This window comes from Lytechinus pictus, chromosome 3 (genome assembly GCF_037042905.1).
Source record: "Lytechinus pictus isolate F3 Inbred chromosome 3, Lp3.0, whole genome shotgun sequence".
Taxonomy (NCBI): domain Eukaryota; kingdom Metazoa; phylum Echinodermata; class Echinoidea; order Temnopleuroida; family Toxopneustidae; genus Lytechinus; species Lytechinus pictus.
In genome coordinates this window covers 24,802,622-24,874,710 of record NC_087247.1, presented here as the reverse complement: position 1 = coordinate 24,874,710, position 72,089 = coordinate 24,802,622, and the positions used below count along the sequence as shown (strand labels likewise).

General features: G+C 35.5%; 1 protein-coding gene across 2 annotated transcripts; it reads left to right on the top strand.

Annotated features, from left to right (window-relative positions):
• Nucleotides 1–31,353: 31,353 nt before the first annotated feature.
• On the top strand, nt 31,354–58,244 carry LOC129257565 (colorectal mutant cancer protein-like). Of its 2 annotated transcripts, none has more exons than XM_054895924.2 (11): nt 31,354–31,498; nt 38,930–39,099; nt 40,974–41,240; nt 41,627–41,947; nt 42,702–43,092; nt 43,476–43,665; nt 44,168–44,402; nt 45,670–45,888; nt 47,866–48,143; nt 51,475–51,577; nt 53,521–58,244. In XM_054895924.2, exons 1-11 carry the CDS (start codon nt 31,363–31,365, stop codon nt 53,602–53,604), a joined length of 2,394 nt encoding a protein of 797 aa, XP_054751899.2. In that variant the 5' UTR covers nt 31,354–31,362; the 3' UTR covers nt 53,605–58,244. The 2 variants fall into 2 exon arrangements, with proteins under 2 accessions (XP_054751899.2, XP_063952757.1); XM_064096687.1 differs by lacking the exon at nt 31,354–31,498 and adding an exon at nt 37,190–37,947.
• The last annotated feature ends 13,845 nt before the right edge of the window (nt 58,245–72,089 follow it).

Sequence of the window (72,089 nt, the reverse complement as noted above, 5' to 3'; positions counted from 1 at the left end):
ATTGTAAAAAAGATCTTCCTCATACTCAATGTTAAATGTCGTGAAAAATCTAATCAAGGAAGATGCTACTAATGGACTCCCTTTTCAAGAGAGTGTGTTCAAATTAAATCCATGTATATAAAATATAATTATATATTTCATTAGTATTTTACACTAATATTTGTAAAAAGATTTGTTTAGAAAATGGGAAAAACCCAAATATAATTAATTGTATGACTTGCAAGCTGACTGAATGAACAAACTGATGAATGATTTAATGAATGAATAATCTTATTCTGATGTATCCATCAAGTGTTTTGTAAAGAATTGCATACATCTGAAAAATGTCATTCCCAATTGTCTCCAGGTACTGATATTTTATTTTGTCATTATTGAACAGATGTTCATGGAATGTTCACTATTGAGATTCAATTTTCTCAATCTTACTTTTGATACTTAAGGGGTATTTCAGGAGGTGAAGAAAAGGTTACTCCAGTTCACTAACAGTTCAGTGTCAATCAGGTCTAGTCTTGCTCTCAGACAAAACAGAATAATTTATCAAAGTGGCCTTTACCACAGCAAATTCATCAGAGTACAATTTTGAAAAGTTCCTGTTTTTATGAATTGATTTTTCATATGCATAGGCTTAGATATGGCAATTTCAGATGTATAACAAATCAAGGGCTTCGTTATTCCTTGTATTGTATTTCTGGACCATGTAAATTAATGATACTGATATCAAGTTGACTGTGACACAAATATTCACCAGTGAGATTGCTGAGAAAGTATAAAAAGTGACAGTCTGTCAATCTTTGGATGTATTTATGTGAGTCATTCTAGTGCATAGCTTGTACTCTACTTGACTGGGGAACATGATCGTTAAGATGGGATGAATAATTCATATTGACTTGGTGCATGAAATGTTTGAAAGAATCTGGATGAATACCTAATGTGTAAAAAGCATCTAATACAAAAGTTAATCAATCTTGTGTATTAGATGCGTAAAATTACACATTAGGTGCATGGTGAGGATAATATGTAAGGAGAAAGCAGATTTGTGGCACGTGAGTAATTTTGGAAAAGTTCTTTTGATAAGAACAAGCATTTACATCACTTAATTGAATTATATTCATTGTTCATGATTCTATCTGTATAGGTCTATTGAAAGTTACATGACTTCCAGTGAATATTTATGCTTTGAATATCTTTGTGATCATGTGAAGTTTAAAAGCTGTATGAAATAAAGGGTTTTAAACATAAATTAAAGCATATAATATATCCTGCTAATGCTATGTTTGTTAAGAATAAAAAGTTTCAAGTTGAGGGACCACAGACCACTGTGAGGCATTATGAAATGTTTAAAAATATTTTTTATTATTATTTTATTTTATCACTGTCATCGGGCATCAACAGTCCCACATACAATTTATAAGTATATTTAATTGGTAGACCATCAAACTTTTCTCATCCATCACCTTGTGAACAAGAAATGTGATCTGCCCTGAATTATATATAAGCATCCATTTCTAACCTCATTTTGTTTCAGTAATTTCATTTTCAAGAGACCTGTCCCAACAGACTATTTTTTTAACGATGGAAACCCATTCCAATGTGATTGCCAATATGAAGGGCATGAATAGCTTGCAATTGAATTCACTTTGAGTGGAGGTCATATCTTTGATCGGCTCCTAGCTATCAAGATATTAAAAGATTTATTCTGTCTAGGAGTGATGGAATGGGATGTTGAATACTTATTCTCATTTTTTAAAACTGTTTTTAGAATGTTTCGCTGAAGTACATTACGTGATTACGTGATATAAGATATTACAATGTAAATTGGTTTTTCACAATAAATACTTGCAAGAGAAGAGGGAGAGGGTGTGGAGGAGGATATCGATGAATCAGGGCCATGAAATTATTTTGCTCTGTAAACAATACATTTATCTTCATAATAGAACATATGAACTTTTAACTTCATTAATCAAAATATCAAATTCAAGGGAAAATATTGGCATACCAAACCTTAGTCTTATAATTGCCTGCTGATTTGGGTTTGCTTGCATTTTTAATCATGATTATAGTATATATCCCTGTAGGCTGGGGTAATACCTCTATTCATTAGGAATATTGTTGAATTTGAAGCGAAAATAATGAATGCTTGGCCCTTTTCATATTTATAACAGACCATTACTAATGTATTTCTTTTTAAGAGCCGATTTTGCCAGCGGGTCTCTTTGTTATACCAATGGGTCACTGCAAAATTTATAGTGAGGTTTATCCTTTATATAGTTCATACTTTGATTACTTCTGTGGAATTTATTCCATTTTCCTTTTCAAGAAACCATTGATATAATAAGAAATCATGAGATAAAATGAAATGGCTCTGGGGAATTGTAATTTTTACAATCCATGCTGGGTTGAATTATATCAGTTTATTTTGTACTGTAAGTGTAGCTCCTGATCCAGGAATAATTCACAAAGGTGTTCCTATAATTTAAAGAAAAGAAAAATTGCAATAAATAAAAAAAAAGAAATATCAGGATTTTTCATTATGTTCGTACTTTTTGAAAAATATGTATTTTCAAGGATTTTGACAAATTTGTTGAACCAGTATGTCTTTATCTGAGTTTAACACTAATCTTGGAAATTTTTATTATCAAATTTAAGATATACACTCTAAATTCCAAGGATTTAAAATAAATCCAGATCGGCTTTGAATAGTGACTAGCCGAATATAAGATTAAGATTTAAACCACTAGGATTTAAAAATATATCTAAAAGATTTGAATTTAAATCATTTTAGATTTAAAAGTTAATCCTTGAGATTAAAAAATATCCAAAATTTGGCTGGCCACCATTCACAGCCGATCTAGATTTATTTTAAATCCTTGGAATTTAGAGTGTACATGTACGATGTATAGGTCAGAGGCTTGTTCAGGATGAGACCAGCGATGGGATGGACAACTCATCCATCGAATGAAAATCTATACCACCCCATCAAAAATCGAAGAGTAATTATCTCTCAAACTTATGTTTTGACAACACTTCTGCTACTGGCCATGTAACACAAGATGACTGATGACAGTTGAAATATTAAGCCGTTGTCCATTTTTTTTTTAATATGTGTAAGGGAGGGTTACATGTAAGCTTTGAGAGGGCAATGAACTAGAAGACAAAATTTCAGTTAAAACTTAAAACTCTCTCCCCCCTCAAGTTTTAAGGTCTGTAATACCCTTTTTACACAGGATTTTCTTAGCCCCGGACTATCGCTAACCCCGTACTATCCTTAACCCCGTACTATTTTTTTTCCTTTTCACACATGCCAAATTGTTATTGCTAACCCCGGATAAGGAATGCTTGCTTTTCACACACGAAACTCGCTAACCCCGGACTAGTGGTTTTTGTCGATCATTCCTAGTACAAGTACTTCACTCGTACACTTTTTACACACGCTACAATTTCCTTAACCCCGTACTATAGGTGGGGCCAAATTGCCATTTAGCCCCACCTATAGTACGGGGTTAAGCTTAGCCCACTTTCGTTTTACACTAGCGATCTTAACCCCGTACTATCGCTCTTAGCACCGCAATTGCTGGGATAACCCTGCTTTTTTGCAGGGCCAAATAATCCCGTACTAAAGGTGGGGTTAGCCCACTTTGCAAAAATGCTGTGTAAAAAGAAAGTGGGCTAAGCTTAACCCCGTACTATAGGTGGGGCTAAATGGCAATTTAGCCCCACCTATAGTACGGGGTTAAGGAAATTTTAGCATGTGTAAAAAGGGTATAAGTCTGTAACACTGTTAGTATTGTATGAAAAAAATATGTTAATGCATATGTATATACATATATTCGGTAGATATTCCACATGTTGGAGTAATATTAAGAGAAACAAGGTTGAAACTTTCATGCTTTAATCCAATCATGTTGGATTAAAGCATGAAAGTTTCAACCTTGTTTCTCTCTCTCTCTATATATATATATACATATTTATATACATGCATGTAAAGCTCTGTATTCTGAAAGGTACAGACAGGTATACTGCAATATAATATGTAAGATCAAACCCTCTCTAAAGTGTTGGTAAATGTTTATTTTTATGCATAATTATAGTGTACTATACTACTATTATTGCAAGATTCTGAATTTCCAAATTGTAGTTACTGTTGTGTCACCTTTCAATGACTGATTCTTAATTTAAACTTAAAAAGATGAATATTCTTTGGATTCACCCGCACAAAATATGTTTTAGTTTATGATGTGATGTCTTGTTAAAACTATCAAGGACATTCATGTTTCTGATTCCCCCATTATTATTTAATTCAAGTTCAACTCATCTTTGTTGAGGCTATGGTCTATTCATATGATTTCCTCACTGCATTGGAACCAAGATAAAAAATAGTTTGATATGCAAAGGAAGGGAATTGCAATCAATTGGAATGTGATCATATTCAAATGATTTATTTATTCAGTGCTACAGGGTCAATATCATAGGTTGGTTATGGATTCAGAAAACCTTGTTGATGTTTATTCACTGAGATTCTATCGGAAATCATTGTGCAGGCTCAATCCAATATATCTTGTGAGGTGAAATATGACAGTATTTCGGTGAAGATGGTTTAGTCTGAATGAATGTGAAAAAAATTATAATAAATTTATCTTACAAGTCAGTTTAGGTATGTTCTATTACTGTTTGATTAGCCTTCAGTACATGTACGTTTCTCCACTTCATAACTTTGTCAATTCAAGGATTTTACATTACAGATTTCTTCAACTCTAAATATTGTTTTATAGATTTCTCTCTTTTTTTTTTTTTGGGGGGGGGCTTATGATTTTTGTCTCACCTGCATAGCAGAGTGAGACTATAGGCGCCGCTTTTCCGACGGCGACGGCGGCGGCGGCGGCGGCGGCGGCGACGGCGGCGTCAACACCAAATCTTAACCTGAGGTTAAGTTTTTGAAATGACAGCATAACTTAGAAAGTATATGGACCTAGTTCATGAAACTTGGCTATAAGGTTAATCAAGTATTACTGAACATCCTGCCTGAGTTTCATGTCACATGACCAAGGTCAAAGGTCATTTAGGGTCAATGAACTTAGACCATGTTGGGGGAATCAACATCAAAATCTTAACCTAAGGTTAAGTTTTTGAAATGTCATCATAACTTAGAAAATATATGGACCTAGTTCATGAAACTTATACATAAGGTTAATCAAGTATCACTGAACATCCTGCATGAGTTTCACATCACATGACCAAGGTCAAAGGTCATTTAGGGTCAATGAACTTTGGCCGAATTGGGGGTATCTGTTGAATTACCATCATAACTTTGAAAGTTTATGGATCTGATTCATGAAACTTGGACATAATAGTAATCAAGTATTACTGAACATCCTGTGCAAGTTTCAGGTCACATGATCAAGGTCAAAGGTCATTTAGGGTCAATGAACTTTGGCCAAATTGGGGTATTTGTTGAATTACAGCCATAAATTTGAAAGTGTGTTGGTCTAGTTCATAAAACTTGGACATAATAGTAATCAAGTATCACTGAACATCCTGTGCGAGTTTCAGGTCACATGATCAAGGTCAAAGGTCATGTAAGGTCAAAGAACTTTGGCCACGTTGGGGGTATTTGTTGAATTGCCATCATATCTCTATAAGTGTATTGGTCTAGTTCATAAAACGTGGAAATAAGAGTAACCAAGTATCACTGAACATCTTGTGCGAGTTATAGTAGTTTTCAAAATTAGCACTGCTGCTATATTGAATCGCGTGATGCAGGTGAGACGGCCAGAGGCATTCCACTTGTTAAGATTAATAAATGAAAAAAGACAGCCTCCTCCATAAAGAAGAGAAAAATTGAAAACACGAAAACACAAGAATTTCATATGAAAACAAATTTCAATTGCCCCCAGAATGCAGATACACCAGTGTTGTGCTGATCATATTTGCCTCATGATTTAATTGAAATAGTCAAATAGTTGTTCTTAGCAAATGCTTATCTGGAGCATCGAGCAAGAGGATAAATTCTTGGGCAAAGCGTGTTGCGATTTCGGTTGAATATTATTGCGCTTGCTTGACTGCAAACATTAATGTCCTAGTTCTGTTTCTTTTTCATTGTTTCATGACATTTGTATTTCCCTGTCAAGGGATATTTACTTTTCACTGTCAGGTGCTCTTAATTCATCAGGTTAAGTTTTTCTTCTGCGATACATTCAGATGTGGATAACTTTAATGTAGAGCAAAAAATCTTGACATATATGTGCTTATAATATCTTGTGTGAACATTACCGCTTTCTGGGATAGTCTTATGTATTATGTGTAATATATACTTTTGTAAACTTTGAAGGTTTTGGGATTTTTCCTTTTTTCTGCTGCCATTTTAAACTTAGTCATTCAAGAAGGATTTTTTTTTTCATTTTAATTATTTTCAATTCAATGTAAATGTCATTCATTTTTCTTTTGCTTGACAATATTATATGACATCACCACTACAAAGATCGTTTTTAATGTAGTGGGGAATGGGAATTCATTAAATTGATTTGCAAATTTATATCATTTGGCAAACTAGCAAGATATATATTTTTCTTCCCATCAATTAGGCTTGACTTCATATGAAAGATTGGTTCCTGCTTTTGGGGGCAAGTCCAGTTGAATGCCTTTGCTTGCACTTTTAGTGCCTCCACTTTAGTTCATGTGGCACTCGAAAAATATCTGAAAATGAAGCAAAGATAAAAGTTTGATGCTATTCTTACTTACCACCCCGTCTTATTGCTCAATCAATCGAGAGCGACTTTTGCTTCACGGCCGGGGAAAATGTCTGATAAATACGGGTTTGGGCTCAGACTTGGATTTGAATGTAAACAAACCAATATTACTCATCCCTCTTCCCCATTCAGCCGGTCCTGCACCGAAAATGAAATATGATATACCTGGCAGTAGAATCGAGGAAGGTAAACTGAAGTGGGAACAGGCAGCCCAGTGTTTGCCAGCGAACAAATGATCCTTGTCGCAGACGAGAAATTCTGAAGAGGATAGAGCCGAGAGGGAAGGATGAAAGTCTTTCAGATATTGAACTAGAATTATATGAATAGAAAAAATGGGAGATACCAAAATTGGAATATGGAAGTTAGTTCTTTATTCTATAGAAAAAAATACTGCACTGTTAAAAAAAATTGTGTATGCAGAATTATATCAAAATTTTATAATCATTAATTATTTGCCCACATAATGTTACGTAAAACTCATGAGGAGATAGGTGAGAAGAAGTAGCATCTAATATACATGTATATGTAGACACAATCATACCTTGAGTTGTTGGTAACTATTCCTTGAAATTGCACATATGTTGGTTTCCCTCCAAATGACATTGCATACATGTATGATGATTGATTTGTTTCTATACTGTGGAGCATTAATTGTCCATGGCAGGATTTAATTGTCTCCCTAATTATTTAATTAATGACCCATTCAATTGCCTTTGATTCGACTGCTGTATTCTCTTTCATTATATTGAAATGGTTTAACTGTATGGACATCCTATATCCATAGATAGGCATCTTTGCAGAAGAATTGTAGAAAAATTGAAAGAAAAATTGAAAAGGAATAGATAAAGGAATTTGAATTCATGCATTTTTTATGAAGCTTGTATGATATTTCAGGGATAGGGTTTTTATAAAAATATTTCAATGTGTAATCCTGTCTACTCAATTCAGTCTCTGTAAAAGAGTCTTAAAAATTGGGCTGTTGTCATTTTGTGTCATTTTAGCTCTGTGATAATGTGTTGGGGGCTGTATACCAAATTTTGGAATTATCATTTTTGTAATAGTAGTTCGTAACAGTTGTGGAATATGTATAGAAGAATGTAAAGCACGAAGTTTACTATCACATGAACTCTTCATCAAGCACTGATACCCTGTTATGTTTGGATGTATCTTTGATGACGAGTGATATAGTCTTTAATATGACCAATACATATTGATATTCATCCCTCCAGTTATTTTCTTTAGGATATTTCCTCCAGTTGGGGGTAAAATTTCTTGTGGTCTCACCGGGAGGGTAATATTCCATATTATAAAGATTTGTGGATCTGTCAATCAGAATAAAATCAATATGGTCTTCGTTCTCCCCCTCCTAATTTTTCCATGTGAGTCGCAAGAAACTTTGCAACGGAATTGGCCCAATTTCTGTTTCATTCCCCATGCCTTTGAGTAAACAGAATCCTTCAAAATACTCATTTGTTTTAAAAATGCAATTAGTCATTTTACTTTTTGTTTTCTCCTCTTACACTCAGATAGTTAGTTTATATTAAACATGAGATTTGATACACATTTAGCATCAACTATAATGCAGACATGTATTAACAATTGTCATGCCCATCTCAAAACATGAAACCGTGTCAGTGCTTGGTCTGTCTTTATGGAGGTTAATCAATAAGGCTGAGAGACCTTTCCTGCGTCTACACTCCCAAATACTTACTTGTACATAATGAACTCCTCGGTCCTTTCAAAAACTATTCTTAGCTAGAAATGTCAAGTGTTTTTAGGCAGAATAATTCATCTGATTGCAATATTGTTTCAAGCCTGGCTATAAACCATGTTTTTTTTAAAGCCCACAATGATTGCCAATAGGCATCACCATTGATATTGATGTTCATCTTTGCTGACATTTGAAAAGTTCAATGTTGATCTTGTGGTAGATGTTAGTCGAACAAAGTAGGCCTATTATTTTTTTTAGATTTTGCATATATTATAATATATCAATGCTTCATATGTATTTGGGGCATTGATTGATTCTCGTCATACTTTATCCCTCCCTTGATAACAATCTTTTCAGCTATTTAGACAGTAAGAGATGTCAGCATATATCTCTGTCAACCATCTTTAGCTCCAGTGAACGATCACTTGTCATGTTTTGAAAAGGAACTACATATTTTCTTATATTCACCATTAGTACCTCTTTTATGACACTAAACTTGTAAATTACACAAGTGCATTTGAAGGTTAGAAAAAATGATAAATTCAATGTGTTTATCCATGGTGTATCCATGATAGGTCCATGGTCTATCATAAATCCATGGCCATGATAATATGTCCATCAGCCGAGTCATTTCAAAACATGTAAATATTTCATTATCGTTGACTATTCATTATGCATTCATATTTCCTTTTGGAAGATCAAAAATGATTGCTTATTATTTGTATACTTTAGGCCTACTTAGTTTTAATAGTTCTTCCAATGAACTTGCCGCGATGATCCACAAAATATTATAAGCAGCAGGTCAATGGTATAAGCTCTCTAGCCTGCCTCAGGTGTGCAATATTACGGCTGATAATCACCCTCTGGCGACTGGTTCTCCAACACTACATTCATGGGAAACCACCTTGACAAAAGGTGCTCATACTTGGACAATGTTCTGCTGGAAATTTTTTGTTCCATCCATTTCACACCAGCCAGTCATGGGAGGGCACCAACGAGATTAAGAAAAGTGCTTTTACTTTATTAGTCATTTTTGGCCCAAGGCACTTTCTTCACGTCAATGCCTGTTGGGGAAGTTAAAAAAAAAATCAGGATGGGAGGAAAATGGATTGTGAGGTAGTGCATCTTCTACCTGTACCTGTACTTTTCAGACAATGGTGGAGGCAAAGTGTTTGTCAGTGGGGGTAATGAGCCAATCAGGTTTGATGCATGGTCTGGTAAATGTTACAGCAGTTTCATTTCATTTCATTAAAGAAAGAGCAAACAGATTGTGCCATGAACATGCACTTGTTCATTGTGATGTTATTAATGTTTGAAGGCCTGTGTAATGTAGGTTAGTTCATATGTTACAAGTTAATGGAGAACTCTTTTGTTAAAACATGTGTCCTTTTCAGAGGTAAACAATGTGTCCAAATATGACCTTTCTCTGTAAATCTGCATCACAACATGTTCATGTCTATGGAAAGCTGAAAGGGGTTTCTTTTACAGTCAAAATGTGTGTACATTTTATTCGCTCTTTTGAAACTTGACAGTGACTTTCATAATTTTCAACCTTAATCATTCAATTTAATTTTTGTTTTTTTGGGGGGATGGTCCACTTACATATACCATTAACATCATTAAATGTTATTGCACTTCAATTCTGACCAAAAATTATGCTAGACTGTATTATTGTTATCGAAGTGACGGTAAGCAACTAACGAGGGGTAGTAACTCTGTAGAGTGATATATCAGCTGAAGCTGTGCCGAAATGTGTTGCTTTTCATGACTGTTCGGTTGGTAGTGATAAAGCGCTGTTGATAAATATTTATGCTGGACCAGTAATAATTTCAAAGCCAAGATGAAGGTTGTGTGGGTGATACAGGGGTTGGCTGTTGGTAAGATGATAGAATGGGGCAGTAACATTGCACTCTCTTCTACCTTGGGGTTATAAGGTAGATGTATCATCTTTCCTTTGTCTCCCTGAACTCAAAGTGATATTAATAGCCTTTGTCCTCTATTTTTCTCAACTTATAATCTCATTTCGTTTTTGTCATTAACTACTTGAATTTTGAAAGAGCAAGATATTTTCTGAGGGAACGTGATTTCCTCTCAATCACCAATATTTTCAAACAATGTATTTGATAAGTCATTGATACAAATTTGGACTCAGGTTGATTTAACTTTTGAAGGTTTCCATGGTGAAGAAGGATAGTGTAGGTGTCACGGTACACCATGTATCTTTCTTGGTGTATTTCTTGTCTTATTTTGTTTCTCTATAAATTACTCATTTCTTTAGCTCTCTTTTTTTCTCAATTCTACCCTTAAGTCGGTTCCTATTGATTTTATTCTTAAACTCATACTCCCATGAGATGATCTTCTCTATTCATTGGATAGGCTTATAGCTATCCCTTTCTTTCTCCACTGCACCTTAATTTCCTGTGGTTTCTTCTCCTCAATTCCTAATTCAGTTCAGTCTGCTCATTCCGCAAACTAACCATGACTGATCCGTGCAGAGCAAGAAAGACTTTAGATGAATCCTATTGTGAATGAGTCAACTACCTTCTGATGCTCTCATAGCAGTTTGTCTCTTCTACATTTATTAACCTAACTTAACCTTTGAATACCAAAAGGGCTTTTCAATTCCTCTTGAAGATCATGTGTTAATTCCAGTCAGACTGCAGGTCCCAAGAAAGTGGCTTCTTTCATCCAAGTGATATTCATGACTTGAGATGTTTTGCATATTTAATGAGCTTGATGCGGACCAAAACACCTCTTTTCATTCGGTCATTGCTGCTCTAATTGTGCCTCGAATTTCATGAATTTGGTATCATTGTAAAGAAGAAGAATCATTCTTTCAGGTCATGTGTTTGAATTTATTCAACGATTTTGTAATATACATGAAGGTTAAAATTTTGATCTAAAATATGCTACAAAATAATTATTTTCACCTGACAAAAGCTGCTATTTTCACACTTTATTTCTGTTTGAGCCCAAATGATTTTTAGATCATGATAAAGCTAAATATGTATGCTTTAAAATGATATAGGTTTCAAAATAAGAATTGGTTTAATCGGGTCAAGATCACACTTTTCATTTGCCAAGTACATAAAGCAGCTTGAAAACGAGAATACTGCACTCTGATTGGTCAAAGAGACCACACACTGGCAAATTCCAACGGTTCCAGCACCTGGGTTCATGGGAAGGTCACACTTCCCATGTGGTAATCTCCTCAAATACCCCGCGCCTGTTCTGTGAACCTTATCCAGCCAATCAGAACTCTGGATTTCATGCAAGTACAACATTTCAGAAATCTCGTCTTGTACCTTGGTGGGAAAAGTGTGATCTTGACCCGATTTAAAGGTGCCGCATATCAAGAGTGGCATTGTGAGAAAGTACAGAAGTTCAGCCTTATGGTGATATAGATATCATTGAGGCCCTAAAATAAAAAGTTTTGCACAATTTGCAAAAGAAAACAGAGGAAGAAAATTCAGTTTTGAGGCACATTTTCAGGCCAGAAATTTACTTATTTAACAAAATATTGTATACAAAATAAATGACCAATATGAAAGAGTAACATTTACTCTATCTGATGGTGCAATAATATTTCATTTAACTTGAGGTTAAAACAGGTAAATTCTTAGAGAAAGAAAACTCACGAATCACGAGATTTTGCAAGGAGGAGGATTCAGCCACGAGATGATTTGGAGGAATCTGGCCTTTTTGCTCATTAGCATAGGGACCTGCGGTCTGACTGTTCCTTTCTAATACTGAGCATCCAATCCCCTCCATCTTAAAGCACCTGCATCACTCCTCTACAATAATACTTGTCAGTTTGATTCTGTATTGAATTGAACTGCCTCATGATATTCATGTGTAGTAAATCTTGTCTCCTGATATTACCTAGAAAATGGGAAATTTTCAAAAAAATCAAAATTATATTGTGTTCTGTGGGTGAAAACAATGTCACTTAATATTCAATGGTTTAGACTCAGCCATAAAAACGGGGAGAAAGTCGTCCTTTACAGTCTCATTCAATGCAAGCTCATTTTAATTTTGCTCCTTGGACAGGAGCAGGGTTGCACTGGAGTATCTGCTTCACTTTCCTGTCAAAAAGGCACTAATTGAAACTTATTTAATCCGGTGTTATTTCTTTCTGGTACCAGTTTATCATCATGCTCCTTCTTTGAATATTATATGTATCATCTGCATCACTTCTCACTTGCATCCTCTCTTCATATATGCACTAAATTTAATCACATGACCACATGCTCCATTCTCAATTACATGCACCTCCTCCCCTCCTGCCCCCAGATTGAGCTGAGGGGTTAAAGCAAAAGAAATAGAGAGTGCAATAAAGGGGAGAGTGAACTTCTTCAAAGTACCCATCTTCTTCATGTTCAAATTCAATTACAGCGTCATTCATCTTTGATTCTTCCCTGCTCTAATGGGAACGTCGAGATTAAACCATGAACTGTAGGCTAGCTAGCCAACAACGTTCAGTTGGAGGCTAGATTTTCAAGGGAGGTAGTATCAGCAGGGCGACAAGGTCCTCCATGAGGTCGTCTACCATGCTAATTACGACAGCAGACTCACAGGGATTGGCTTCATCAGCCCAGGTTTTCAAATTTGCTCACTTTTTAATTTTTTTTTCTAGCAAAATTCTGATCAGAACCTGGTTAAAGCTATGTATGATAAAGGAGAGGTTAGTGAGCTATTTTCTGAGTTTCAGAGTCAACTTCATCTGTTGTTTGTGTTGGTTTGTTTGTTTGTTTTTTTGACAAGTGATACACTGTATTTCTAATTAGCCAGCTAATTCGTTAGCAAGGAATCACTTTAGTTTTGGGCTTTGGCTTGGCATATTTCATTGATAAAACTAGACCATCTCATGTGAAAATGTTCTCAGTACAGAGCCTAAGCTCTGTAACCCAAGATCACATTGCATGATGAAAAGAGAATCGCCCCTGTTTGTGTGGGTAGAGTTCCATGGAGTGTCTCAAGCCAGGTTTCTCGTTGAGAAGTGCTGATCTGTATTTTGGCCGAAGATGAACCACCTCTACTCTCATCAATTACCCTTTCAGACACATTGATGAAACCAACATCAAGGATCCATCCAGGCAAACATGCAGGCAATGTACAGCCAAGGATAGAATTCATGTGTGGCTTTCATGGGTTTATTGGATTAATTGATGGGACATGACCGCAAGTCCAAGATGGCTTGGTGTCCCAGAAATAAAATGTTGGGAAGAGTACACTGGAAACATGTGAAAGACTGGTGCTGATACAGGACTGTTAAATATCAGATAAGATTCTGTTTATAGGAACAACTTAGTGTTATTGGCCTTATTGTTCTCAAACTCCCCAAAGTAAAATATGATCGATTGTAATTGTGATGGCTCACACTGCAATTGACAAGAGAATTGATGGTTGACGAACAACTATGATATTTCATGGCCATTTCTCACCTATTGTAATGTTGACACTCAAAGTTAGAGCTATATCGCTCAAGATATATTACACTAGCATTACATTGGTGTCAGTGAAAAAAAACACATTGATGGTCCTTCCAGAGTGGATGCCTTAAAAGATACAGTAAGATTTTGATCCAATTCATTCAAAACCCTAGACCAAGGCTGAAAGGTTCTTCCTGCTTCATCTTCTAACATTTTCTTACTTCATCAACTATCAATTTAGCCTGGAAGACTTATCCCAGTGTTATATGGGAGGGTGATGGAGATTCTGCCTAGATTGCAGCTGACATGATCAAATTTTCACAAATAGGGATTGAAGAATCGTTGAAAGGGTTTCAAGATGCATTGCTTTGGCTTCAAGCTGATGGGTAGGGAGGATAGTCAGCGTGCATCTATAAGCAGGGCTGATGATTTATCCATAGAGTATAGAGCAATTTGCCTCAATCTACCAAAATAGCTTCTGTAGGCCTCCAAAGAGCTTTGTATGTTTTTCCAAGATGGAGAGGGTTTGGGATCTGACACCTTCACAATAAGTAGCTTCCAAGTCTTTTATAACACTCGCTTTGATGTGATTTATCATTAACACTTTGGATGAATAAAACAACAATAATAGATAAACAACAGACGGATAAAAAATAGATTGTTTTATCATTGAAGCAGTGGCATATCTTGGTAAAAAGCATGTGTTGGCAAGTAATGAAATTGCAATTCTAATCCCAGTGGTGCTTTCGTAAAAATTATATGGAGAGAGAGATGGGGGGGGGGGGGGGTGAGGCTTATCCGCCCCTTCCCAATAGCTGTGGTGGTTCAGAGAGAAAATATCAACCTTTTAATATAAGGTTGTCAAAAATTGATTTAAATTTCTATGTTTTTCTTTCAAGTAGTAATAGAAATATAAGTGAGAGAGGGAGTAGAGCTAGGTAAATCTATTTTCTACTTTCCTTCTACTGCCTTTTATTATTTCTATCTAGATTAGATGCAGGGACATCAAGATACAGATGCAAAAGCAAAGACGATAGTGCCCCCCCCCCCCTTATTGATATCTATGCAGTGACCCAGAAGTCTTTGCAATGAGGGTTATTATTGACAATGTCATCATTGATTTGTTTCTCAATTCTCAGAATACTGGGTACCTGAAAACCTGGAAACATCACAATATAAAAAGGGTCACCCATTACCTGAAGTTCTTTCTCATGTGTTGGTATATGTTGATCATGATTTTGCTTTATTGGCAAAAGTCAATGGAAATTGATTTTGGAGCTGCAACCTGAAGCCCCACTTCACCCTGTTTTGTTTTCCCTTTTCTTGGTGTTTGTCTCTTTATAAACACTCAAATATAGAATACATGTACCCAACATAAGCAGGATTGCAATCTTATATCATCATATCTCAATGTCATAAATGGTTTTCACAAATTTACATAAATTCTTGCGTACACAGCCTTTACTCTTGTCATATTGGATTAAAGATAATATTCATGTTAATGATGTACATGTAGCTAGTCTTATTTTCATATGAGTAATTATGTACAATCTTTGGTTACATACTATAAATGTGCGTAAATGAAAAAGATGAACAAGATTAAAAAGCATATAAATTCTAAACAATCAATTTTTTTTTATTCCCTTCTATACAGCTCCATTTGGCAGCCCTGGCATCGTTAAAAGGAGAGATCATTGAGCTGAGTAATAGGTTACAGAAAGTGACGTCAGAAAGAGATTCGTTTGAGAAGAGGCTCACAAAAGCTCAGGTATGCTTGATAGTATCAACTAAATATGTATTAATCACTGTTCTTATGGCAATAAAATATGATGTTAGCGATCTTCACAAAAATAAACTCATTCGTTCAATTCAAAAAGTAGAGAAAAACAAAAACAAAAACAGCATTTTCTCCCCCCCCCCCCACAAAAAAAATAGCAAAGTGTAATAAATATTTTTCAACTATATTTTATCATGAAATTCACTGATGATCAAAAAGAAACTTCCACATTGAGGTATGGAATTTCTGCTGCAAATATTCCTGGCAGAATACATAAACATGCCGAAAACACTGCCCTTTCTCTCCCACCAGGATATTTAGCCAGCCCATCATGCTTGATGACAGCAAGTCAAACTTAAATAACAAATGAAATTCATCATAATAGACTTATATATTATTGAGATAATCAATAGTTATTTGGGTGTCCTAATTTTCTGCCCCAGAGAAGCTATTTGCCCTAGTTAATGATGCATGCATCAGTATTAAATGCAATAGTTATTGGGCTGTCATGAATTATTTTGTTATAAATGATTTAAAAGAGCTAGATAGTGTATTTCTTTAATGAGATATTGATCACTCTCTTCAGTCTCTTGGTGACCTCCCTTTTGTCATTTCATTCTTTGTGACTACCTCATATCTCAATAAGTAGTGTTCAGATAAGCATGCTAAGAAGCATATGATCTTGATTAGGAGTATGTGTCATGGAGCCCTGAATTGCTACAGGGGTATATCAACCACACTAGCATATTTTGTTTATTTATTTTTAATTTTTTTTAATTCATGGATTCATTGTTTATATAAGTCAGCCCACCTGTGCACTTTAAAGCACCGTGTAAAGCGCCCTATAAATTATTATTATTATTATCATCATCATCAAAAGAGAGAGTAAGAGAACACAGGGAAATGAAAAATAAAAGATAATGTATGACAAAGATAGCTAAATAATGAATAGCATAATAAGAACAAAAAACAGAACATTGTAATAAAAGAAGAAACTAAAATATCCATATAGAAAGGATAGGGAGAAAATGGACAATTTGCTATCATCATAAGATATGAAATTTGTGAAGTGTCAGACCCTTATTTATCTGATGCTCAAATTTATCACACTTATAAGCAGAAATATGGAAAAAGGGGGTTGATAAAAAAAAATATGTTTAGTTACCTTTGTAGAATGGGTAAAAAAGGAATGGTAAAGGGTGGGGGAGGGCTTGATAAAAAAAAATATCTGAGAAGATAAAAGAGGAAGGTAATAATTGAATAAGAAATATGCATAAAAAAAACAAAAAAACAATTAGATTCGAATACTGATTTGTAGACTGAAAACCGAGATGAAATGTGCCTCCTATTGAGCTTTATCATAAAGAGGGGAATGATACTTATTCTATTTATCAAATAATCACCCAGGATGATAGAACGGAAACGAGCCCTACTCACCTGAAATCTCACTTGCGTCATTCAATATTTGAAAGATCTTTTTGTTTACGAGACTAGGAAATGATGGCGATGGTAATTGCACCAGCATGCTTTAGGGATATTGATAAATCAATAATGCATATATTTGTCATTTGCACCACCAACTGGCCAGGTCATCGTTATTGATTTTGGTCCTCTGTTCCGCACTGCGTAGTATGACATTATAGCTTGTCTAAGAATCCAGTCAATACAAATTGAAATTTTTATAGAAATCTACATTATATAAAAACAAAGTTTATGATATTAATAACTTTATGACAATACAGATGGTCTTAATTGAAATCGATTTTGAAATCAAAGAAATGCATTGTTACCTCGTAAACTTTCTATCCATTTTTGATGAATAGTGGAATCAACTAGTTAGAATTTTTTCACTAAAGTTTTAATACTGTTTGAGCCATTTTTATTTACATATTTTTGAAGAATTATTCCAAGTCTCGTTTTTTACAAGACCATGATGATGCAAAACCATGAGGGGGGGGGGTGGAGTTTATTGCATCCTCTGATTACATCTCCTACCTGGCCTACCTGGTATACAAGCAATTAGTCACCCTGTGTATACAAGGTAAAGTCTTATTCTGGCCATGTTTGCTCAAGGCACCTGTTTCATCATCAAATATTGGAGTGCCCTAGAATGTCTCCCATGAAGCAGTTTGTGTAACGTTTTGTGGTACCATGATGATATTACAGAAGAGAGGATGGTGCAGTGATACTCATCACAAGATAATGCTAGGATAATTTGATTTTTCCTAGTTCTTCTTAATAGCAAACAAATGTTGCTTATTATTTCATTCTGGTCAAACCATATAGGCCTACATTTATTATCTCTCATCAGGACAATATATTGATACAAATTTCATATCAATATCTAAATGAACAATATTCCCCTTTACCACATACTTTGCAACAATCTTCTTAATTTATAGTCCTGTTAATATTTTATGTTCAGTGTGATTAACTTTAGGGCTTTGCTTCGTAAAATTCAAATATGGAACCTAAAAGCTACAAGCTTCTAATGTAAAAAAAAAGTGTAAATGCTGCCATTTATTTGGCTGAATTTTCAGCTGGAAATCATAATTGTCTTTACCATTTATGAAATAAATTCATGTTCAATTTGTATCCAAACAAGAATCTTTATTCAAAAAATGAAACAGACCTTTGTGCAAAGTGTGTATATAGATAATGTTGTCTTTCCAAAATTAATGTGGCTGGTGCCAACACAATGATTTTCCCTCAATCAGTTATTTAACTCTCTCAATCTGGTGCCAATTTGATGTCGATCAAGAACCAATCTGCTGCTTTTTCTGTCCACTGATCGACTGAGAATCCAAGTGAATTAGTGATGGGAAGAAACCTAAATGAGTTCATGATGGATTCTCATTTGTAGCCAATTCCAATCAATCGCGCTGGTACTGCGAAAAAAAGGTTTTCAATCGTCATGACTGCCATTGACAGAACCTGATTGATGAAATTAGTACAGATGAAAAACCATTTATTAACTGATTACATTATTAGTCAATTGAATTGAACCAATATTTTTATGTATGATAAATTTGTATCAGATGTGTGTACTAGTTAACCCTGTTTGTAAAGCAGGGCAAGTGTTGCCATATGTCTACTCATTTTCAAATAAACTTCTTTGCCTTGAACCTTACATACTACACAGTGATTGTTTTTCTCTCAATCTATTTCAAATCCCAATAATCGCGTTTTCACGTTGAATCTTAGAAAAATCTTTCCTTCAATTTATCAAACGCCAAAAAGGGTTTGTATTTCAGATCTAGAGCATATCTCATCTACTGATACATTTGGTATTTGATGCATAGGTTTTTATTTACATTATGACTTGCCTGTGCTGGCTGTCATTACATATTTGATTTTTTATAGTAAAATTGTCAATGATCTCTTTCAATCTAGGAGGCCATTCTCATTATGCTTTCTAAAACTAGTTTACTGGAAACCAATTCAGGAAACCAGTTTGGAAGATCGCTTTGCTAGCGTTCCCACTTTATCACACAAGTGGTTTTCAAAATCACTTCACGTAAAGCGATCTTGTTGCTATGGAAAAGTTCTCAGTGGTGACATGTTTCGCGCAAAATTCGCATTCTACACCTGTAGCGCGCTCAAAATGTGCGAAGATCGCTTCCCGAAGAACAGTTGTATCCTCACGCTAAAACCAGTTTAACAAGGCAAATCAATCTTGAAAACTACATCGCAAGGTGGTTTTCTGAACCGGTTTGGAAGATCGCTTCGACCGTTCTAGCTACACGTTAAACTAGTTTCCAGTAATTAGTTTTAGGAAGGTAGTGAGAACAGTGTCTAATTGTTACCTTTTACAAGAACTTTCCCAAAAGGGTATCAGCAGATGAAAGAAATTTTGAAATTTGATAGTGCTCTATTAATCATACCATGATATTACAATGTCTGAGGAATTGTAGGCTGGAATTAGATGTGCTTATGAACTTTCAGAAGTGTTGTTCAAATTCTATTAAAATTTGTAAAGTTTTTTCTTTAATTTTGTCCTCATGGGACACTTCTTGAAAAACAAATTTGGCAAAATAGTGAAACAGACAATCATATAGACTATATATTAGCAATCATTGCAAGTTTTGTTTGAGAATTTTCATTCCAACCCATTCTCAGGCATTGCTGAGATTTTTCAATAATAAGCTGGAGCCCTAAGGATCGTGAACAACCCTGGCAGACTGCATTTATTTGGAATTTGATAGGACAGCAAAACCCAGTGGTGCTGAACTCATTGCAGTGGGTTGCAATAAAATATTGATAGACTGTGCTGGATCAGGTCCATAGAGGAAAATCAGACAACCTTGTTCAGATTGGATGCCATTTGATATTACTCAAGTTATTCTTTGATTCGTGAATCATTTATTGCATCTGTCTAACCCCTCTGATTTAAATGGAATTACCATTTCTTTTTTTACTAATTCTTTGAAATAATTATATCTCTGTAATAAATCTGCTGTATAAGTGGGGATATGAGTACTTCTTAAAATATAATCAATCTCAAGTGAAAAATATGCTGTTCTGGTAACCTATGATACATTGACAATTTCAGTCATTTATGAAACATTGTATTATGTATGCATGCATATAAACTAGAATTAAATATGTCATCCTATTTCTTTTTTTTTTTCATATTTTTTCTTTTTTTTGGGGGGGTATAGTGGGTGTTACATTTATTTATTTTTTCGCACAAAAAAACTATGCCTTTTATTGATTATATTCAAATGGTTATATGTGAAGTTACTAAAAATTTAATTATCTTGCTGAAATTTGAGGAATATTTTGATAACCTATAATTGTTATATCTTAATTAGTAGCAATTTTGTTTTACATGATTGTGTTTCATTGCAGTTGGAGAGAGCACGGTATATGCAAGATAACGATGACAAGTTGGACCAACAGGCAGTGCGGTATGAGGAGAGGATTACCGAACTACATAGTGTCATTGCTGAACTTAACAAGAAGATTGATAGATCACATGGAAATACTATCCAGTAAGTCCTTGTCACTTTTAATGATTTTCTTTTCTAGTCCGCAATCAAGGCCTGGGCTCCATGACATAAGGCTTAGCGATTGAATGTTGGACTGATTTTTATTATTGATCATGCATTATTATCAATGTAATTAATCGTAGAAATCAGCCCCTTTATCAATCAGCAAATGTTATGGGGTCATGATTTATTCAATTTCTACGTACTTAGGATTTGAATTCAGGTGATATGGGATTTGGTCCGTGACTTTCAGACTTGGTATCAGGACTCCAGGACTCTTTCTAGAACCCCGTCTCAGAGTTCATACATAGGACTTCAACCTGGGCTGGACTTTGGATGATGATGATTTTTACTGTATATATTCTGTCATCTCTTGCTTCTGCCTACCTTTTCCTTCCTCTTCCTTCCTGCTTGAACCCCCCCCCCTCCCCCTTTCTCCATTTGCATCTGGAAATGTCTCTGCTGTACATCAAATGAAATCAATTTTGAAGAAATCTGTGGAATTTCTTTGATAATATTTGGACACGGTGCAGACAGAATGCAATAGGGTCTGAGGCCTGAATTCATTGACCCCCAAATCTTCTGACGACCTTCTGTAGTGGAAGGAGAGGGTTATTTGTCAGGGTCTGGTCAACCTGGCGGCACAAGGACTAGAACTTGTTGTGTCTGGATCCTTTATTGATATGACCTCTGGAGATTTAATTGAGGGTTGATGATGACCCAGTGATGGAAAGCGAAAGTGATGAAAGAATGAGAGAAAAGTAATTTAGAAAGAGGGGAGGAGAAGAAGATCAAAAAATAGCACTATTTTGAAATAAGAAGAGGAAAGAAGAATAGAGTAAAGGAAGAGAAAATCATATTCTATTGAATATTAAGAATTTAGGTGGTGACCTAGCGTGATACAGTAGTTTATAGATAGAAGATATTCATAATAGAAAGGAAAGGAGGAGGATGAGAGGAATAAGAGGGGAAAGGGAAGACGAGAAGCAAAAGAAAGAAAACAAAGAATGGTAAGAGGAAGGGGGCAGTTGTTAAAGGAGAATGAAACCTTTGGAACAAGATAGCTTGTGTGAAAACAAACAAATCAAAGAAACAGATCGACAAAAGTTTGAGAAAAATCGGACAAATAATAAGAAAGTTATGAGCATTTGAATATTGCAATCACTAATGCTATGGAGATCCTCAAATAGGCAATGCAACAAAGATGTGTGATGTCACTTGTGAACAACTCTCCCCATTACTTTAGTATATATTTCACTTAAGTTGCCTCTTTTATCACATCTATCAGTAGATCATGTGTTCTTTCTATAGGAGGGCATGTAATACAGATTTTTAAAGAATACAGCAGGGACAAAGAGTTTGTATCACCATAAGAAAAGGCAAAAAGAGACATTTTGAGGGTATTTTATAGTCCATCAAAGGGAAAGTTGTTCACATGTGACATCACACATCCTTGTCGCATTGCCAATAGGAGGATCTCCATAGCATTAGTGATTGCAATATTAAAATGCTCATAACTTTCTCATTATTTGTCCGATTTCTCTCAAACTTTCTTTGTTCTTATTCTTTGATTTTTCTGTTTCGACACAAGCCTACTTGTTCCAAAGGTTTCATTCCCCTTTAAATGGGGGAATACCATAAGGGAGATGGTTAGAAGAATGCATGAAACTTGATGTATATTCAATCTACCCCACCCCCAAAAGATATTATATGAATAAATTAATTGATTAAAAATGAAAAAAGTGAAAAAAGAAATAGAATCAATGATATTAATAGTGATGATAATATTAATAAAGGGTTGTATTAAAAAAAAACAATAACATATTATCTTTTACATGTAATTTAGATTAAATATTGCTCAATGATTCTGAACTTTCTACTTTCAAATATAGATCAAAATCTCTGTATGAAAATGTAGTTTTAAATATTTAGAAAACATACATTTCATTATCTTAGTATAGTTTATATGATTGTGTTTTATCGACAATGGATACATTTATTTCTGGGGATCAACCCTGTCTTAAGTTAAGACTTTTGTCAAAGTGGCTTACTATTTACTTCTACCTCTTAATATCAGGTTATAGTATGTCTTTTCAAGTAACTCGAAATATTTGAGATTTTTTTTTCTTGATCTGCAGTCTTTCTGGACAGAATCGTGACTCCCTGCTTATCCCCAATAATGGCTTTATGCTCTTGCCTGGCTCCACTGTATTTATTCTAAAGCATCTCTACAAAGAAGTGAATGATGGTGAACTGAAAGGTTTTTAGAAGGAGTTGTGATTGAACTTGATATATAGTCTGGATATTATGATATTAGAATCAAGAATATGATTTCTAATACATTTTGGTCATGATCAAAAGCAATCTGTTGATATAGCCTAGTTTCTTTTGAGACACAAGGAATGCAATTTCAAAGTTGATATCCCATGTTTGATTGAGAGTCTTTGTCAATTTCTAGTAAAGGATATTAAATCAACCGACATCCAAAAAGTAAATTTATTAGAAACTAGAAAAGTACCGTCATTTTGCATTTTGCAAGCATACACTTATTTCTGATTTAGTGCTATTTTGAATTTCTTTGAAACTGATCAATTCATAAAATGCCTTTAAAGATAATAACAGTATAGCGTGTTTTATTTCTTATCTATAATTCCTTATCATAACAGGTTTAGGCCATGCACATTCATATTATGTATAAATCAACCAAAATAATGACTGATACATTTGGGGAATTATTCAAACTTAAGAGGGGATTTAAGGCACAATGAATCATATTTCATAGATCAGAGAGTAAATTCAGCACCAGAAATCAATGTTTTTCTCTCTTTCCTTCTTTTTTCAAATGTCAAATTTCAAGCAATTGACAGTTCTTGTTTGATACTCTAAAAATAATGAAATATCAAATTCAAACAAAGGTATAAAATATGACAGATGAATCTATCATACATTATTTTTACCTGTGAATGGAGTTATTTTATTTCACCAAGCACTCTCATAAATCATCACTGATGATTTATTAAATCCTTGTGTGAGTGAATAATAGGGTATCTTGATCAAACATCTTCTTTACATTTCAAATATATCAGCTTTTCCCTTGGAAATTCAATCATATCAGATTTAGTATTCATATATCATTGAGATTGTAATTGCAATTTTTTGTAAACAACAGAAGAGACAACCGCAATTGAAATGTGCGATATGTCTGGTGTATGATATTCCATATTTTTATGGGGCTGCTCAGTATGTATTTCTAGGTCCTCTGGAATTCCTGAAATTCTTGCATTCTTTGTCATGGAGTAGATTTCATTACCCTGGAAGCAAGGTCGCTCGACGTGGCCAATTTACAAGGATGCAGGGGTCAAGATCTTAAAACGGGGGATAATTCGTAAATTGCAGTTGACAGTCAAGTACAGAGGACTGAGAGTATGATTTTATTTGCACATGTCACCAGTTCTATATTTAGATTGGTAACAGAACTAGTTCTGTTTACCTTGGAGCTCCATAAATCTTTGTGTTACAAATATTTTGTTATGTTCCAGATGAACAAATTTTTTTATGTTGATGGCATATACTTTTTTGATGGGGGAGGGGGTAAAAATATATCTTGAAGTTCTAAGATATTTTTTTTTATACTTCAGGTATTAATTGAATGGAATAGATTTCTTTCTATTCAAATTGTATCTTGCAATGCTAAAGCATATTCCTCTTTATTCTTCACTGGACTAATTTCAGTTATTGATTTATATTTATTTTAGATATTTTATTGTTTTACTTGTTTTTGTAGGCCTATATGTGGTGTAAATGTGAAAGTTAGGGCATAGGCCTACATGTCATTCTTTGATGTGTGGATCAATAACCCCCCCCAAAAAAAAAAAAAATAATAATAATAATAATGATAATAAAGTAAAAATACAAAAATACAAAAAATATAAAAATCTGTATGGAAATAGTCATCCAAACAATGCTTGTGAAACGAAAAATATTAAGTTTACATACTTAACCATGCATGTTTGCTTTGGGATACAAATTACTTTTTTCATTGGGGGGGGGGCAAAGTTAACAAAAAGGGAGAAGAAAGCCTAGATTACTGTTAAAAACCAGTTTATATGTTTAAAAAAAAAACCTATGGGAGGGGATGGGACAATTAATCACTTACTTTGGGTCAGCCAACGTGCCATGTGACTGTAGGAAATCAAGTGACTGATAAACCCCAGACTGACCAGGCCTAAGTCACATGTAGCATGATTGTCAAATATTGAACTAACTCATATTCAATCTATATCTAGTCTGCCAAGCAAATTGACCGTTAAGGATGAGGCAGACAGTTCTCTATAAAGAGAAAACAAATAGATGGCACGAGGTCACCATGGCGATGGCCTGATTGATGGCTGTCCATGCCAAGCAATGAGAATGGGATGGAGGGAACTGGACATGACTCTCGTGATAATTTGTAGACAGAGTGCCTCCCCTTCACGCCACGAAATTAGATTCTCTTGCATCGTATCGATGAGTCACACTAAATTAGGCAGAAAAAAATCAAGGATTTGAGGTTGTAAAATCAACGCAAAAATGATTACAGTATACGGTGTGACAAATCCTATAAGCGCTGGAGTCACTCGGAGGCTTGCAAATTTTTCCCAATGCAATTAAGGGCTACAACCAATTTCTTTAAAGTTTACTGATGGAGATGGTTACAGAAGCATGAAATACTATGCAACCGGGCGGATGTAAAACCCTCATTAGTTGCTGTGTGAGATTTTCTTGAGGGATTATGATTGCTCTTTGGAGTGGTCTGAACTGATTTCTGAAGTGAATCAAATTGTTTTGCTGATGAAGACAACTCAATGCGTGCCTATGTGTGGCTTTTAATTTTATATAGAATAGTTATATTGAAGTGCAATGGTAACAAGTTTCAAGTAAAACATGTTAATATTGATCATGTGATACAACAAAATGGTTAAAGGACAAGTCCACCCCAACAAAAAGGTGATCCGAATAAAAAGAGAAAATCCAACAAGCATAACACTGAAAATTTCATCAAAATAGGATATAAAATAAGAAAGTTATGACATTTTGAAATTTCGCTTAATTTCACAAAACAAAATAATATTCACATCCTTGTTGGTATGCAAATGAGGAGACTGATGATATCACTCATTATTTCTTTTGTATTTTATTATGTGAAATATGAAATATTCCAATTTTCTCCCGGTTGTCGTGTGAAACAACGATTAATTCCTCCCTGAACATGAGCAATTAGCATTGTTTAATACTATATGGTTCAATCAAGTTGATCCTTATTGTCAAATGTGTAAAAAATGAAATATTGTATAATTCAAACAATAAAAAACAAAAGAAATAATGAGGGACACCATTTGCTTGTCACTGAGTTGTGCATATCACTGTTTTGTAAAAAAATAAGCGAAACTTTAAAATATAACTTTCCTATTTTACATCCGATTTTGATGAAATTTTCAGCATAATGCTTGTTTGATTTTTCTCTATTTATTCAAATCAACATTTTTCTGGGGTGGACTTGGCCTTTAATATATGTGATTAATACTTGGATGGAAGCTTTTGTGTGTGTTTTTGTGGTCTTGATATACTATATTTAGTGGGTTTAGTAGACTAAGGAAAACCCTTTCAAACAATAATTGTTAGGTGGCAAAGAGTGGTCCTCAGATTACAAGCATTGAGTTTAGCCTTATTCCATCAACCTTCAGATGATCAAGATCAATCTTTAGGTGTTGGATCATGTGGAGTGTGTATCTATCCCCCCCCCCTCCCCTTCTACCATACACCCACCCACACACACATGCCACCATACACCAACATTTCCCTTACCCCTACTTCCAATCCTGTCGTTTGGTCTTTTCTTCCCATCACACAAATGTGGGAATACATTTCATATAGCATTTTGTAAGAATGCAAAATTATACTTCTTCCACATCTACCTTAGATGAGAGTAGATTTTCATCCTTGGTTCCTCCATTTACCATTTCACCCCATGTTATATTTTTTGGAGGGAAAAAGGTGAGGGGCTTTATCTTTTAAACTAAAACAAGATGGAGTCAGACTCTCATACATTCAACGATCTAATAATGAATCTGAAAAGGACATGTGTATGAGGTTACATCTGCCATTTCTCAAGCTGTCTCGTACAACTTTGATGCGCACCAAAATGATGGATGGAAGAGGTGATTTACGAGAACGCCAATGCCGCCCAAACGATCAGACAGAATACTTCTTCGAAGCATGGGGTGGGGGTGAGAGGGCCTCGGGGGTTGCATGCCTTGAATAGCTTGCAGCATCGGAAGGGTTTGGTCTGGATGGTTGGTCTTGCTTTTACAGATGTGGTGTTTGTTGGTATGGGTTGTTGACCAGTGCAAGCTCTAATTCATTGGAGATAAACATTTACAGACAGTTGAAGGGGCAGCTAGAAGTTGTTGATGGAAAGGGGGATTTGATAAGGAGAAGAGCTGAATTCGGCTGTCAGCAGCACAGCAACTCAACCAAAGAATAGCTTTCATTTGAGATTAACTAGTTTTGTTCGCATACAAAGTAGATAATTTGCTATTGGTTGTGTCCTGGGCAATTATTCAAGATTAATTCACATTTTGTGTCAATTTTTCCATTTTTTAAAGCATGTATTATATGTGCTTTAACCAATTTTGTCATTTAATTAATCTATGATATAGTAACGCCAATCTATGATATAGTAACGCCAATAGTACCGACAATGTCATTTAATTAATCTATGATATAGTAACTAAATGATGACCTGTAACTTTATAAACAAACTCATTTTACTCTTGAAATTCAACTTCAAGGAGCATTTCATTTCGCTGCAATGATAAATGTGTTGAATTTTGTTTTACTGTTGTGTTACTATTAAATAAATTTCCATGAGTTGCTTTGGGATAGTCTTTGATTTCTTGAAGGATCAATGAACTTCCATGTTCAATAGTTCTTGCCCCCCCCCCTTCCTTCTATAGTACCTCATCATGAAATAGATGGTTTAATTAAAACCAGCTGTGATCTTTATGGGATGGGTATCTCATTACGCATTACGTTCATGCTGCAGCCAATGACCTTTGTACCCTTTCATGTCAACATTTTGCTTGGTGTAATGGAGATCCCTAGCAGAGGAAGATAGGATCATCAAGATTGCATGCCAGGGATACCAGATAATAGTGTGGACACATCAGGGGTAGTATTTCATGAATAGGAATTTTTTTTTTTTTTAAAGTTGCACTTAATTTCTTATAGCGCTTAGGCCAGAATGTTTTCGGGTGATATGAAAGATAGGGTATCAATTAAATGCTGAATACTGTACAACAGTTTTACCTGAGGATGACTTTATAACGTACGTGAAGTCAAATTTAGATATTTGTGAAACACCCTTTGCAATGGCTTCACAGTTCATGCTATAATTTCTAATATTTCTAACATGACCCAACAGCTAATAAATCCTGACTTCCTAAAACCCAAATCCCACGTATTGCCCTCTTCTTGTTTTGGAATACTTTGTGTGAGTTAAAATTCAGTTGAGCAAGCGATTTGGCAAGAGGAAGTTGTTTTTAGAAGTTAAAAGTTATCACTCTTCTTTGGCAGGCAATGGGTGTGGAGCATTTCAGATTATCTTTGTTATAACATTCGTGTGTGAACAATAATTTATTCACATTATTTTTTAATTCTCTCAACAACAAAAACTTCTGACCAAAATATAAGTGGAAATATAATGCATTGGTGTCTTGGGACATCTCTTCATGCTAATGGCTGAGAACACCTTGTGTCCATCCCAATTCTTCAACGACCATGGCATATGAACACAACAATCTTCTTCATCTTGATGCAGTTTCATTGACTTGACTTAAGAATTTCAATGAGCTCTTGCCTGATACCTGGAACTTTATCCCATTACCCCCACGCTGGTGGTCATAGATCACTATAGATAGTGAAGATCATCTTCATAAGCCACTTGATGAATGCTCTTAATGTAAATGCACTTTAGATGATACCCAGTCCCAATTCTCACTCTACTAGATTGATCCCAGCTAGATCAATCCAACAGTCAATATGAATGCTTGAGACCAATCCAGCAAACTACCTCTAGATGTGGGTTCCTACTGTACAAAAACTTCCTTCTTTACATAGACACCAGAGCAGAGTATAAGCACTTTACTTTAATCGTGATTTTGGCAATTCACTGGTTAAATGTAAGCATGAAATTACTAAGCCTGTAGAGATTTCAAAAAGTATAGGGAGGTAATAAACTGTGTGTTCTGTACAGCTAATATAATCATCTCTTTCATAATTTATACCTTTTCATGCAAAGTTTTAAAATACATTTAGAGCCAATTTCATGCATTTTAACAGCTCGTGCTTTATTTATACCTTTTCATGCAAAGTTTTAAAATACATTTAGAGCCGATCTCATGCATTTTAACAGCTCGTGCTTTGTACAGTAAAATGATGCATCCCTCTATTAAATGCACCTTGCATATTCCATTAATGCCTTAAAGTACTTTGAACCATTGCATGCAGTTAAAAGCCACCAAAAGGTGTATTTTGTGAAACAAAATAAAATAGGCCTTATATCTCATATACTTTATCCTGGTAATGTCTTTATTGTCATCAATGATGTAAGGAACGACAATTACTTTGTAAATGTTGCTGAAGGTAAACATATCACTCAAAGACATTTTAGATCAAAGTGAATTTCAAAATTCAAAATTTTGACAATTCAGGTCAAAAAGTATACTGTAAAAGCAAATGACTAATCCTTCCCTATATAAACTGTCATACAGGAAATTACTATTTCACTAAAATGGCAAACATATCATGTTTACGAAATGTAGTTAATTTACAGTTGTAATGCTTCCCAGGGTATTTCAAAATGGCACACAAATAATCAATTTCTGATGGAGCATATATCATCAGCAATGTTTTAAAGCTCCCAGTTGTGTCATTAATAATTGAAATCTGTTTTGATTTGATGTCTTCAAGAGTTTGTTGCATGTGTTAGAAAGGCATGACATGAATCATGATCAGATGCTATTTTTTTCTAAGATGGCTTTTTAGATACATCCATCTGAGACGCATGATGATTATCAGATCTCAACTGATGTATTGTCAACATGTTTCATTCATTTGTGATAAAAATATAGGGCCTTTAGGTTCATCATTTAAATTCCTATGTATACTCTCCCTCACACTATAGCTATTTAAGAGCAAACACAGCATTTGGCTGTTAGTCATTGAAACCTTTTCTTATTGCTATGGGTATTTATGGAGCAAGGTGTTGAAATATTTCAAATTCTTACCTTGATCATCAAAATTTATGAAATAATATCTTGAGGGATAGAGGTGTTAAAGCTCAAGAACTTGGATGTCAAAAGGGGCAATAAAGTTTGTTTTCCAAGTTTTCTTCCATATTTTCATCAAGGCATTAACTTTAATGAGGGAATCCAATGGCCTAGCCGCAAGGGTTTGATTTTACCCCCTCCATGGGGTCAAAAATCCTAACCTGATGAGTTTTGAGCTCAAGATGTCACTTTCATGAAAAAGCACAAAATATTATTGGATTGGCTTTGAAATACAATCTTCTTTGATTCCAAGAATTACTTGTTTTCAAGCTTCTTTAACTTTTTTCCTCTTTTGTAAATATTCATTTCAGTTTTTTTTGGTCTTCATTAGTGAAAGAAAGTGTGATAACAAGAAGCAGTATTGCACATGATGCCTGGCTAATTAAAACTGTTTTCTTGAATAGATATGATTGATAACAAAATATGTATTTGTTTGAATAAGTGAATAAATTGAATTAGCTTATGTATCATTGATTATTTTAGAAGCCAACAGTTAGCTTATATGATCATGCCAGAATTGCCAAGATTGCCAAGATTTCATGTTTGATATCGTACACATAAATGAAGACATTTTCAAAGAATTGTCATATTGTAATTGGCCTCATAGAAGTTACCAACTATCTTATTTAATCTACCACTACTACTTGGAGCTCATATGGTCTGTGGGTATCTATCTGTCATATGGTGGCAGAATCAGATGAGAATTATCTGTGGAAAGTAAAGACAAAAACACCAAACCGGGATATTCTGCTCTCTCATGTTGTTGACATTTCCTGACAGTGTTGCTCGATGGCTTCTCAAACCTCGAGGGCTCCCTCATGTCCAATCATGAACTCCATCTTCCTTTGAAACTGTCACAGTGATACACCCGATGGTCATTCGGTTTTAACTTTAGTGTTCCTAGGATTTCTTATTGAAAATCAGTATATAATTACCATCCAATTATTTTTTATGACATTATTCATATTCGGTCATTTTCAATGAAATAAAGACAGTTACTATTACAGTGTGTTTTTTTGTTACTATAAATCTCTAAACCATTCACTATTAATGCTGAAAGTTAAAAATAAAATATAAAATGTGCATGTCCGAATCTTTATTCTTGTTCTCAATAACAAAGCATAATTTGCAAAGGTAGACCTAGCATTCATTACATAATTCAATAATCAGTTCATAATCATGTTCCATATATACTTTATGATTACTTTTATATATCAAGCTGTATTATTTTACGGTTAGTGAATGCCCTTTAAAGATGCGCTGTGTTTTCGTACAATTGCTCGAAGTCATATCCAGCCATGCTGATGCCCATACAAGATATTAATGTTTTTTTCGCTCTGATGTGTCTTGTTTTTCATTGCAGGGAGGAAGAGGAGTTTTCACATTCTGCCTCCAGTCCTCCGAGTAACATGAGCAACAGTGGAGGAAGCTGCAATGGAAGTAGTTGCCATGACAGTGATTCGGCAGCCAATATCGGTAAGGGGATTATGTAAATGGGCATCCTTTTATTCCCTGGCTCTGTCTTTGAGCATGTTGTTGAACAGCAGCGTGATTAAAGGAAAGTACAGGGACATTAAACGCACGTTTCACTTTTTTCCGGAGGCATGTGTTAACTTTCAAATTATTTTTTTTACAGAATTGTAATGAAATGAGTTCCATGTTTACCATCCAACATGATGTGGATATGATATTACTTTGAGAAACCTATCAGGGGTAATTTTGAGGTTGAGACAAATGTTTATTAACTTTATGGCTCAAAAAATATTTTGCCAAGAAAAATCCAAATGGTGGGTCCTGGTTTCTTAATCACCATATATTTATTATGAAGCTAAACATCAAGTTTTTCGTGAAATCTATTGGCAGACAAATTGGCAGTGCAGCTGGTTGAAAAATAGAAAAGAGTTTGAAGATGACTACTCCTAGATTGTAGGTAATTATATGCAGTGAAGGTTATTCATTAATTATTAAAGCATGTGTAATTATTTTGTTATCACTTAGAGATAGATGCAGTCGTTCCTGTTTGATAGATTGGATCACCTTTGTCGTTTTGCAGCTGGTTTGCCGTTACCTAGATTGCCTTTGCCTATCTTAAATGTAATACAATCCATTTAAGCATGTGCTGTTAAAAGTGGTGAATTTAAATAAGTCATAAGACTTGCTGCCTCCAATTGAATTAATGGGGAAAGTGAAGAGATATAGAGTGCTTCAGTGTACCGCATTAATGCTCCGGCATCTCACTGAATTATTCATCCTACCCTCATCCTGACATCTAAGAAAGGCAGTCAGGAGAGCAAAAAACAACCAGCCGCCTGCCTCCCTCAGCATCTATACAGTGTCTGAACAAAAATGCATAACATGATAGATACTGATCACTTTTATACAGTGGCTCATGGAAATAAACAATATTCTGGGTAATTCTGCTCAGAAGCAATGTATCCTACCCCATATCAATATTGAGTCTCATAAAACATATACAATCTTGGTAAAATGACAAGGGAATTATGCCTACATGTATGCTACATTTCATTGAAATACACTCATAATCTGGTAAAGGGGACTACATGTAGAAACTGACTCATTCTCCATACTGAGCACTTTTAGAAATGCACGTCGACATAGACGACTGATACAAGATGACGTCATTTTTTGGCGTTTCATATGCCTCAGGTCCTCGCACACTTCCACTATCAGAATTGAAAACCTCACCACATCCATTTTGCGGTTCTCCAAAATCATAGTCGACGTGCACGTGAGCGACGTCATTTTAACCGTTCAAGCCCAGCATAAAGATCAACCTTTCCCTTTTAAAACACAGTTTTCAGTGACTTCACAAAATTAATATAAGTTGTACGATGCATTATGTTTATCATATTTGAAATTGCTTTCTGATCTCCAAAATATATATCCTAACTCGCGTAAAAAGGAATCAAAGCAAGTGAAAGGGCGAGTGTGCACAAGTTGCACGTTCGCATCACCTGACTGGGTCGCCAGGTGATGATACGCCAGATCTTCCGGGTCGGGCAGCGTGTCATGACCCGCTGGTTATCGCGCTGTTTCACGTGGACGTACGTACACGTACAAGTCGAGTGAAATCTAAAGTATTTGCATTGTAGTGAACAAGGGCAGACGACGACGTTGACTCGAACGATCAGACAACTGCTACGTTGTTCTCGTTCACTGCTCCTAAAAGTAACTATTATCTTACAAAAGACAAAATAATTGGGTTCAATTAAAAAAAACAGCCCAAAACTGAAAAGTTTGTGATTGGAATATTTTGTACTTTGAAAATACAAAAAAATATATGCATGTTTATTTTGGACAAACGGTGCCACGACATTTGCTCCTGCGACAATTGCTCCAGGCTTTATCTGTCTAAGATGTAGGGTTGCAGTAGGGTTTTATGGTAGGTTTAGGGTTTGGTTTAGGATAGGGTTTAGTGTTAAATCCAGGTTGTAGTTGGTCATTCCATTAGTGTGTGGAATTTACAGCGGAGCAATTGTCGCCGGAGCAAATGTCATGGAACCGGACAAATTGGTTGCGGATGAAATCGTATTAGATCATGTGCAATGAGACCAATCACAGGATCATAGCACGTCTTGATTCATGCTCCCTGTATGCCCAAATCCATTGCTCACTGCCATCCACCCCCCCCTCCCATCATCATTTCAAATGCCATCTCCCAAAGGTGACTCCGAGGTTGACCTGAGTCTATACATGATACCTTGGAAGCAACAGCCATGTCAGTCAGTTACAAACCTGCAGAATGTCTTCTCTCTCCTTCTTGATATACTGCTTGACAGAATTGTTGGGTCTTGGTGAGATGTCATGAATTAGCATGTAAACATGTGCAAGGGCAGTTTGGAATTCAAGTGGGAAGTTTGTTTTTCTATGTCTATATCTGAAAGTAAACCAAAAGATCTGTTTATACTCATTGGTTCATGATTGAGGAGGGGGGGAGGGAGTTCAGCTAAAGGGGATGCTGAAATCTGGGTAAGTACCACTACCAGATAAAAAGTATAGTACTGAAGTAAGTTTCTGATCACTCATGTAATTAATGTAGTACCTATTGATTTAAAGGGAACAATTGGAATAATGATAGTAATAATAACGGTATATTTACCCAGGGTATCCACTTTAGTTCCGAAAACTGTTCTCCCAGCGGGCCCTGGTATTTATTGTAATGTAATCTATATGTAAGGAATGTAATCTAAATGTAAGGAAGAGCTATAAACATCACCCCATCCTCGACAGGCAAAAAATAAAAGTGGGGCAAAGAGGATATTGTGTCTATTCTTGCTACAACTAAGCAGTAAACAACATTATACAGGGATTATTTACAAAAATATATATTTTTTTCATATGAGGCAACAACGAAGCTTCTCTTTTTCTTTCCAAATCTGTTTGACATTTCATCAGCAATTATCCAGTGCTGTATTGGTCAAAAAATCAATCATGATGTTTTTGCAGAAAAAGAGGTATAGTCCCAAGTTCTGTTCTATACCAAGATCTATGTGGCAAAAAGTATGTTTTACAATTGATTAACTTTCAGAGATATGGAAAGACTTTCAATGCAGGGGCAAATAGATCTTGTACAAAATGTGCTCTACCCTATTGATTTGGAACAGAAAGTTTCCTGTTATATTTAGAATGATGTCTTCCAAGTCAATCATCAACTATATCTTTTCAGAGTTCCTCAACAACTGAAGAAATGTAATTTATATCCCTTTTCCCCTATCCTGTCTTATATGCAAAAAGCCTGTTGAACATAAAGGTTTGTGCTTCTTTTTCATTGCTTCTAAGTTAGTATTTGTTACATTACAGTCAAAGAGCTACAAGATAAAAATCAGTATACCATTCATCTATAATCGCTCAGTCTTCTTTTCATTTACCAATCCTACCCTGAAGCAATGATTACCCCCAAACATACTCTAGCTTTGACAAATCAATTCAAATGAATGTCGGCACTCCATCAGTAATCTTCATTCCTTTAGCAAGTCTTTCTGGCAACAGTATCAAAAAGCACAGTTTAGTCTGCATTCTAGGCAGACTGTGGAGTTTATTTTTCTTTCAGACGTCTTGCCAGAAATGATTACCAGTGATGAATTGTCACATGGTCTAAACTGGCTTGTTCAATGTCAGTTTGGTCCTCCTCCACTTTGTCATACAGTTTATAAGTGACTGTAAATATGGCTTTGACTTTGAACTTTCGTAACCACTAGATATTTAACATCCGTAGATGAGTGCTCGGGTGTTTGGTTTTTGTTCATGGGTTAATTGTCTTTTGTATGTAGTTCTTTTTACCCAAAATACTGAGTTCCTGTTAATTCTCTCTCATGTAGAATTATGACACTTATATTAAATATGTCTGCTGGGATTTTTTTCTTTATCAAAGATCTACATTCGCTTTACCTCTGAGTCCAAGTGTAGTTTTTGGAAGAAGGCAATGTTTTGATAGTGTATGTCAAGTGGGTATTTGTGTGGGATAAGTGAATTCCAACAATCTTGGGGCATTTGAGGCTCTTTTGTGTAAAGGAATGCATTTCATGAAAACACAGATCTGTTTTTCAGTTTCTGGTACAGCACTGTCTTTCTTGTTCTTTCCCAGAAGTGCCCTGTGGGATGAGCAGAGATTGATTTTGACCTGTTCAGTTTTGTTTGACCATGCACATTAGCAAAATTGATCTTCAAATTGATGTTTGCACAATCTTCTTACTCTTGACCTGCTTTCTTGTGACTTTCTTGTAAGATTGGAAGACACCCCCCCCCCCCAGCTGTGCATGATTGTGTGAGTGAATTGCTCTTTTGTAGAGATACATGGAGGCCTAAGCTTTATGTATGCCATGTCAGTGTATAAAATTTATATTTTCTTTGGCATACTTGGTGCCCCCCCCCCCAAGCTAATGGAGATGTTACCCCAGAAAATGGAATCCAATCCAAATTGTTGGATATAAATCTGACTTTATACATAACAGTGACTATGCATATTGTAGTTGTATTACCCATTTCTCATCATTGATAATTTTTTACAATAACTAAACACATAATCAATATGAGACCACACATTGTATTATAGATGAGTGATAACTTTGGATATAACTGTTTAACCCATTGAGCATGATGCCAGAGTTAAATTGAGCATGATTCAAAGAAAATATGTATTGATACATTATCATATATCCCTGCCAAAAAAGGGGGTAGGCCTGTATCGGAATTGATATCAGCTGGCCGATAGACAATCAGAATTTAGAAAAATCTTAAATGTCAAACTACTTCCTCAATTTTCGGCCAGTGCTCATGAGACTTATTGGCACGCACATCTAATCTATATTATAAGGCCTATATACATACTTATCTAGGTCTACCATGTGAGTTTTATAACGAATGCTTCATCCCAAGCTATCATGCTTTGTTTGTTACAGAGATACCCATGAAACTGAGAGGTAGTGCCCTCATATGGCTTTGGCTCATTCGCATACATTGTTTTGTATATTCCCTTGATTTTTTAGGCCACCTTAGTAGTAAAGTTGCTTGCATCCATACCTATACACTATTGTTCGCTGACTCAACAGTACACGGGTAACATACTTAGCCTTAAAATACAAAGGACTTGGTCCAGTGAATAGTATGGTTTCCTTTGATGTGTGGGTCTATTGTTGTTCTACACTGTTTGACCAACTCCTCAAAATGGGCTATTCTTGGCACTAGATCCCCAAAGTAAGCCATTGAAGTGGTGTATAATAAGATTTGTCATACCTACAGCAGATCCAAACTTCTCATGTCTCCCAAAGTTGTCAGTGTTACTGTTAACCCATTAAACACCAGTCAATCAGACCTTCTTTCTTCATGGACTTTCTTAGTACATATCTCATGACTATATTGTTTTCCTACTGGAATTGCTCTCATTGAAAACCTCACCTCAAATCTATTACAAAACCATTTCTAGTCACATCATTTTGAACTGAAATTCTTATCACCACCCTAACCCAAAATTGCTGTAAGAACAAATGTCAGGTCACCATGTTTGTAACTAGTAGGTTTTAATGCCACTTCAGATCACCCCAGCAGTAGTTGTCCCTTTCTTTAGTTGTAGAATTTGACCCACTTCACCAAACCTTTTCTTTGAAAGTTAAAGGGAACTGCTGCTTGTCAATGGAACAAAAGCTTGTTGGTGTGTTCATTGATTTGAGGGTGAATGGTGGTGGTGGTTCTCACCCAAGTGCAGATTCCAAGGCTTTCTAGAACCCAAGAATAATACACTGAACCATGTTTATAAGAAATCTGGGCATAATCAACAAGGACTACCGGTAGTGAACCAGCAGAATACATGGTGTAGCTGAACAAGGAGATATATTTTACTGTGTTGCTCTTCACATCAAAAGTCATCTGGCATCGAGAAAGAACTCAATGGTCCTTTGAATGTTGCTGCAAATTTACAGTTTTCTATTACTTAGTTTGCATACTCTTTGAAAATACCTGTGGTAGAATCTTGATCCTAGGTTTGACACTGTGCTCAGCACTGTACTTTGGAGAGTGCAACTGCCAATGGGGACAAACTCTTAACTTCGATTGGGGATATTGTTTGCTTTGTATGTCTTGAATTCTGCTGGCAATGAAAGCAGGATTTGATATCAGCTTAAGAAATAATGGAAAATGTGAAATGATATAGGTTGCCAGGATGCACACCTAACTCAGTTGGCACATGACTGTCTACAACCTGGAATTATTTATTTCGGATTGCTATTTTGAGTATTGCCAGTTAGATCAGAAGAAGAGACTGATGATCTATATAAAGGTTTTCATGGCTATTTCCACAACCACTTTACTCTGACATTGGACTTTTATCTCACTTTGTACGTTTACCACATCACTGTAATCCTGAAAGATGTTTACTAGAACAAGGAAACGCTTGACCCTCAAGAATAAGAGTAAGTGAGGAATCATTACAAGAAGATTCAAGAGAGATATGAGCTGTGAAATTTAAATTGACTTTTTCTTGAAACTACTTTTTAGAATATCCATATTCTTATTTCAAGTCTAAGCTCTCATCTCATGATGATGCTAAGGAGGAACTCCAAAAGTAATCAGGCAAATGCTAAATGCTAATACTGCCATATTTATGGTGCTTGATTGTTGCATTTGAAAGGTTTCCTGAGACTGCTAGAGCAAATTTAGCTCAAAGGTGACACAGTCATATTCTTTATGGTGTGACTTTCTCACAGTCATGCTAATAAAGCAACAATAGTGTGACAGATCTAGCAGTTATGTAAATGTTGCTACACACTTATTACATCATCATATAAAGAATGCAGGGGTCATTCATGGTCCTTATAAACTTAACTGAATCAGAAGAGACCAAATAGTGTCCTGCATTCATGTTTGAATACATCACTCCAGATCAAACACTTGTCTGTTTACTGTAAGCATTAACACTTTGGCATTGAAAAGCTCCCATCGTTTACCTGTTCACATGGGGTAAATGTAAATCAAATTGAGAGTTGTTTGTTCTGAATAATGAAGGACATTATTGGTGAATAATGACTGAATCAACATCACCTCATCAAATGGGGGTATATTGATTTGTAATTTGTAGTTAAATGTATGGTAGCTGGAGAATTAATGAGCTGGAAAATCACTTTATATTTGTAGGCATCTAATGAAAGACATTATGGAAAGTTATATTTTTAATATAAGTTGAATCGTTTAGTTCTATGGGTGCATAAATCTGGGTTACCCTATCTTAAATATAAACATATAATAGACAAATAATGTATCCTAAAAAGTCCACAACTTGGTTTTTTTCTTCCATATAAAAATCCCATAGTCATTCACATAGATATCAGTTAAGACAATGGGATATTGCTTGCCAATGATATTGTTTTTTCCTTATTTATTGTTCTTCCATCACAGATTCGTGCAATGATCTCGGAGCTGAGCTATCCAGGGTGGTAGGGGAATTAGAATGTGCAATGGAGGGGCGTAAGGTCGGGGATGTCTTCCGCAAGCATATAGAATCTGCTGAACATGAGGTAGAGAAACTCGCCGAAGCATCAGAAGACATCAAACAGAGGACGTTACAGGTCAGTCAGAAAGGTTTAGTCCTGCGTTAAAATGGGAAAAAAGGTGATGTCATGCCAAAACCGAAACATAACAGGCAAATGTTTAATGTGTTTGACTCATGAACTAAAAACTGATATTTAAATAAAGAAATGAATGAATGAATAGATGCATAGATAGATAGATAGATAGATAGATAAAATGAAAGAGAGGCACATAGACTGGTAGGTAGAACTTGAAGATAGATTTATAGATGAATAAGTAAGCCCTTAAACAAATCATTGATTAATTGATTAAATTTATTGCTCTAATCGCTAATATTAAAATGACTAAAGAATAAATAAATCCAATTATGGCTTTAACAAATAGGTTAATTCATACCTTGATAAAAGCATTGATTTAGATGCATGAAGATAATGATTTTGCACATGCTTCCCCTCATCTTTACTGAAAGCTTTTGGTCAGGGCAACTGTTTGTGATGAGAAGGGTTATAATTGTGTTTTTATTATGATGAAAGGAACTGCCATCACAAAGGTTGTTTGTCCGTGCCTACAATAATAAGTTCATTAGACTTGTTTTGTGACTGATTGGATGGTAGAAGAGAAAAACAGTCTATAGATTTGGGTCTGTCCTCATTTCCACACAATAGCATACTGATGGTGATTTACAGGACATTTATAGCAGAATGGCTTCGATCATTAGATCTGATTTCAGAAAATTATTGTCATCATAATTATCAAATCAGATTGTCCTGATTAGAATATGCAAGCAGTGATCAGAGTTTTTCGGGAATTAGCAAAGAATTCATTTCCATTTTCTATTTCATTATCAACCCCTTAGATCAGCAATACAAACACTCATAGTCTATGATATATGTAGCAAAAAAACACCATTTATCTGCTTTGGAAGCCCCAGTTGTTTGTAGTAAAATTGGGATGGGTCTTCAATAGATATTGTGCTCATATTTGCTCAGGTAATGGAAATAGCCTGTCTGGCCATCTTCACCATGAATATTGACCTCCAGCTAATGGTTAGCAATTAAGGTACACTGTCTGGACACAGAGGTGCCACAAGTGACCATTAAGTTTATTGATGGGATGCTTCAACCATTGTAGACCATTCGATAAAACTATATATATTTGTATTGTACATTAATAAATTCACTGTAGTGTTCAAGTTTAATGTAAATAGATCCATATTTCTATTAGCTTTTTGCAATCAACGTATCCCATTAGTATCTCTGCATCCATAAAACCTAACAACTGATAGGGATTGAGTACACGAAAATAAAAGTCAAGTTGACTATGGAATATATTTTGTAGGTGGCCTAGGCACACAGATTTCCATCGATGTTTTGGTCTGATTGTTTAGTTTAAGCGGAAAGAGGGGGACATGGTGTCCTTTATTTCTCAACAATGTGATGAGCAGAAGTCGTCTGAACCTTTGATGGACCCTTCTGATATTCTCATGTAATGTAAAAGTTTCCAATATTCAGAAAAAATGCTCCATGTTTTATACAAAGACATCATTAATAAAAACAATGAGTCATTATAGTTGTTTAATTTGAACAAATAAATAACAAATCAGTAAATGAATAAACAAATGGGTAAATCAAACCAGAAATGATATTCAGTGGAATCCAAATCAGGTCATGTAGTGTTGATAGTGATGGAAATGCATTTGTAAGCAGTCACATAGTATTTGTTTGAAATTATTACTGATTCCCTTTATGTGGTATCAATTGAAATTGAAAGAGAATTCTATTAAACTTGTGCTAAAATATAGATATCTCTACTTTTATAGCATATTTGAAAAAAAAAGCAGTTTTTGATAATTTTCTTGCTTATATAATCAGATCAACAATCACCTTTCTTGCACTGTATTCAATTTCCACAGGCTGTTCAAGAGGTGGAGAGCCTAGACTTGGACAGCATCGAGGCCCAGTCCCCTCAGAGCCATCGGACCACACCCAACGGTCACTTCAACCACCATCAGCTCCACCTGGAGACCAGAAGAAGGAGCTCCCTGGAGCAGGAGGTGACTCTCTTGAGGGAGGAGAATGAGACTCTCAACTCATCGCTAAGCATGAAGGAAGAGGAGATGCATAAGCTGAAAGCAAGCTTCATGGGAATCAGGGATGAGAGAGATAAACTCAGGAAAAAGGTGAGAATTTATCGCAAGGTTAACTTAAAAGCTCACTTTATATTATGTGTTTCACAGCAATGCTTAGTTTGTTACAAATAATAGAGTTGTCTAAAGTTGTCTAAAATTGGAATTTAATGGAGTTCTCTTGTATATTTGTTTCTAACTCTTGTTAAAAGTTTATTTGTCTCTCTTGTTCTGAGTGTTCTATAATTGTTATTGGAAGAAGAAGAAGAGAGAGTTAAAAGAAGGGAGTGCAATTATGATGATAGAGCAACATACAAGTAGTCGGCAAGAGCTAAGCCACTCATAACACATCAATCATTTATTCAAGATCATCTAATGTAGGAATCATTTTATGACTCTGCTCTATATCCTCTAAAGTTTTTTGTTTATTTGTGATTCAGGTTAGAGAGCTTCAAAGCATACTCCATGCCAACAACCAGAAACTTGGTGGATACACCTCATCATCCTCCGCAGAACAACTCAACTCACCCAACCCTCGACACTCGCCCAGAAACTCACCCGGTCCTTCACCATCTCAATCCGCCCACAATGTCAACCCCAGCACCGGTGAGCTTAGCCTGACCGGGAGTGACCGCAGGACGGACATCCCTGTTGCAAAAGTAGCAGAGCGGGTCAGGTTAAAGCCCTCAAGATCGGCCAGTAGTAGTAGCAAGAGTAGCAGTGACCGCTGTGTCCTGGGGTCGGATATCAGTAATATAGGGGTGAGGTTTTTTCTGATTTTACTCACTTGAGAGTGTGAAACCTATAATGATGAAAAAAAAGAATAATTTGTTGAATGCCTAATGGTTGTTCAGCAGTGAAAGCATTATAGTGATAACAAAAATAATGAAAGACACACATTGGTATTCACAAAAGAGGTTTAAACAAGGCCATGGTAGAAACCATGGACTAATTACAATTTGTGTGTATTATTCAGCTTGATTCAGCATGTGCACTGAGAAGGTCAAATAATAAATACACACTTTTTACTTAGTGTGCTCAGGGTTCCCAGCCCATCAGGGAAATTATTGTACTTTTTTCCGTCAGGGAAAAATCAGGGAATTTGATAAAAAATACCTCAAATGAAGGAAAAATCAGGGAATTTTGATCAGCCCAAAAGTCGAAAGCACGGTAGTCAGTCAGACTCTGTTATATTTTGTTGCATATCAAAACAACATCCATTGAATGACTGGTTATGGTGGTACTAATTAGTTTTACATTATTGTTTTCATACTGAAAATACATGTAATTCACTGCAACAACTTAGAAAACATGCAAAACTGGGAATGGGTTTAAATAATTATCAGGGAATTTTTAAACTTCATCAGGGACAAATCAGGGAACTTTGTTTTCTTGAAAAGCTGGGAACCCTGGTGTTAAATACACACCGAATTAAGTGCAAGTGAAATTCGAAATTATTTTTTTTTTATAATATGAATTATTACTTTTACTTATCTATTATTATCTTAAATGTAGATCACAAATCCCAAGGTAGCTGAGCACCTGGCCCAGACTTTACAATCCTGCTCCAGTATGCAAGAGATCCTCCAAACCTTAACATCCTACGGCCTCTCCATCCCAGAGCATAAGGCTCGCGAGATAGAGGTAGACTTGGAAAGACTTACCAGTAAAATTGAACACTTGAGGTGCCAGAACGATGTTCTGCAGCTTTCGCTTGAAGAAAGCAAGTCCAATGCTGACAGGCTGACCATGCTGGTTGGCAAGTATGAGTCAAACAACACCGCATTGCAGTTAGCGGTCAACTACAGCGAGCAAACCATTGAGGCACTGGAAGTTGTCTTCGCATTGAAGGAGAGTGAACAATCCGTGCTTCTAGCTAACTGCAAAGCTGCAGGAGTTGGTCTAGGTAAAATTTTTACCTTTCAAGAACATCTCACATTCTTTCATCGTAGTTAGGTCTAAATGTAAACAAAAATAGGGTTTCTTAAAATCCACTGGCATTCCTAGCCAGTGGATTTTCAAAAACCCATTTTCGGTAACTGTAAAGATTTTAGTCATACTTGGGAGTAAGATGAGGATTCCTACCTTTGTCAACCTAATACCTCATCAATGTAATTGCTAGGAAACATCATATGATTGCTAGGAACTAAACCTTTGGTTTTGGCTGTTGAGCATATTAAGTCTTGCACATTGCATGTAGATGATCAGCCAAACAAAATCTCAGTTTTTTGTAATGACCTCTACAATTCTACATTTTATAAATATTCTTCCCATGTTTTACTCATACAGAAAGCTCAGAAGGATCCGGGGAAGACTCAGAAGAGACGACTTCAATGTTGAAACGCGTCCATGACAATCGTAAAGTATCGGAGAATGTTGCTAAGGCCTTGTTGCAGAGATTGGACAGAAGCTGTGGTACGATGGTATGCCATGTTCCATTACAACCTTGGGAGGATCTCTCATCTCATAGTCATACAAGGTACATCTTAATGTGAGATAAAGTGAGAAGAATATTCTGAGATGAAAATGCACATAGATGATCTATTGTACATATTTCTTATACAGAAATAAATGTGAGTAATCATATTTTCAAATTTCTGAAAAAAAAATCAATTTATAACGGATGACTGGTGCTTATCTTTAAAAAGTGTATGAACTCAAGATGGCTTGCTTTCCATCATGTAGATTGATTGTATGATTTTAATTAATCATATTTTTCATAAGACAGTGCCCATATAAATAGGCTAAGTTGCCTTTTGACTGATTGTACAACTAGATAGATTAGTTGTAGATCAAATATAAACAAAACGTTTGGCATGAGACTGAATTTCAAGGTACATTCCAGGGAACAAATAGCATTAGACTTTGTTAGACTACACCAAGTGGCAATTCACAGTACAGAAGAAGATTCACTGAAGCATGTCTTATATAGTGCCTGGTAGGTAACCAGTCTTATTCAATTCATTACTTGTCTTCAACAGCACCACAAGTTCAACGGCAAGCAGCTGCGATACAGAGTTCTCAAGAGAGGACGAGCAGCGTCTCCGTGATTACATCCAGCAGCTGAAGAACGACAGGGCGGCAGTCAGGCTGACTGTCATGGAGTTAGAATCGGTTCATGTGGATCCCATGAGCCAGGAATCAACTCCCAGCGGGGACAGCCAGAGACTGGACCTAGAGAATGCAGTACTCATGCAGGAACTCACAGCTCTCAAGGTGAGTCAGGATAAGAGTTACTCCAGATTAGACCTTGACAGAGGCAGTTATCTTTCCTGAAGCTAATGTAGAGGGAATGACTCCCAAATTCCCTTACCAACGCCTATCCCCTAGAAGGGAGATTAGGGGATCAGCAATTGGTGAGAGAAGTTAGAAGTCAATCCCTCTACGTTAGCTTTGGAAAAGGTAGTCCCTCTGTTAAACTCCAATCTGGACTAGATAGGAGTTTGGGGTGATGGAAAGAGAGGAAGATTGTGATTATAAGCCTAGAAATGGTGATGGTGGTATTGGTGGTGATTTAAAAAAAATGATGGAGAATATAGAATACTGTAAACAAAATCAGAAAATTAGAGTGAAAACTTTGCATGAAGGCCAATAAATCACACAAGATAAGTGGTGTGATAGCCAGTGGTCTTAAAGGAGAATCCAGCCTTGGCCATAAAATGTTGTGTTGGGAAGAAGAAAAATGAATTAAACAGAACGGTGAAAGTTTGAAAGAGATCAGACAAGCAATAAGAAAGTTATAGCTGTTTTAAAATTGAGATCACTAAGACTATATAGATTTCAAATTGGCAACTGGGGAAGTAAATTATGACAAGGGGCAAGGACAACTTTCCCATAGGCCTGTACTTTATTATCAGGGATTTGTGGTTTTCTCCTAAGTACCCATTCCCCTGGGGCAGTAATCTAAATATAACCCAGGTAGTATATTGTTTTATGTCCTCATGAAAGAAAAATATAATTTGAAATAAAACTTTTAGGAAAAATGACATTTTACCCATAATATGTATTGGAGTACATGAAAGAGTAGTCCTTGCCTTACATCACTATGACATCCCATATGCGGCCAATTTGAAGTCTCCATGGGCATAGTGATTACCAATATTTACAACTTTTACAAATTCATAACTTTCTTGTTGTTTGTCCAATATTGTTCAAACTTTCACATATCAACTTGTCCGATTTTTCTTTTCCTTATAAAAACAAGTTTTCATTTGGGTTGGATTCCCCTTTAATTGATTTGACAGATTTCTTTTAGTGTCATTGAGCAGCTTTTTAATAGGAAAATGGAAAATGTGGTTTAGTGACCTTTTTTCTAACAGGTTTGTAGTTACTTCATTATTTTTTCTACATCATCCACTTTTGGAACAGTCATGTTTTATAATGCACCAAGTATTGTCCTACCACCATACACATTTATCTTTTATCTCTCTAATACTGTATGTAATAATTTTTTGTCTCATCTGAAATGTTATCCCATCTTCAGGAGGAGAAGGCAGAGCTTAAAGCACAGTACTACCTCCTGGACAAGGAGAAGAAGACCCTGGAGCTGAAGCTGAGTTCCAGGGAAGCTCAGGAGCAGGCATACAGGGTTCAGATAGATCATCTGAAATCAGAGGTCAAAGATTCACTGAGTTCACCATGGGAGGAGCAGTCATCATCGCTAGGAAGACATAGGATAGATGTCATGATGAGGAACGGAAAGGTGAAGGTCTATTCTCAACTGTCATGCTGATTGCCCTTTTATGTTATTAATTAAAAGGGCTTTTTGCTTTCCTGTCTGTCAACATTTTGTAGAATCTGATACCTATTCAGTTTCATGACATTTGCTCCTGGGACAATTGCTCCTACCGAAAATCCATACATCCAAACACAGGGCGCGACAAAACCGCTTGCCCGGGGCAAGTTAATTTGACGTGCGGGCAAGCATTTCTCAAAGTCAATTGCCCGATCGGGCAAGTGGTTGTTTTGGAAATAAAATATCAGTAGACCTTCTAAATTTCAATATCATTTGGATAATCACAACTATCTCTCAGATTATGTCAAACCAGTAAAAAAACCAGTGGAAACTGATATAAAAACAGCGCCAATTACCAATAATTTATCGCCAGGTACCTCGTTCGAAAAACCGTGCCATCGCATCTTACGTTTTATGTGTGCAATGACTGCGCATGCGCTACTTGAGCAATTTGCAAAAAAAACACCAAAAGTGGCTAAGATTTCACATTTTGCAAAAATCCATGAAATGGCCATCTATTTTCCATATTACCTTGAAAATGTTTTGATAGTTGGAAACTACTGAAAAAATGAAGAATATTCAGCTCTCTCTTGACTCTCTTTCTTTACTCTGATTTTTTATGATGATGTACTCGGTAAATGCTTTTTATTATTGTGGTCCCACATGTAGACTTTCATGTTGACCAAGTGTAAAACGATCAAACGATACGATCAACGATCAATGCTGCAACACCATGAAAAAACCCCATGAAAGTCTACATGCGGGACTACAATTTAAAAAATATTGACCGAGTGTAACATCATAAAATGATGAAGAAAGGACAAGAGAGAGGTGAATATTCTTAATTTTCTTGATAGTTTCCAACTAATTTTTAAAAAATTCCAGGAAATATGGAAAATAAATGACCATTTCATGGATTTAAAGATGCAAAATGTGAAATTTTAGCCACTCCACTTTTGATTTTTTTTAACATCATAAAACGATCTTTTTCAGAGTCAATAAAGAGCTGAATATTTTTCACTGGCTTTCTTTGTAGTTTCCAACTAAATTAAAACAATTCTAAGGAAATATGGCAAACAGATAACCATGTCATGGATTTTTTTAACCTTAAATTAAGCCCCATTTATAAATAGCGAAAAAATCAAAATAAACGTAATGACTTAGGCCTACGTTGCTAAAAATAAACTTTTAAATGTGTGTTCTTTTATACTGTACATGATTCTCAATCGTTGTTATTTTGTACCTTTAAAAATAAGAGTAGTGTCGTCAATAAAAAAATTAAACAAATAGGGCAAGCAGTTTTTTCTATCGGGCAAGCACATTTTTTCATCACTTGCCCGACAGAAAAAATGTTTTGTAGAGGCCTGAAACATAAATCTAATTCTCACCATAATGTTAATCTTCAAATCATTCTGAACGAAAACTACATCACAACCCTAACCCTCAGCTGAGGAGCAGTTGTTGCAGGAGCAAATGATGTGTTACCACCTATTCATTGCTCTAACTGACTAGATTCATATCAGGAGGGACCTTGTACAATGTTGAAGGATGCTAACTATGCTCAGGTCAAATATTGATGCAAAAGCATCTGGCAAGGCTATTCCCCATGACTAAATTTATACATTGCTTAAATAATGATATGTTCTATCAACTAATTTGGAAGCTATATGGTTTTATCAATGCCTTTCGATTGCATATTATGATTGAAGACACTTGGCAAACATTGCGCCAGCTCACTGAGAGAGGCAATAAAAATACAAATGGGGAATTGCAGTAGGAATAGTTGGTAGAGCAATGGTCTTGTTATCCAGCAATTTGGGTTCAAAATCAAATTGGCGTGCAATGCTTTATAGTTAGGCATTCATTTGCATAATTCTTTATGAATCCATCCTTGTTTTCATATAACTTGGGTAGTATATAATGTTCCTCTTGATATATTTTCAGGTGGAGACTGATCACCACTCGCGGCAGGGTTCAACCAGCAGCAGTGGCGGAGGACCTGGAGGAGGAGGGGGTACCACTCCAGCCATCACCCTGGCTGAGCTGAGCATGCTAGAGGATCCATCCCTCCAGGTCAACGCGGCTGAGATGCTCCGGAGGGAGAAACGTCTCAAGGCTCGCATCCAGGAACTGGTTATGACCCTAGAGAAGCTACAGAAGAACTCTGAGATGAGGCACCAACAGTCGGCAGAGTTTGTGGCTGACCTTAAGAGAGCTAACAGGTGAGAGATTATTTCAGAGTCATTAGCCAGCTGCACTTTGCACACTCTGTCTAGGATTTCATATAAAAAAACAATAGTAGCCTCATATGGACAATTTGATTCTGATTTAGTTTTTCTTTGAATAGACATGAATAAAATTCACTAGAAGTGAATCTGACTAGTCACATATTTTTGTAACTGGGTAAACTTCATCTTAGAAAGACAAATGATTTATGCTTTGCTTTCTTTAATCTGGTCTGAAAAAAAAACTGCTTAGAGACATTGGCATTATTAATTTTATTGAAGGTTATGGAATGGAAGTGGGGCATAAGTATATCTCTTGGTGAATTTTTAAATGAAAACATTAGATTTGGTCATAATTTAATGAAAATTATAACAACATTAACATCAGCAATACTGTTTTTCAAGGAAGGCCCCCATTCCACAGAACGGAGACCATTGAAAGACCACTGAAAGACTTAAAATTGGTGAGGTCTTACAGCGGTCTTCAAGATCACTGAAATTTGTCATCTCTGTGGAATGGCTCAGAAAGACCCCTCAAAGAACTCTGAAAGACTGATGGATATTTCTTGTCTTACTGGTCTTAGACTAGTCCTATAGAGATCTTTCAATGGTCTTTCAGAGATCTTTCATGCGACAAGCGATCTTTCAGAATTCTTTCCATGGACTTTGCCTGGTCTTTCAATGATCTTTGAATGATCTTTCAATGATCTCTAATGATTCTTCCAGTGATCTCCGCAAAAATCTTGAGAGACTGCCGAAAGATCATTGAAAGACTATAAAGACCTTTGTAAGTTCATCGAAAGACCGCTTAAAGACTGCTGAAAGACCACTGAAAGACCATTTTTCTGTAAGACCGTTGTAAGACTGTTTTGAACCGTTTTAAAAAGTTTTGGAGCCCATGAAGACCACAAAGACCACCGAAAGATTGGTCAGGACCCGTGTAAGACCTCAAAGACCATTGTAGGTTCATTGAGAGACCTCTGAAAGATCAACCAAAATTCATGGTCTTTGAAAGGTCTTTCAGCGGTCTTGCTCTCTGTGGAATGGCCCCTTAAAGCATGTCAGAATGTTGCTGTAAAAAATAAATCAAAACATATATCTCTAATAATCATGGCTTAATGCATCATTTGAGGAATTCTGAGGGGACAAAAATCATCAATTAAATGCCAACCTTCTCACCATCCAAATTATTACAATACTCCTGCCATTTTCAGTATGCAGCTGTAAATACCACTCTGCTTGTTAAACAATCAGGGCAACAAAATATACTTCCTTGGCCAATCAAATTTCCAGATATCTGTTTATACAGAAGATCTAGCTGTACTTTTCTGGTTACAAGTACGTGAGTGTGCTGTGTTAGCCTGCTCACTTTGTAGCTTGACCAATAGCCCTATTATTAGCAGAAATTGGCTTTATTTCAGCTCAGATACATGATTATCGGCAATATTCCGGCATGTGGATTATGTCATCTTTGTAGGCATAGTAAAATACTTGTCAATAGGTAAATCTCCTCTCTGCCAATGCTTACAGACTTTGAAAGTTCCTTCTCAAATGGCAGAAAGGGTTGCCTTTGAGTCAGTAGTAAGAGCTAAAAACTAAATTATCTTGTGTGATACCAAAAATGTCACAGTAGCACAAATATTTCCAGAAATGTATTACATTATAGGACTTCTGCAAAGTGATTATTAAAGGTCTATGTAGATATTTAGCACCAGTTGTACATGTCTAGTATACTTGACCTACAAACATCCGTTCATTGTAGATACAGTTTACCTAGATCAAATGTTAGGCCTAGGGAGGAATGTGACTTGGACCAGATCTAGGATAAGGAAGATCTACTCGGGCCTAACTTAGCTCTTTATTTTGCTAAATTTTTATCTGCACTTGGGTGTATGTAGCGTAGTGATGCAGGTGTGTGTGTGTGTGGGCAACCAGTGGTATGCACGTTCATTGAGTTAGGGATCTATTGCACTGCCGGTTCTCTTGCTCAAGCCTGCAACAGCTGTCTATTGCACTGCTGGCTCTCTTGCTCAAGTGTGCAATAGGCATCTCTTGAAAGGAGGTCATGTGTTGGCATGCTATAGCTGATTCCTCTGAATGTCATGTGACGCGCATTCATCCAATCAGCTGTCAAGGATCTAGTTACGTGTTGAATGACATGGACTATTGCGTAGATTGTGTAGATTGCGTTAGTCAAATTCAAACTTAGATACCATGTGATGATAGCCATGATAATTCAATATTTTTCTGCCAACAAACCTGCCTCAAGGCACCTTAGGTGCACCCATTAGGATCAAAACTAGGGCACTTTGATCTGAGAATGTATTTGTCATCCTGGTAATCATTTTAATCTTAACTCAAATATCATGATTCTTTGTAATTGATATGAGACTATATTCCAATTGATCACTTTGTTTATCAAGCTCTCTTAGTGTATTTAACCTTCCAATTAACATATATAATTGCCATACATGCAAATCAATTGTTTGTTTAGCAAAGCATATCTATGTTTGAACAAACTTACCATTGCATCCATATCTGACTATAAAACTGTACTTCAACACTCAAAAGTATATTCTTTTTACAATCTCTGGATTGTAATGAAGTATGCATAGACTATTTTTTCTTATTATCAAAACTTTCATTTTCACCTCCTTAAAAAAGACAAAATAAAAATGTGAAGGATAAGATCATTGCTAGGGATACTAAATTCTTCCACTCACAATTGCTATTCTTTTTTTTAAAAGTATTTTGCAAATTTGTTTGTTTTTTCCCCCATGTCTGCAAATGATGGTGAGAAGTTAATGATTTTATGGACATTCTTCTAGCTTGTGATGGGAAAACTCACTTGTGTTTAGATGGCAGAGGCAAGGGATATCTTATGTTTCCACCCACACTCTATGTGTTGCCAAATGCATTAGATTTTTAGGTTGCCTGACCATCTGATTGTCCCGTTTCATTAAACATGAACAATAAAACAAAAACAGTGAAAGCCATCAACTTTGAACTTGGCATGTTCGTATTCAAGGGATGATGATCTTGTTGGATATTAGGGTCACATGGTCAAAAGTTTTGACCAAGTTCATGAGAGAACCCATCTAGCATTTGCCTTAATACAAAACGGCAGCCCATTAAACTTCTTCAAAAGGGTTAACACAGAGTGATTGGTTAGAGTTTCATGGACAAACTTTAAACCATCATTTAGTTGGGCTCCTGATGTAATAATGAAATAATCACCCGAAAATATTTATTTTTAGATAAGATCTAACTTTTTTTTATTTATAGATTTATTAATGGTACCCAATAATTTTTTTCTTTTTAATTCCAGTGCTTTGGTGACAGCGTATGAGAAAGCTAAGAAGAAGCATCAGAGTAGACTGAAGAAGTTAGAAGCTCAGATGATGGCCATGGTTGAGAGACATGATACACAGGTAAATCATGGTTAACACTAGATTACATGTATGATGTTGAAGAAATACTAATTGTGTATCAGTGATGTTCAGTAAATTCAATTCAATTCAATTTTCTTACATTTAGTATGCAATTTGTGGCATAATTTAATTTTCCAAATCACTGTTATTCTGAATAAAACATTGTTAAATAGTTAGACATCAACAGAGAAACAAAAATTTGTTGCTCTGTGTATTGACCTTGAATGAATTGTATCGTACTGTGTTTACTACCTAGTCCATATAAGCATGTATTGCCCATGCTACTGTTGAATGAGAGGACAAGTGACCCTAAGGTCTGTCTAAAGCTTTAGTGGTCAATGGAAATTATACTTGAGTAGCATATACCATTCCAATCTCACATGAGTGTAGTGGCCAGTGTATGTTTTTCAATTGTTTTCACATTTTTGTATATAGCGCACTCTCTCTGTAATAAAAAAAAAAGATTTTAAAAATGACAGCCTTGAAAACTACCTTATAAATTTAGACAATTTATGGATATTAGAAAGCTAAAGACAAAGATAATATCCTTAAAGTTTTAGCCCATTCCAAAATATGCAGATATTTTATTTTGCCCGGCACCTGTTCAAAATGAATCTTGATGTATATGTTGCATCACAAAATATATCAGGTGAAAAAAAAATTATTTTCTATCCTTCACATCATACGGCATAGATACATATTCAGATAATCTAGTAATGTATTGGAATAGTTGAATGCACTTTTGGGGGATTTACCAAAACAGTATATACTGTTTTGGTATATAGCCCTGTTGTTGCTGTGGTGGTGGTAGTGTGGAAAGGATGGTGTTATTTGGAACACATAATCTTTAGTCTATTGTATGATAGAATGGTTAGCTTACTTCTTAGTATAGGGATTAAAAAGACAAGCCATCGTGAATTGATGTTGAATGAAGCACTAAAAAATGATTCCTCACTGTGCTTTGATTGTAAAGAAGCACTCCTGTAGATAAACACAATACTAGAGTTGAGACTCTCTGTTTGACATATACAGAGATAGATTCAGTACATCAAAAGAGACAAGAAATAGCGGATAATCTGATTCACACCACGCAACAAGGAAGCATTTTATCATGGTTATTTCTAGATTTGGATTTTAGTTAGTTGTGTGAAGCACTTCAGACAAGCTTTAATGTGAGCTGAAATTCAGCAGCTGCTTTCAAATTTGTATAGCTTGCACCAATTCATAAAAAAGGAACTTTGAACACCACTTTGTTCTTCCTAACAAATTTGTTAACTGAAGAAAATTTATGTAATTACTGCTTATTTTTTTTTCTTTTCAATTTTTTTTCACGAAAATAAAGTGATTAAAAAGTGGGATTGTCAGAAAAATGAAGGCATGTGAAGTTAATTCATAAGATTCATGTAATTTTGCATGTATTTTATGAGTGAACCTTATGGTATTTATCATCTATGAGGGGGCTGTATATACCATTTTGTTGTGACCATTGCCTTGTGGTAGTCTTCTCTTTCTTTTATTCTCCACTTCACATTTACCTCCCAGTTGGAAATCGTAGCAACTGTTATATTATTTTTAAAAAATAATATTGCCTGTGTTTGGTAAATTATTAATGTTGAGATTATGCCAGGGTATTAATAATGTGCCTAATCTATCTATGAATATATTACAGATAGCATGCAATGATGGAAGACATTTTTTTTTTTTGGGGGGGGGGCAAAATTCAATATTTTCATGTATAATCTCCCAATCAGATGTACCTCTTCTGTGGTTTGGAATCTTAAAAAATAAACAATAAATTTGGTTCATCGCCAATAAAAACAATTTTGACACTTGAAATTGAATCAAAACTTGTATGGGTTGCTGAACAAATGTGATTTAATTCTATTTTTCCATCAAAAGTAATTAATTTTTATGTTTCCTTTTTTTTTCCCCTCGTATTCTAGGTGCGCATGTTAAAGCAAAGGATAGCACTATTAGAAGAAGAGAATCACGCATCTAGACCGCCCCATAACGAGACATCATTATGAGATACATGGACCCTGTCTAGCTGACCCAAATTGGATTCTTGAGATATGAAGGAAAGCATTCATGGTGCGATCTGTTATTGTTATTTTACTGACATCAGCTTCTGAAATCTTTGTATCTGATTTCATAAAGCTCTTCTTCGGATAATAATTTGTAAAGAGCATTGAGCAGAAATGGACCCTTTAAAAGTACAGCATCGATGGAGGATACAACCTAGTCCAAATGAATTTTTCTTTTGCAAGGAGCACTTTCTTTGACTTAAATCATCTCTAATGGACCTGCTCTTGAATTGAAAACATGCTTGAAGACAGTGGCAGACACATGCTGAGTTAATGAGTACAAGAGATAGAAGATGAACTCCTTTTTTTATGTGGCTTATATTTTTTGTAACATTTTATTTAATGAAATATTGCTATGTTTTTAAAAGAATGAAATTTTAAAATGTGTAAGGCAATGAATACAATGTTTTTAATGATATTTCATTATCCAGTATCCAGACTGTTTTTAATCTTCCATCCATTTCATTAGCTTTGTCTTCACTCATTCTATCAAATAGTAAGACATTACTTGAATAGTCATCACACTACTATAGTTTAGCTCGCCATTTCTGACCACATATGTATTGTGCATAAATGCTTGACATCCTCGAAACTTGTTCGCATAAATGCAAGGCTATCATGTAACAGACATTAATCGGAATCTGCTGCCAAAAGGGGTTTGACTTGCTTCAAATGAGGTCAATACAAAGTTTGTATATGTCAAGATTATAATAGATCTTGGTTATTATCATCCTAAGGCACTGTTACAAACTACCGTCTAATGATAGCATTATAGAAAGTTGGGTGTTGGTGTAGGTGTTGGTTTTGTTCGCACAATCAAGGGTCCCGTTACACAGAGGTTTGCAATTAATCAATACACTTGATTTTCATGATTGATTGTACATTGTAGTCAATGCAATCAGTCTTAGAAATATGTTCTGCGATCATTGCTAAGCTTTGTGTTACAGGCCCCTGATCTCAACCTTAGCTGATATGGCAAGGCAATCAAAATGACTGATAGAAAAAGGGGTCACCAATCGTACATAAAGTTGTGCCTAACTCATGAACAGCCTTTTGAAACAGGGGCCCCCTGGGTGGCAATCAAAATTTCCAAAATATATTCAAAGTTGAATTTTCCACTACTGGTATTTGACTCGAATTAAAGGCAGGTGGTATCGTAGATGGTAGTATATGACCCTGTTCTTATCTACTTTCTTAAATCAGTTTCATGATAACCAGCTTAATGGGTAATGGGAATACTCGAAGCGGTTGTGGAAGGCATCTTAAGTGGTCTGTCAAACCAGTTTTGAAATCCACATCACAATATGGTTCTGATAACCGCTTTGCCTCTATAAATTTGTTTAAGTGTTGATGAAGACACCATACTTAAGGAAGCGATCTTTTCCCGGAAGTACGAGTGTGTGGGCATGTCGGGCATGCTATTCGGTTATCACCGATTAGAATGCCTGTGCTGCGGTTTGCAACAAGCTCGCTTTACATGAAGTGGTTCAGGAAAGCAGTTTAAAGGAGTCTTCTTAACTGGTTTAAGGGAAGCCTGTTCAAGAAAGTAGATGAGAATGAGGTCTATATTTAGAAGTGAAATGGACAAAGCAACATCCCCAATTATTATCTGTTTTTCATAAGATTTCTACTACTCATGTTGACCAAAAACATTGTTCAAACATACATCTCAAAGGGATCAGGCAAACATATTTTTGTTTCCTTTCTGGATGTGTTGTAGTCCTTTTTTGGACACCACATGATTTTATTTTTTTACTATTTGGTGAGCACATTCTGAATTAGATGTACACAATGCCATGTGGCCTTGCCTTTTCATTTTTTGCTTTATGTACAGGCATTTGTCCAAAAAAAAATCTTAAAATCAGGGGCCCGTTTTATCAAGGACTTGGATCTGTTGTAACTTTGCCATTATGGCAACTACCATGGAAACCTTGATTATGATTGCTGAGCCCTGTTACCATGGTAGTTGCCATAATGGCAAAGTTACAACAGTTGCAAATCCTTTATGAAAAGGGCCCCTAGTGTGTTGTTATTGTCATGAGCTCACTTTTATTTCAAGTTTGTATTTTCAATAAACTGGAATAACTTATTCTTAAGGTTTTAGACAAGATATGAGATTAATAACCAGTGAATTTAAGCATTCAACATGATACTAGCACTTCACTGGATTGGAATTGGCAGTCCTAGAATATGAAATATCTATCATGTATTCCTCTTGACTTTTTTTTTCTTTATTTTTATTTCCTCTTCCTCTTGACACTTTTGCTTGGATTTGTTTTCAAAAGACATTGATGACTTTTCTGAATATTCTATTTACTGACTATTTTCTGTCATGCTTTGATCTTGCCCTTTTCTCTCCAATGTTTTAATGACTAAAAAGACTTGATTATTTCTGTCCCTTGTATAAATGAATTTGGTTTGTGTAGATAAGTAGTACTGGAATTTCAGACTTTTTTTGGGGGGGAGTTGAATTTGAGGTATACCAAATATAGACGCTGTAGTAGTCAACAATTTGATCAGGGGAGCGTTTCATGAAAGGACTTGTCGGACGTTTTAACCGACAAGTCCTATTTTATCCGACAGTTACTATAGTAACAGTGCTTCTTAACCAATCAGAATCCAGGAAAGTTGTCAGATCCGACAACTTGTCGGACGAAAATATTGATGAAACGCCCCCCGGAAGATTAAATAAAAGTCTGCAGAATTAGAGCAAGTGATGATTGACATTTTAGATCAATATTGTTGGCACTTAAACTAAATTTTCTTGTAGTATATCATATGATCCATATCAATTGTAAGTCAGTGGCAAACCATATCCTGAATAGTGACAATTGATTATATCTCTTTGAGGTTTCAGGGTACAATATGTTAGCTGTAGTCGTATTTGGTACCTTGTAAATTGTCATGTCCATTTAGAGGATCATGCAGGATTTCAAGTGACCATTCTAAGCCCCTTTTATTTTGTCTATGGAGAAAGAGTAGGATTAAAATGGAAATAGTGCTGAGTAGACTTCCTGCTGAAAGCCACAGCTGTACAAGTGGCTCAGACTTTTGTTAGGGTACCTGAGCTGATTTTGATTTTTTTAAATTCGAATTAGCAACCTTGTTGTTGTCAGAATTATGTTATCGTCAACCAAGTACAATATGGCTTTCGTCTCCTCATACGAGAGATTAGTATGTTGAAATGTTGATACAACCAAAATGGTTGTTGTAACTTTGTTTGACAGCTTCCTTCTTTTCTTCTTACTAAAATTACAAATGTCCATGACATTGAAGTCTTCCTGAAATGTTACTCAGCATCATATTTTCTGTATGTTGCACAATATTTGTGATTACTTTGAGAGAAAGAAAAAGTTTTTTTATTAGTTCATTTTTGCATATTATGTAATTTCAGTTGATAAAATGTCACCTTGATTTTGTAAGTGAATCGATATTAAGTCCCATGATCGAACATATTTTTCTTTTTATATCATTTAATTGGGGTGTAATTTGCTCATGTTACATGTTACTGAAATGGAAGAAATATGACCATATTGAGCAAAACAGGGCACTCTTGAAACATATACTGGGAGTCAAGTTTAATGTCATTAAAATGTATTATTACATATGAAGTGGTTCAATAGTTCTATACAAAGTTTTAAAAAACATGAATAATATATAGATCAGTGAATAAATATAAACATTAAAATAAGAGTAATAAGGAATATACAAGTCTTTCCCTGACTTATCTAAGAAATGGGACTTGCACTGGATATCGTAATTTTCTTCAATTTGGGAAAAGAATGGGGTTATAATCCATTTTTTAAAGTCCTTATATGCCGTGTGTTCATACTGTATCATACCTAAGATGGTGTAGTCTGATACACTTATTGTAATCTGCCTCTTATTTGCATTTCAACTGTTTTTAATTCTTTTAGACAACACAAGTGAATGGTGTTCATGTATTTTTTTTGGTTTACAATTTCTTTACAAAGATTTTGCCTTTTTATGATATTTCACATGTGCCAAGAAGCAATTTACTATCCTTTTTTATTTCCATTTTTATTGCTCTTCCAATGCTTGGTATCGTTGTTGATTTTGCACTGGAAGGGACAAGATGTTAAGGTATTTATTTCATGTAGGAAAAATTGGGTTTGATACTCTCATAAAAATAATTTTTTCTTGACATTTCTTGAGTTTCATTTCATTTATAGTTTAAATGTCTTTCATTGTTCCATTATAGAAAAAGTAACTGACTCAATGTGAAGTTATTTGGTCATTGTTTGTGACTGCGCCTGGTAATTTATTGTGATTTAATAGAGCTATCTGCTTTGAACAAATGACATTTAAGCAGATGTGGTAGTATGAAAACTCAAATGATTATGTAATTTTATGTAAATATATACATAGCTAATCTACATGAAATTTATATCTATATATATATTGTAACCCTGCATGTTTTATGTAGGTATCATGTTTTGTTGGTTGTTTGTTGGCATGACTGTTCAAATATATAAGTAACTATTATCATTGGCAAAACTTCAATGTATGCAAAACAGACAACGATGACAGAAAATAAAAGTGAAAATTATTTTATACTCATATGTAAATTATTCTATTGTGTTGTTTTTTATACCTTGGTGGCGAATACGAGCTAAGTAGGAGTAATAAAGCAGAGACAAGTGGTGGCTTTTCAACTCTTTTTATTTCTTCTTCCTCCCCATCTATCTCTGCCTTCCTCTTTTCCTTTTATTTTTTCATCATTTCTTCTATTTCTATATATATATTTTTTTTCTTCATCATGTTCTTCCTTTTCCCCTTCTCATTTTCTTCATTTGCCTCCTGCTCATCCAATTATTTTCCTCCCCTACTCCTGATTATCTTCTTTTTCTTCTCCTTCTTCCTCCTCTTCCTCTGTTTTTCCTCTTCCTCTCATCCTTTTCCTCCTCCACCTTCTTCTTTTTTTTCTTTCTAAATAATATTAATACTAATGATGATTGTGATGATGATAATAATGATAATGATAATAATGATAATGATAACGATACTAATATTATTATCATTATTCATGCAGGGCAATCACTTCAGCTCTTATAAAATTTCCCAGCGGGACCTGTATCACATGATAATATTATCTCTCAGTTCTAAAACATTTTTTGATAAAGACATGGATCTTATCTACACCTCTATGGCTTACAATCAATCTATCCATCATGACGAGCTACACTTTTCCTGATGATAGGAAAATATATAACACCACACTTTAAAAATTTGGGTGTTAAAAATGACACCAGTGTGTGTTAAGAGAGGACCACACTAAGGTGTTAAAATTACACCCTATGTAGAGTTTGAATATATCATCGAAGATTGTTAAAGTACAACCAAAGGTGTTAATATACATGGGTGTTGAACTTATACTGTAAATTTACACTGGAGTTCAATGAGTATTGTGGTCCTGTATACACCAGTGAACACCACATTTTTGTTGTGCACTATGTAAAAAAAAAAAAAGACAAAAAACAGATGTTGGAAATTAATGTAAACCATGCTATGAATGTAATTGGTACAAATCTTTTATTGTTCAAATTGAAAGATAGGAAATATCAATCTGGCTTTCGCCACAAGTTTTCAACTGAATCACTTAAATAAGTTTAAAATGTGTAACAGTAGGGGCGGCGCCACAGGATCATGGAGTATGATTTTTAATGTAGTGAGAAGGGGGAGAAAATAAAATAAGATTAAAGAACGAGGAAAGAAAAGAATGAAGAAAGAAGAACAAAAGGATGAAGAAATAATGAAGGAAGAATAAAGCAGAATATAAAATGGAGGGGTCTGGGTCGTGCAAGATATCTGTATTATTTTGAAACAAAATAGAACATTCAATGTAGGTTGTCTTGCTCCCTATCCAAATATGCTGGTGCCACCCTTGCATAGCAAGTTATGTTAGGATTATTATAGGCACCTTGTGGGCATGGGTATCTGTGACTTTCGTAAGCATTTTGCACATGTACTTAGTTTAAATCACGAGAGTATCATTGAAGAAAAAAAATGTCATTCAGTATCGTTTACATCGTACTTTTCAAATAGAAACCAGCTTGCACATACATGCATATAGCAATACATAAATTTTTCATGTAAAATTATATGCAGCGAGTGGTAGTAACAAGTTGACAAGAAAGATGACATCACATGAATGAATTGAACGGAGCATGGGCTGAAGATCCAGGGGGCCAAAGCGGCGGCCCCCTTGGCGCCTAATGACGATGCAAAAAAAGGAGGGGGAAATGATATAATGGAGAATAGCTACTAGAATAGGAATCAGTGGATAAAAGCGTCCCCTCAAGTCAGTATATTAACAATTAATGTCCACGCTTTGCGCTCCTATTAATATTGTTTACTGGGTTATACAGTGTGTTCTAAAAGATGCCTAAAATGTTAATTTTTCACAGTAGAATATAAAAAAAAATTCAGATTGCGCTTCACCCTCATATTTACTTAATGAGAGATCCATTCTTTACAAAAAGCGGATAGAATGTTTCATTTTTGTCTCGCCTGCATAGCAGAGCGAGACTATAGGCGCTGCTTTTCTGACAGCGACGAAAGCAATGTCAATGTCGTCTACATTGAAATATTAACCATGGTTAAGTTTTTGAAATGTCATTTTAGCTTAATTAGAAAGTATGTTAACCTTGTTCTTGAAACTTGGATATAAAGATAATCAAGTATTACTGAACATCCTGACTGAGTTTCAGGTCACATGGCCAAGGTCAAAGGTCATTTAGGGTCAACAAACCTTTGCCATGTTAGGCCCCGGTGTTAGGCATATTTGCAGAATTGTCATCATAACTTTGAAAGTTTATGGATATAAACATGGACATAAGGGTAATCAAGTATCACTGATAATTTTCACAGGATCAAGGCAAATATTTTTTTTGTGAAAAATGTATTCAAAGTTAGCATGCTGTTTAATCACATAATGCAAAAGTGCGAGACTGCCAGAGGCTTTCCATTTTTTGGGGGGCGTTTCGGGCTTGCAAACATTCTTGATAAGATATCATTCCTATATAGTTTCAAAAGGTGCGAGACTGCCTTAGGCTTTCCACTTTTTTTTTTAGTTTGCGTTTCGGGCTTGCATAAATTCTTGATTAGATATCAATCCTATATGTAGTTTCAAAAGGTGCTCAGAATTTGGTGTTTCAGGTCTATTAATTGTCTGATGAGATATACCCATCATGTTCATGGATACAAAAAATGCTTAGAATATCTAGTTTTCAAATTGGAAAATAAAACATTTTCAGCTCGCGTTTCGCGCTCGCATCATGATTGGGATTGTTTACTTGGTTTAGCTAGATAACTATCCTGTTAATCATTAGGGGGCCTACAAAAGTGGTTTTCAATTCTGAGAATGAAAATTTTAAGCTCGCATTTCGTGCTTGAATCAGATGTTAAATTAGATACCTATTTTCTTCATGGTTACAAAAAAATGTTAAAAATGCCCAAACCTCAGGTTTGAAAATAATCAGGCTCTGCTTGCATTTTGCGCTGGCATTACTTGGTCATTGAGATATCTATGAGTCACTGCAAAGGTTATTACGAGTCCCTTTTCAGATCAGCTATATTAAAATTTTCAGGCCTACTGTTACCTTATAACTTGAGTAATGAATAAAACAAGTGACCTATATTCGCACAGCAGGCCTACTGTTGTATGACATGGAAAAGACTCTGAAATTCTTACATATTTTTTTTCTTCAGTAAATTGTGTTGTTTTGTTCTTATTTGTTTTTTTCTCCTTAATTTCGTTTAGCCGTAAATTGTATTCAAGCACTCTAGATATATTGCTATTCAGACATTTCATAAAGTCTATTCTTAGGACCCCATCTGAATTGTCTGCATTATGTATAAACTCGACACATAAATCAAATGAAATAAAAATAAGCAGCCATAAACATCATGGATCTGATTGTTGTATAGCGCCCTCTGAAGATCACAATTGTGCAGGCGCAAACCAGAGATATATCGAGCGAGAGAGATGAACCTGGAGGTTGTTTATCGATGAGAAATGTGGGAAAACATGCCTTGTAAAACAAGTGGAGAAAATTGCATAAACCATCACCATGGAACAACATAGCCTCAACCTGTGCATCGCAATATTTATGATATATTGGTTGCACTGCTGTTCTGGTAAGATTCTTTTTTATCTGTTTTATTTGTATTTTTTTGTTGGCCAATTTTCCGAAACCGAGGCAAGGAGAGAGGGAGTGAGGGACTGCATGTTGGGCTGCACTGGGTCTGGGACAAGGTTGTTTATCACGCGTTGTAGCCGCGGCGTGGCCGTGGGATGGGATGGGGTGACCATATTTCACTCGCCCCACAATTATAAACACGAACACAGCCGGGCATGATTGACATTTTCAGAGACACATCCAGACCAGCCACTAGGGTTGATCACTCACACGTATTGCGAGGTTAGTATTATTAGTATACTAACCTTGCACCACGAACCGCGTTTGGCAGTGGATTTCTAACTAGTGGGTCGCGCGTGCTGGGATCTCACTTCTTGGGTCCACAACACACGACTTCTATGGCTTGATTTTTCTGTGCGTGACGGCATGTAATGAACCCTTGGGTGGGGTTTGATGGAAGTTGAAACCCTTTCAACAATTTATCATGTTTTATAGAAATTATTGTCTCTGACTTTGTCTTTGGTTTGGACAAAGTAATGAAAGTGGTAATTATTAAATTAATATTATGCCCAGCTTCCGTTATAAATAGAGTCTGTCTAACGTTAGACTCTAGTGTCTGTTTCTAACTTGGCCCGAGCTAGGCTGAGCCCACTCTAACCCAGAGAGCTCCGGCCGCAAAGCGGGCCGGAGCCCAGAAGCTCACCGTGCATTTTCTCATAATCCCGGGACTAGGGTAGATTGTGGTCACAATAACTAGGAAACAAAATTGTGAAAACAGAAATTATGCACCTACCACGATTATATGGATGAAGGTCTATCGTGTGGCAGTATCCTGACATGGAACCTCAAAAAAACGAAAAGTTATGTCGCGATACCTCTCCTTTCAAAATTAAAAACAAAATGGCCGATCGAGACCGAGGCTATAGCACTAGCGCATATAGACTTGGTCAAATTCGCGCATGCGCCCTACACCCTTGGTACCGAAGCGGGCCGGAGCTCTCTGGGTTAAGCCCACTCAAGATCAAGTCAAGCCAGGGTTCATTACATGCCGCCACGCACAAAAAAAAATCAAGCCATAGAAATCGTGTGTTTTGGACGCAAGAAGTGGCGTCGCAGCACGAGCGATAGCTGGCAACCGTCTGTTTTGAGGAGTTTTTTAACTTTAAAAAAAAATATTTCTTCTCGTACACAGACAGCTTGCGATCGTTCATGCAAAATCCTCCCAACGGGGCTCATTGATTTTTGTCTTTATTTCATAAAAATATATAAGAAGAACTGGACCACAATAAGGATTATTATTCCGTTCTGGCCTGAAATGCACCAAAACAGGAAAAAAATAAAGTGCCCAAATATTGGACACTTAAGCATAATTAGACCAAAACAAAAATACAATCATTGAATCAAATAAAAATCATGTTTATTTACGTAGTACAAATGTTGAATATTAGTTCATAAAAAAATAAGATCGAAAAAATTTATGGTAAACGGAAATTACTTACTACCAGAAGCTTGTTTTTTGCCAAAAATCGGATGCAGTTTCCAAATATCGGACGCGCAGAGTTATGCGCCGCGATCAATTTCGGCGATTTAAATTGCGCTCTAGACCCCAAAATAATTGCTTAATTAATTGTTGATAAAATAATTTATTTTGGCTGTGCAAATGCTGATCTTAATCATTACTATCAATAATTTTGAGGTATGAAGGTCTAACGGACTGCATGAATCCTGACATCGAGGCAGTAGCCAGACCCTCAAAATAGGGGGGAAAAGGCCGCGTTCGTTCACTCTCAAAATTGAAAGCAAAACTGGCCGATTGATATACCGAGAGCTCATGCGCGAATTTGGCTGAGTCTATTATGCACATGCGCCCTTGGTATATCGATCGGCCAGTTTTGTTTTGAAAGTGAGTGAACGCGGCCTTTTCCCCCCACTTTTGAGGGTCTGGCTCCATCATTAGACCTTCATCCATAGAAATGAGGTGGGTGCACGATTTCTTTTTTTCCTTTGATTTTTATTGTTTTTGGTACCCCAACCTCAAAGGTACATGTACCCATTAACTGTGATAGCTTATGGCTACCTTCTGGGTTAACCTCGCACTACAGTGCGTATAAAAAAAAACGGGACAGTTTTGAAAAGTCTATCAAAATTTTGTTTCAAATTTTATGTCTATATTTTGATGTTAATAGATGCTCTGATATCTTATCTTTCAAATGCCATTAAAAAAAATGAGTTTCATTCATGCTTGAGCGAACACAAAATGTTTTTGTCAGGGGTTCAAAAAAAGCCTTGTGCCAAATGGCATAAAATTAGAAAATATTGATCATCAGACTTCTTGCTTGATGTTATTCCACTTGCTCTCATTTGTTAATTTCGGCATCAATTATGTTCATACTTGGTAAATATGATCCTTGAGTAATACCACATGGGTCCATGAGGATGATTAGGTCGAAGGTCATCTAGGGGTCAAAAGGTCAGATGCCATTTGGTTATGTCCATCCTTTTTTGAAGTTTTTGTTCAACTTGCTTTCATTTTTTTTTTTTTCTGCATCAATTATGTTCATAGTTGTACTTGGTACATGAATATGATCCTTGGGTAATACTACATACAGATGATGGGATCAAAGGTCATTAAGGATTTCAAAAGATAATACTGCATATTTTAATCATCTCGAAATCAGGCCCGACTCGTGGTTTGCAATCCACCTTGTTTCATTTAAATTTGTTATCTTTTAGCATTGAATATCATTTGATAAGTAAGAAATTCTGTTTTGTCAACCTAAGCAAGGATATTTCCATTATTAATGGGAAAAGCTTGTAATTTATTCATATCCTATTATTGTGTGCAACAAAGGTTATGGTGCCTTTGAAAGACATGAATCCTATTGTCTGTCTAGGAGACATTGATTCCTTGAACAAGTTAAATTGTGTGCTCGACAGGACAATATATATTCTAACAGAAGGATTCATGTCTTTCAAAGGCACCATAGCCTTTGCAGCACATAATAAAAAATGTTTGATTAAATAACAATTAGCTCTCCTATTAATAATGGGAATCCCCTTACTGGGGTTGACAATTTTTTAGATTTTAAAGTTTTTTACTTATAAAAAGAAATTCACTGCTGAAAGATACCATATTAAAAAAAATAAACAGAAAATGCAAGTAAATGAATAGATTTTGAAAATTATTGCAAAGATATTGAAAAGATTAAAAGGAGGTTTGCTGATTAGATTCAGATTTATTTCCAACAGAACATAAAGAATAAGCATTAGCAAGAAGTCTGATGATCAATATTTTATGCCATTTGGCCTTTTTTTGAGCCCCTGACAAAAACGTTTCGTGTTTGCTCAAGCATGAACGAAACTCAAGTTTTAAAATGGCATTTGAAAGATAAGACAGAACATCTTTTACCATCAAAATATAGACATTATAATTTGAATTTTTTTTGGATAGATTTGTCAAAACTCCCGTTTTTGCCTCACCTGCATAGCAGAGTGAGACTATAGGCGCCGCTTTTCCGACGGCAGCGTCAACACCAAATCTTAACCGAAGGTTAAGTTTTTTAAATGACAGCATAACTTAAAAAGTATATGAACCTAGTTCATGAAACTGGACTTAAGGTTAATCAAGTATTACTGAACATCCTGCCAGAGTTTTAGGTCACATGACCAAGGTCAAATGTCATTTAGGCTCAATGAACTTGGACCATGTTGGGGAGTCACCATCAAAATCTTAACCTAAGGTTATGTTTTTGAAATGTCATCATAGAAAATATATGGACCTAGTTCATAAAACTTGGACATAAGTTTAATCAAGTATTACTGAACATCCTGCCTGAATTTCAAGTCACATGACCAAGGTCAAAGCTCAAAGGTCATTTAAAGTCAATGAACTTAGGCCAAGTTGGGGGTATCTGTTGAATTACCATCATAACTTTGAAAGTTTAATGGACTTGGACATAAGAGTAATCAAGTATCACTGAACATCCTGTGCGAATATCAGGTCACATGAACAAGGTCAAAGGTATAATAACTTTGGCCATATTGGGGAGTATCTGTTGAATTACCATCATAACTTTGAAAGTTTATTGGTCTAGTTCATAAAACTTGGACATAAGAGTAATCAAGGTCTCTCCTCTGTAGAATGGGGGCAGAAGCAAATATTACAATCAATGAATCATTGTGCAAATGTATAAGATTTATGTCATAGAAATCAGAATATTTTGATAAAAATATGGAAAACTGGAATTATTTACTATTTCAATTGCACTTCATGTTGTATGTGTACCCATTCACTTTGTTAACATACAATTTGGGGTATTGATGAGGGAGAATGCAGTTTGAGGCCACCATGTGAAATGCCTCAACTTTAAAGGACGAGTCCAACCCTAAAAAAATGTTGATTTGAATAAAAAGAGAAAAATCCAACAAGCAAAAAACTGAAAATTTCATCAAAATCGGATGTAAAATAAGAAAGTTATGACATTTTCAAATTCTGAATTCCATTTCTACCCTCATTCTTTTGTTTCTTATTTATTTTTTTATTCATACTGATATGGACATTTCAAAAGGTAAACAATAATTGTTACCATTACTTTGTCATTTGTGAGGAAAGAATTTGTCTTGTTTATTTTTATCAAATACAAAACAATTATGACCGATTAAAATTATGATCGATTATGGCCATGTACTCCTTCATCCACACTTTGACGCGGAGTTTAGATTCAAATGTCCTCCCATGTTATGAAGATGAAAAAACTAAATACATGTTTATAAATATGCTGAAATTCATAACAATTTAATCAAAGATGAAACCAAAGTTTTCATCGTGAATTTTGAAAATGCTTCGCGTAGAATTCTTTTTTTGCACAATTGCTAACCAATAAAAGTGTTGATTATTTGTATGCAGTTTCCTCCAAAATTAGATTTTGTTCAGCGACACTTGGCAAAATATAATGCACCTGGCATTGTATACCGAACCACTGAGCCAAGCCTCTTGGTGTTAGTTAGGCGAACTTTTGTTCGGTGCCGCAGTTCAGCTACAGCATTGAATCATCTATATTATTGTGGGAATGACTGTTATTCTGTCTTAAAAAAAACATAAATTTTGATTAAAAACATGGTGAGCAGGTATTACATTATTTGTATTTTCAAATTATACTGAGAAGTCTGTTTTCTTCCATACAGTATATCAGATGCACAAGTTTGCCAAATTTTGGATGCACCATTCTGCGCAGTTGAAATCATGCTCTAAGCTCAAATATAGTTGCTTGATTGTAAAACAAATATATATAGGAATTGTTAAATGATGACAACATACTGCAGATAAACAACATTTTTAATACAAAGTTTCATCTTGATTTGGACTGGTTAAATAGTAGATCCATTTCAGAATTATACAATTCCCCAAAAATCTTTAATGCTTGTTAGTATTTAAAATAAGGAACTGGGTGTACGTGTCAGCAGATCCGGGGGGGGGGGGCAATCAAAGTACTGTACATATGCGTGACAAAAAAAAAACGCGTTTAAAGGGGTGTTCTTTTTCAGTTTTGGACGCAGGCAGCGCTTGCACTCGTTAAGGGTATCAAAAACACCGATTAAAAAAAAGGGTGGTTTTGGTCAATGGACTCACAGGGTCATATTTAGGGTGTGTTTACTTTTCCAAAGCTTTTTTTTAAGACTAGCCAAACATGTTTAGGGTATGTTTTTCCCCAAGCTTTTTCCCCCTGGACTTTTCCTCCTTGTTTCTGTACATTGTATTCCTTTGTGGTATTTTAACCCTAACTGCACTGGGGGCATGTTATACCCATGAATATAGTTTTGTCTATTTAGCTTATTTTTCGCAAGTAGACAAAACTTGTTTAGGGGTCATTTTCTGGCGACAACCTGTTTAGAGGCCAAAATGTGTAAATGAAGCTCGCGAAAGACTTGTTTAGGTGGTTATTTTACACACAGAGAAAAACTTGTTTAGGGGGTGTTTGGAAATAATTTGGTCATGCATGTGTACAGCAATATATTTGACTGCCCCCGCCCCCCCCCCTGGGGGGCAGATTCATCCATGATCCGAGTGATATCCATGGAGGGAGCAATGTTCATATTTGTGCCCCTCCTGGTCACTATGGGAGCTTCTTATTCAAACATCTATGTTGACAATAATTATTTCTACTACACCGAGACCAATTAGGCCTAATTCTCAAATTCCAGTTTCCCTTTGAAATATTTTTGGTAGACATTCCATAACATCGAGAATTGTATCATTTTGCCAGTCTTGTTGGTATTTAGCCTCTTAACCCCTGATTTATCCTTTTAAAAATATATTGTGCTTGACTATCCCATGTGTGGAAATTGATCTACATGTACATTTATCAATAATATTGTTTCCTTTCCAAGCTGCAGTAGTGTGCATGTTCCACGTTAATGCAGAAAAAAATAATTAGAATATATTATGCTGGCGAATTAACCATTTTCCACGAACTATCCTCTTCCAAAGTACATGTACATGTATGACTTTGTGACATCATCCTCCAACCCTTATTTACAAAAGTAATGTAAATTTCTCCAAGCCATGGTAACATGCAAATATCACTAATGCAGAGATAAATAAAAATAATAAAATATGCTGTCCCTGTTTTCCATGAACTATGGATCCCTTACATTATGCAGCTTGGATCATGCAATGCGTGAACGCTTACACCTTGCGACAATAAACCCCAGTTGATATTTTTCCATCCACTGTAAACCATGCATTCTTAGGAGTTGAACCTTAAAAAAAAATATGAGCTAAACATGAAATGGGTCTAGTTTTGTTGGTACAGAAATGTATATCTCTTGTAAATAAGCATGTGACCATGACATAGATTCATGCATTCACGCATTGTACGATCCAAGCTGTATTTACCATCCTCTGTATGCTTATCACATGTATATACAATGGATTTGTGCCTGGGTGATTCTTTGGTGCTGGTATACAATGTGTATAGTATGCTCTGGACGAGGTCATGGTGGATGACTTTTGAACTCGTGAGACACTCCAGGGAGAGCTAGAATGGGGCCCATACCTTGCTTTTTGATTACTGCGCACAGTCCTGAAGGCACGATTTGTCTGGTAGACAGACAGAATATATACACCAAAACAAAATACACTTCCCCCTTTTTTCCCAAGTTTATCGATATGACTATGAATCTAGATTGAATCCCCAACTTTATAAAAATGTATCTTAATATTTCCCAGTCTGTGTATGTTCAATCTAGAATAGAAATGGAAGACTGTGTGACTGTGTACATTGTGTTACGGTACTCAAATTGACATCAGATTATAGCATAGGTGTAAGAACTAAGTCAGTGTGCTTTCTAATTTAGATAGCACTGCTTCTTAGGAATTAATGAAAACATTTCAATTTCAAGGGAGGTTATTGTAAAATTTACTCAGCTTCAGCTGGCGTATCTTTTTTTCTTAAATACCAATAGCTGATGTTGATATTAATAAAATCAAAGGAAATACTTATGACTTTTTTTTTTAGGACTGAAAATACAGTATGACTCTACTTCAGTGGAGATTTGTGTGTTGGATGTGTGGGACAGACAGGTCATTGGTCTTTTGAGGTCTGCTCCACTTCATATCATCAAACATAACTCTTGAAAGTACACATACATGTACATGTAGCGTAGTCCCTTTGTCATTATTTATTATTAAAGCTATAAATTTCTTTGATTAAACATGGGCAGTGATGATTTAGAGCCTGCTTGTATTTCAACCAGTGTTACTTTAGTTTTTATTTTTATTTCATTTAATACATGTATGACTGTAATGACACAGCCCTGCTACATTTAGCAGGCACATGTCAGCGATGTTTATTTGATAGTACAGTAATTGTTTGGTCTCTGCATTCTAGTAGTTTTGTTGTTCATGGATTAAAAAAAAAAAATAGATTGGTGCTAATATCCTGTTTTTGTTTTTTTTAATATAGGCTTTTCAGACCTCTCATTCCTGGCCGAGCCTTGGGATGGGGTGGTGCCCGTGAACTCATCATTTCTGCTCCGGTGTGAGGCAGTAGGTTTAGAGCCAATTGTTTATTATTGGAAGCACAATGAAAAGCTTGTAAACAATAAGACTTCTTGGAGGATGGTGAATGGGACTTTAAGCATCAAAGCTGTGGACCAGACAACAACGGGTATCTACCAGTGCTGTGCTCGCAACCAAGCGGGTGTACTTTGCTCAAGAAATTCAACTGTATCTCTGACAAGTAAGTATAAAAAAGCTACTGGAAGGTTTTGTACATCAAGCCTTGTTCAGACATGGTTTAACAAAGCTGATCAACATTTTTGTTTTATTTGTTCGGACTTGGTAAGATAATCACTCTACCAGTATACTCCAGTATGGACACATGGGCTAGTGGTTAACACTCTTGTCTTTCAATCTGAGGGACATGGGTTCGATTCCCAGCCTTGATGTGTCTTCCTTCAGCAAGAAATTCCCCCACATTGTGCTGCACTCAACCCAGGTGAGGTAAAAGGGTACTGGCAGGAAGTTGTTCCTCAAAAAGTGGGGGCGTCACGGTCTAGTGGTTAAGACTCGTCTTTCAATCTGAAGGACGTGGGTTCGATTCCAAGCCACTTGAGCAGAGAGAGAAAAATCAGACAAACACATTACTGGGATTCAAAATCACAAGTCTTCATGAATATTCAATGAGCAAACTGATGATGTCATATCCCTCTCATTCTTTTGTATTTTACATGATATGAAGTTTTATTCTAATTTTTTCCTCTAAGAACTTACAAAGTTGGATTAACAACTGATTTAATGCATAATAAATATTAATTGCTGCAACATATTTTATAATATTAAAAGGGAGCCATATCATTCATACATGTATGAAAATACATAATAATTATATGTAATACTATTAATAACATAAGAAAAAGGAAAGTGGGGATGTGACACCATCAGCCCACCTAATGAATATTCATGACTACGTGTATATAACTGTTTTCACAAAATACTAAACTTTAAAATTCAATATCGTCATATTTGTTAACAGTTTTTCATGAAATATACAGCATTTTGCTTAATGAATTTTTCTTGTTTTATCTTTAGATCTATATGATTATTTTCAGCCTGGAGTACCCCTTTAACAGCACATTTGCATGCATCACATGCACACAAAAATGTCCTTAGCAGCACGCATAAGTGCATCGTGGTGTAAGGGCGTATCTGCACTGATTCGGTACGCAAAAATGTCTTGCTAAAGACGATCTTGCACGGACACAATGATTTGTGCTAAATCAAGCTTAAAGGGATGGTCCAGACTGGAGATATTTATATCTCAACAAATATAGTAAAATTCACAGAGCAGAATGCTGAAAATTTGATCAAAATCAGATAACAAATAACAAAGTTATTGAATTTTAAAGATTTGCATTTTTCCAGTGAAACAGTTCTAGGAATGTCTTCATGAATAGGCCTATTCATTAGGTGGGCTGATGATGTCATATCCCCACTTGTTCTTTTGTATTTTATTATATGAAATTAGGTTCATACAAAAATGTTCTACCAAGAACTAAAACAGTTGGATTGACAACTGATTAAGTGCATTAGTTATTTATTGCCGCAACTTATTTCATTATAATGGAGACACATAATTTACAAATGTATGAAAAAATGAAAAAATTATGATTTCATGTAGTAACATAGGAAAAAGAAAAGTGGGGATATGACATCATCAGCCCACCTAATGAATATTCATGACAATGTGCATTTAACTGTTTTTACAAAATATTGATAAACTTTAAAATTCAATTCATTATTTGTTATCCGATTTTGATGAAATTTACAGCATTTTGATCTGAATTTTACTATATCTATTAAGATATACATGTACATGTAAATATTTTCAGCCCAAACCATCCCTTTAAGTAAGCCTTAAATATTTTTTTGGTTTTGATTTCACCTTTAAAATAGTATTAAAATCCCTTCTTTTAATTAAGACCAAAATACTTGAACCTCTTTGTGACTCATTAAAAAAACAAGGAAAACAAAGGAAGTATAATTATGAACCATCCCTTTAGGCGATGTTATTGACCTTCTTTATTTAACATATTTGGTATCTAAACGTAAAAAATGTTTTGATAAACATAATACAGACCATTTGTCTGTGTTGAGTTGTTGACAAAACCCTATTAATCCTGATTTTCTTTTTGTTTGGACAACATGTACTACTCTTTGTTCTCTAGATCTCCTGCATTAAGCCAGTGTATGTTTCTTATCGAATC

Coding starts and splice junctions, on each gene's coding strand:
- LOC129257565 (XM_054895924.2), top strand. CDS start 31,363: ATGTGTCTTGTTTTTCATTGCAGGGAGGAAGAGGAGTTTTCACATTCT. Junction 41,241..41,626: donor GAGATAAACTCAGGAAAAAG/GTGAGAATTTAT, acceptor TTTGTGATTCAG/GTTAGAGAGCTTCAAAGCAT. Junction 51,578..53,520: donor TTGAGAGACATGATACACAG/GTAAATCATGGT, acceptor CTCGTATTCTAG/GTGCGCATGTTAAAGCAAAG.